General features: G+C 34.2%; 1 protein-coding gene across 1 annotated transcript; it reads left to right on the top strand.

Annotated features, from left to right (window-relative positions):
• The first annotated feature begins 30,664 nt into the window (after positions 1-30,664).
• On the top strand, positions 30,665-59,510 carry LOC123956088 (3-oxoacyl-[acyl-carrier-protein] synthase, mitochondrial-like). Its single transcript, XM_046028328.1, has 2 exons — positions 30,665-30,848; positions 59,001-59,510. The coding sequence occupies exons 1-2, from the start codon at positions 30,665-30,667 to the stop codon at positions 59,477-59,479; spliced, it is 663 nt and encodes a 220-aa protein (XP_045884284.1). The 3' UTR covers positions 59,480-59,510.
• The last annotated feature ends 12,579 nt before the right edge of the window (positions 59,511-72,089 follow it).

The raw sequence follows: 72,089 nt of genomic DNA, 5'->3' as shown, positions 1-72,089 counted from the left end.
AAATACAGACTCTGTTCTCCTAATGCAGGTTACTAATGTACCAAAAAGTCTGTACATAATAAGGACACTACATTGTGAAACCTTAAGTGCTATGAAGAATTTAACTACCAGTATTTTGGCTTGATCTTTCATTTTCTAGAATCAGAGGATCTTATAAATGTTTGCCTTTTACTTTTGACATTTCTCATGAGCAAAAGAAAACTATAGGATGCAAGAACACATATTCTGGAGATAATTCTGACAGCTGCTGATACAAAAGTGAGAAAAGCCATTGGAGACCGTAGCCATGATAGAGATTGCGTGTATTTTACGATGTTGTTGGCAGAATGTGGGTGATCTAAGTTGGGAGTCTAAGACTCAGCAGCAAAGATTTTAAGCAGAAGTTCAAGTGCACAGAGGACATAGGAAACTAGCAGACACATGATTTTTAGGAAGAATGCTATAGGAAATGGTTACAGTTTTGTTACGAGAGCAGATGACTTCTAAAAATGTGGGAACTCGATAATAGATGATCCTTTGTTATCCCGAGTTTGTCTTCTATTTTCTGGAGAGTTTTAATGGTACTTGAATTATCAGGGGAGAAGCTGATATCTGGTTTGTTTTCTGATATTAACATTCTTTATCAGGTTCTCAGAGGATTTTGTCTTGTTCAGGTGACAGTTATAAGTCACATTGCTTACTAATTTAATTGCAATGATGCCATTTTCTAATATCAGTAATTAATACCAGTCTCTGCCATTACATTATATACAGCTACATTCTCAGAATGAATTTAGATAGATAGACAGACATATATTTTCAGAATGCATGTATATACACACAAACTTTTGGGAACTCCTTTCAAATCTTCTAAGTTGTCAAGGAAGAATTGAAAACATCACTCTAGAGACTATGGACTCTGAAAAACAACCTGAGGGTTTTGAAGGGTCAGGGGTGGGAGGTTGGGGGAACAGGTGGTGGGTAATGGGGAGGGCACATTTTGCATGGAGCACTGGGTGTTGTGCAAAAAGAATGAATACTGTTACGCTGAAAAAATAAATAAAATGAAAAAAAAAATAAAATAAAAACATCGCTCTAGCAGATTTGGATATAATGTGGGTAAAAGGATTACTAAACTACTCATTAAAGCCTTATGGATTCCACTGCATTAAGTTCCAAGTATCACTATTTAAGAAGTATACTATAAAACTAAAATATATTAAGTTAAGGTAAGCAGCGGTCTAGGACCTTGGCACTCCACGTGTGATTTGTGAACCAGAAGCATCAACATCACTGGTATTTACATATTCAAAATCTTGACTCCACCCAAAATCTATAGTGATTATCAGTATGATTCAGTCTGTAGTTTCCAAAGGATAAAACTCTAATCAATGGATATAAATTATGAAAGATACTGACCGTAAGATATGTAAAGCTTCTCAACATGTGAGAAACCCTCTTTGAAGCCAGATGCCATGTAAGAAACCCACCTATCTTGACACCTTCACGTTATGAGACAGTCTAAACCAGAAAGAAAAGGAGGCCCTATGGAACCATTGTAGTACCAGGCTTTTCAGTAAAGACGGGATTTTCTAACAGCACAGCCGCATAAATGACTTCCAGTCCTGAGTCACCGGGCTGAATCCTGCCTATATTTCTGCCCCAGATAATCATGAGCAAATAAAAATGATTTTTGTTTTAAGCCACTATGTTTGGAGTCATTTTATGCAGCATTAGGTAATAAAACACATTTCCCTAAAAAAATTGATAAAGAGGGGAATGACTACCTCCCAAGGATGTGTAAGCGAATCAATTTGTTTTCTTCAAATCACATTTCTTTGATAAAATCAGTATCTGTTAGTGAATGCCTACTATCTGATCTTACACGATGCAGTCACCCTTCTCAACACAGAAACCATTTTTGAGCAACAGTCAAACTTTTGCAACTCAAAGAGTATGTGTATTTCTTTCCCTCCTCCTGGTTCCTACACATCCCTGATAGATATCTGTAGTCTAACAAGTTCATTCCCATCCTTTAAGAATCCTTGACTATGTATCCACTACAGAGACTTCTTTGATACCCATCCAACTGATCTTGGTCAAAGGGAGGTGACTCTTCCCCTAAGCTTTTACATACCACATACCCATTTCTCCCACAGCATGTTTTAAATAATTGTGCATCTAATTACCTCCCTTGTTATACTATGAATTTTTTGAGAGTAGGTTGTTTTATCATGTATAGCCTTATGTAGAACATTTTTTAAAACCCCAAGTTGAATTGGTGCTCAAAGAAGACTGATAGAGACAGACCAACAAATAAACAATGGCCTGTGAATGAAATAAATGAATCCTTTCCAAACCATGCAGTTTATAATAAAATTGCTTCTTGCTCTGGTTCCTAAACAGAATATTTTGAATCAAAAAAGAAACATTTTGGTTTGCTTGAAAAAATTTTTAATATTTGACCACTGACTAGCAAATGTGGAATTTAAATAATTAGAAGCTTGGATATTTAGATACCTGCAATTTTTATCAGTACATTTCTGATTCATAGTTTCAACTGGGTAAAGATCACAACATGTATTTAAAGTAACTATTGTAATATGGTGCTACCTTATCCCATATATTATCCAAAGGACTGAGAAATTAAGCTTTTTCTAGTTTTTAATGTGCATTGTCATTATAAATTATAATATTTTAAGAATAAAATTATACAAATGATTGAAATTTAATAAAAATCTAATTGTTCAAAATCCATAGTCTCTTATGGTTCGCCTCCCCTCCCCAATGTCCATAGCCCGCTCCCCCTCTCCCAATCCCACCTCCCCCCAGCAACCCCCAGTTTGTTTTGTGAGATTAAGAGTCATTTATGGTTTGTCTCCCTCCCAATCCCATCTTGTTTCATTTATTCTTCTCCTATCCCCCTACCCCCCCATGTTGCTTCTCCATGTCCTCATATCAGGGAGATCATATGATAGTTGTCTTTCTCCGATTGACTTATTTGAAGGGTCAGGGGTGGGAGGTTGGGGCAACCTGAGGGTTTTGAAGGGTCAGGGGTGGGAGGTTGGGGGAACAGGTGGTGGGTAATGGGGAGGGCACGTTTTGCATGGAGCACTGGGTGTTGTGCAAAAAGAATGAATACTGTTACGCTGAAAAAATAAATAAAATGAGAAAAAATAAAAAAAACACTGAAAAAAAAATCTAATTGTTTATAGTTTTCATGTTTAATCTTTAAGGTGAGTAAATATTGCATACATTTATATTTACTTTATATAAATCCAATATCAGACATGCTGAGGATTTATTGTTTATTAAAATCAGTTTGGGGATGCCTGGGTGGCTCAGTGGGTTAAGCCTCTGCCTTCGGCTCAGGTCATGATCCCTGGGTCCTGGGATTGAGCCCTACATTGGGCTCTCTGCTCAGTGAGGAGCCTGCATCTTCCTTTCCCTCTCTCTCTGCCTGCCTCTCCCCCTACTTGAGATCTCTATCAAATAAATAAATAAAATCTTTAAAAAAATCAGTTTGTAATTTGATTATGGTGTTTCTCTGATATTCAGAGACGCTTTCTCATCATGTACATTTGTTTAAATATTAGATAGAAAATTCAGGCATCAATTTCAATTTGACCACTTTAAAACAAAGATAAATCTTTAATATAATCCACATGTATAAAGGAAAAACAAAATTCTACATAAAAAAAACCAGAAAAGCTACTTCTCTGTCTTTAATATACTTTTATAGCAGAAGAGCTCACCTCAAGTTGACTTTGTCCTGGCAGAATTCATAAGTCCCAGCATATGTGTGCGTGTGTATATAATTTATATGTATTAATATTTACATATGTTAATATAATAGCCTTTCATGATCTCAGCACAGTAACAGGTTCCATTCCCAGCAGGTCTAATAAATTTATGACAACGATTGAAGTATTGAAAATAGTATGTAGGTTTTTGGTTTTGCTTTTGTTTCTTTGATTTTGTTAGTTTTTATAATTTAACTTTCTTATTACTTGTTTATGTTTTATTTGTTTATATATTTGAGGGAGAGAGAGAGAGAGGACAGGGGCAGAGGGAGAAGGATGATCCCAAGCAGACTCCCCAATGAGCACAGAGATCGAAGTGGGATTTGATCTCCCAACCTGAGCTGAAATCAAGTCAGATGCCCAACCAACTGAGCCACCCAGAGGCCCAAATAATTTGTAGTTTTAAAATCATAATCATAATATTATAATGATTGAGCAGTGCCCTAAAAAGTGTAGTACTGTAAAACATCTAAGCATAAAAATATTGACTAGATGGGGAGCCTGGGTGGCTCAGTGGGTTAAACCCTCTGCCTTCGGCTCAGGTCATGATCCCAGGGTCCCGGGATCGAGCCCCGCATCAGGCTCTCTCCTCAGTGGGAAGCCTGCTTCCTCCTCTATCTCTGCCTGCCTCTCTGCCTACTTGTGATCTCTGTCTGTCAAATAAATAAATAAAATCTTAAAAAAAATATTGACTAGAAAATTGCAAGTAACCTCAATATTTCCAATTTTTTTTCAAAATTAATTCAAATGATTAAGTTTTATAATGAATATAATTAAAATCCTTGTAAATTTTAAGTCCAAAATGCCAAAAATTGGCTACCTTATTTAAATTTAGAACAAGATGATTGCCTTTTATTCAAATTGTTTGGTTAGATGTAAAATTTGTTCTTCTAAAACAAGAATAAAAACAATTAGCATTTAATGAAGTATGTTTTGCACACTTAAGATGTACTTATGAATGCATTAACACAATTTGTAGCAATCCAAACTGACAATTTATATTTAGAGTGATTTGATACTGACATAATTGTGCTGTCTTTAAGTGTATGAAAAATAATTGAATTAGGTTACAACCAAAATCTGTTAATTAGTTCCTATTCTTTGAAAAACCAGAAGAAAGCTCCATGAGGAGTCTGCTTCTCCCTCTGACCTTCTCCCCTCTCATGTTGTCTCACACACTCTCTCTCAAATAAATAAATAAAATCTGAAACACTAGAAAATAAGCTTCTAAAATTTTATAAAAATCATAACTGCATCATAATTTAATACTCCAATTAAGCTGAGAAACTTCTATATGTACACTATGATAAAGTTTAGCTTTACTTAAATATTTATGCCATTGAACTCAAAAAAATTCACAAGGGAATATAAAAATCCCTAGCTATGTATTTGCTCCAAAGCAAACATTAAAAATAGGATTAGGTATGTCTTATGTAATTCGAACCAGGAGATATAGGTAGAACATAATTTTATACATGGGTTACTGGCTCCATATTCTGTTCTCTTTTGTTATTTTCATACTCCAAAACTGACCAAATCTAATTGGCTTTAACCACCACCTCTAAGATAATCTAGAATCTTTCTTCAGAAAGTTGTACATTCCTTCCCTCTTCCCTCTTGGATATACAGTATATCGACATTGAAACATTTTTCAGAAGAGATTGTCTTACTCTAAATTTTATTTTTTATTTTTTTAATTTTATTAATTCTTTCAGGAGACAGAGAGAGAGAGATTGAACATTAATGGGGGGGAGAGGCAGAGGAAGAGGGAGACAGAAAAGCTTAAGCAGGCTCCAGGATCAGGTTGGAGCCCCAAGTGGGGCTCCATCTCACCACCCTGAGATCATGACCTGAGCTGAAATCAGGAGTCAGACACTTAACTGACTGAGCAAGTCAGGTGTCCTTAAATTTTATTTTTAATTCAAATTATTTTATGAAAATTTTACATGAGGAAGTTATTTTCAGTGTTTTAACTTAATTTTATTACCCTACATGTTCCCACAGATGTAAATGAGCCATTTGACAGAATTTAGATATTAAATGACAAATTGAAAAAAAAATACCCCTTTTCTAAAATCCTCCCAGTTACTGAACTTCCAAACCTAAAGTTATATGGACATTTTAATAGGGTGTGCAACATGATAATTTCATACACGTGATGAAATCAAAGTTAACACATCCATCGCCTTATAGTTACCTTTTTGTTGTTGTTCCTGTGGTATGTATCACAAATACCCTAAAAACCAAAGCAATCTTGAGAAAGAAGAACAAAACTGGAGGCTTCACACTTTCTTTTTGTGAAGCTATAGTGATCAAAACAGAATAGTACTGGCATAATAACTGATACATAGACCAACGGAACAGAATAGAGAGTTTAGAAATAAACTCACACATACACAGTTGACTAACCTTTGAAAAAGGAATCAGAATGTACAATGAAGAAGGGACAGTATCTTCAATAAATGGTGCTGAGAAAACTGTGTATCTATAAGCAAGTGACCCTTACACCATATACAAAAATTAACAGAAATGGATTTAAAAATTTAAAAACTGAAACCATATTATAACTCCACCTAATCTTAAGCAGTTTTGATGCCCAGATGAATGTCCTTATATGATTATAACTTACGTCATTCTTCATCTTCATGTTCCTTATTTTATTCATATTTCAGAATCTAGATCGTACTCAGTACACTTTATTGAATGTGTAGATGAGTTAATAAGCTTCACATGTAGCTAGTTAAAATCTTTTCCTATCTTGTGTCACTTTCTAAATGTATTCATAGTACTTTTACCATCATCAAAATTGCAAATTAGGCATATATTAATGAGTTGGAGTAAACTCACAAGATACACTTTTAATACTAAAAAGGAATTGGTCTTGATTTAGTCTACTAGTGACCAGTTAGATATATATTATGTATGCTGTGTTCATTTCAATACCTCCTAGAAATAGAGTATGGGATCTGAACATAAAATATTTCTGTTTAATTTGAGGTTTATGAGTTATGCAAATTTATTGAAAAATGGATAATTGACATAATTAGGGATACTGCATGTAAAATAATTGATTCTTTTTTTAAAAAAGAATATATGGGGAATCTCTGTACCTTTGCAATTTTGCTGCTACCTAAACCAGCTCTAAAAATTAAAGTCTTAAAAATTATATTTAAATGGTAGTTTAAACAAATGTTTAACGTTGTGTTCTATATATTAATTGTGATTGGTACTATAGAGTAAAATATTAATGCAGACTAACTTCTCTAACAAATAATATAATTATGTAGAATATCTCAAAGTTTAATTCTTGTTCACATTAAAGCATTTGGTAGGTGAACATAGTGGGGTTTTGTCTTACATACAGCCATTTAGAGATCTAGTTTGATGACTCTGACATTTTAATGAGAACCATCCAAGATTCCATGGAGCTGTGGTTTCTTTGGATTGAGGGATACTTAGCAAATCAGGAGGACATGGTTTATCCTATGAATCTAGCAAAATTGGCCAAAGTCTGTTCTTTGGGCCAGCAGCTATCTATGTGTATGCTCTTCACTCTCTGTAATCATATTCCAGAGCCCAATGCCCATACTCAGATACTGAGCATCAACCTTTTTTCTTCCTGACTGAAACTGAACCATGGTATCGTAGAAAATTAACTACATTTCTAATTATTTCCTTCAGCATTGTGCCTTCTGATACACACACACACACACACACACACACAATATGTATATGTTTACTCAGACGCACATTACTTTTATAGAAATTTAAAACAAGGTAAAATGTACTTTTTATGGTATCTGAAAGTAAAAAGTATTACACAACATTTTACCAGTTATTTTCTTTATGATTCTATGAAGCAAACTAAATGAAGATTGGAAATTAAATATTTCAATTAATAATTCTATAATCTATATGACTCAAATTTCAATCCCCACTGATAACAATTTGTAACCTTTAAGCATCCCTTTTCTAATTCTAAATTATAGAAGTTGCAGGTAAAGAGAAAATAAAAACGCAAAACTCCTGTCTCCCAAATGAGATCTCTCAGTATCAAAACCAAAACTAAAATAGACAGCAGAGCTAAGAGCAGGGCTGAAACCACAGCCGATTGTTCTCTTGATCTGGAAGCAGGTGGGAGTTGCCAGAAGTTCTGTTCTTGCAAGACAACCATGGGGGGAAAAAAAGACCTCCATTGAAAACTTGAAAATGACTAGAGTCAGGCTCATAGATGGAAACTAGAGGTCAAGTGTGTAGGTCATTTCTCTCCCCTGCTTCAAAAAGAGGGCTTCATAAAACTGATGCTGACCTTTGTCCAGAACTAAAGCTTTTATGAAACTATAGTCCAGGCAGATGGGAAGAGAAATTCACAAACCCTTGACCAGAGAGTGAGCCAGGCCACCTGCTGTTCTGAAGAATAGATTCTCTACATCCCCAAAATAAGCACATAACATCAGCCCATAACAAGATTAAAGACCTATTTTTTTTGGACAGGAGGCCACAAAGGAAGAACTAACTGGAAAAAAAAAAATGCTGGATGGGATAAACGTTTATAGAGAGACAGAGAGAGTAAAGAAAAAATGATCAAAAGAAAATTTCACATAAAGAAATGCAACAGTGGTTAGTATATAAAGATAACTAATTTTAAGTAAGATGTACAAAAACCAGAATATATGTGCTTCCATGTAAATTTCAAATATTAGTCTGAAATAAACCTAATAGTATTTTTGGTTTCTTCAAAAAGAGGGATAACGGAATAGAAGATAATTTCTGCAGAAAAGGAAGAAATACATGCAAAAATACCAGTTGACTATCAGCAAGTACAATTAAGATGTTCCAATGAGAATGACATGATGTTGAAAAATTAAGATGTAGGAGAGAAGAAGATATTGTTAAACAAGTAAAAGTCAAATTAAAACCTGTGAATGCAGATGAAGCAGTATCTTTAAATGTTTAATAGAAATTAAAAAAAAAAAAAAAAGACCACAGAAACTTGGTACCTTAGTTCCTCCAACTAAGATACATTTCAAGTGCTAAACAAGAAAAAGAACTGATCTGGATACATGTGAGTGAAAAGTAACTGTTGAAAGATCAAAAGGAATGTTAAAAATAGTGCAGGCAAAACACAGGATATATGCAGAGGATGATGTCCTGAAAGTGTTCTTTAATCAAAACTAAATGGCAAAATACAATAAAAATAAACATAAAAGTAAGGAAGGAAAAATAATTGTCAGTCTAGAATTCTAAATTGAGGTAAGTCATTCATTATTAAAAGAAATAAAGAATCTTTGTGCTGACACAGATATTTACTGAAAGAAAACTAAATGACATAATTTCACAAGAAAAAATGCATACAAAAGAAGGACTGAGATACAAAAAAATGCTAAACTCAGATATTGACAGAAAATATTGATGAATTTAACCAGTGAATGTAAAAGAAAAAAAATGAAATGTGGCTAAATGTTGTACCTAGAAAAGGTGAAACTAATGTTCAGAAAATGCTAACAAAGAACATGGGAGGAAAGATGTTGAGTAAATAAAGGTGCTAAGGATTTTCTTATTCCAAGAGACAAATCAATATGCTCAAGAAAGACCTTGTTAGAAATAGTTATAATTCAGTACTAATGTTAAATATTTATGGACATCCAAAAAAAATTAAAAATACATGTGGCTTCTAAATGCACAGAAAAAAGTAGGATGGCATATAGAAAACTTCAAAATACAATAAAAGTTTTCAAAAAAACAGAAAATTAGATTAAAGGATGTTAAAAAGTCATATGTTCAGAACAGTTAAAAATTATTAAGAAAAATTATAAATAAACTATAATATATAAATTGTATAGAAATTATATTTAAACTATGAACTATTAATTATAAACTGTTATACCCTATATATATCTTTTAAGATAGTTAAATATTGAAAAAGCATATATATAAAATGGCAACCAAAAAAGGTAGAATTTTCCAAATGAAAATTATAAAAAGTAATTTAAGTAAAATATTAAAAGATTAAAAAATGGCTAATATGATAAAAGAAGCATTCCACAAGAAGATTTAAAAAATCATGAGGTTTTATATACACAAAGCAAAGACGAAAAATATGCAACAAAAACTCAAGTATGAAGTTATAATCATAGTAGATATCTCAGTATGCTTCCATAGATATGTAAACTGTTAAAGCAGTATAAGAAATTTGTAATCAATCAAATAGACAATACAGAAAAGCTATTCAATATATCTTTTTTTTTTAATTTTTTTTTTATTTGTTTATTTACAGCCTAACAGTGTTCATTGTTTTGGCATCACACCCAGTGCTCCATGCAGTACGTGCCCTCCCTATTACCCACCACCTGGTTCCTCAACCTCCCACCCCCCACCCCTTCAAAACCCTCTGGTTGTTTTTCAGAGTCTATAGTCTCTCATGGTTCATCTCCCCTTCCAGTTTCCCTCAACTCCCTCTCCTCTCCATCTCCCCATGTCCTCCATGTTATTTGTTATGCTCCACAAATAAGTGAGACCATATGATACTTGACTCTCTCTGCTTGACTTATTTCGCTCAGCATAATTTCTTCCAGTCCCGTCCATGTTGCTACAAAAGTTGGGTATTCATCCTTTCTGATGGAGGCATAATACTCCATTGTGTATATGGACCACATATTCCTTATCCATTCATCCGTTGAAGAGCATCTTGGTTCTTTCCACAGTTTGGCGACCGTAGCCATTGCTGCAATAAACATTGGGGTACAGATGGCCCTTCTTTTCACTACATCTGTATCTTTGGGGTAAATACCCAGCAGGGCAATTGAAGGGTCATAGGGAAGCTCTATTCTTAATTTCTTCAGGAATCTCCACACTGTTCTCCAAAGTGGCTGCACTAATTTGCATTCCCACCAACAGTGTACGAGGGTTCCCCTTTCTCCACATCCTCTCCAACACACGTTGTTTCCTGTCTTGCTAATTTTGGCCATTCTAACTAGTGTCAGGTGGTATCTCAATGTGCTTTTAATTTGAATCTCCCTGATGGCTAGTGATGATGAGCATTTTTTCATGTGTCTGATAGCCATTTGTATGTCTTCGTTGGAGAAGTGTCTGTTCATATCTTCTGCCCATTTTTTGATATGATTATCTGTTTTGCGTGTGTTGAATTTGAGAAGTTCTTTATAGATCCTGGATATCAATCTTTGTCTGTACTGTCATTTGCAAATATCTTCTCCCATTCCGTGGGTTGCCTTTTTGTTTTGTTGACTGTTTCCTTTGCTGTGCAGAAGCTTTTGATCTTGATGAAGTCCCAAAAGTTCATTTTCGCTTTTGTTTCCTTGGCCTTTAGAGACATATCTTGAAAGAAGTTGCTGTGGCTGATACCGAAGAGGTTACTGCCTATGTTCTCCTCTAGGATTCCGATAGATTCCTGTCTCACGTTGAGGTCTTTTATCCATTTCGAGTTTATCTTTGTGTACGGTGTAAGAGAATGGTCGAGTTTCATTCTTCTACATATCGCTGTCCAGGTTTCCCAGCACCATTTATTGAAGAGGCTGTCTTTTTTCCACTGAATATTTTTTCCTGTTTTGTCGAAGATTATTTCACCATAGAGTTGAGGGTCCATATCTGGGCTCTCCACTCTGTTCCAATGGTCTATGTGTCTGTTTTTATGCCAGTACCACACTGTCTTTAAGATGATGATGGAGGAGAAACCAACTTCACTGGTTAAAATATGTACAAAAAATGCACGAAAATATAGGCCATCTGTCTTCAACCCTAGAGGATAAAATATGGCTATAAATTAATTGAAGTTTTTCATACTCAAAGTGGAATCTCATTACTCTCTCTTGAAAATGGCTTGGTTTTAATGATTTGGTTGACCAATAGAGTATCACCAAGTGATGATAGATAGTTACTAGCCTAGTCTCTGAAAACACTAACAGTTTCTACTCTACTCTTTTGGGGCCTTGAACTGCCATATAAGAAGTCCAACTACTCTGAAGTTACCATGCTCTGACAAAGCCCAAGACACAGAGGACTAAGTATAGGTTCCTCAACGGATCTCCAACTTTGTAGTTATTTCTAAGGCTAGAATGTCAATGTGCTAAACCAACTTAGACTTCCAGTTTAAACCATGCACCAAATGAGTATCACCAAGGTGTTTATTGACACGTCTTGGAGTAGAAGAATTAGTAAGTAGGATATTCCCCAAATTCTTAATCTATAAAATTTTAAAATACAGAAAAATATTTTTTGTTTAATCTTGTGGGCTATTTTGTTATGGAGCAATAGATACTGAGAACAAGCAATGTTTTAAAAAGCATATATCAGGGGTGCCTGGCTGGCACAGCCAGTAAGATTCCAACTCTTTGTTTTAGTTCAGGTCATGATTGCAGGGTCATGAGATGGAGCCTCGTGTAGGACTCCACCCAGAGTGGGATCTGCTTGAGATTCCCCTCCATCGTCCTCTGCCCCTCCCACTCAATAAATCTTTAAAAGTAAATAAAAAATAAGGAGCATACCTCAAACTATAGATATATACATATTTTACAAATTCAAGAATCAGTATTGAAAAACTGACTTATGGAGCCCACCACATTAAGAGATTGAAACAAAACAAGTTTTTGCCTCAGCAGATGAAAAAAAAAAAAAATCAGTAAAATGCACCATTAATGTATGATAACATTGAATAAATTGATCTGTTCAATTTACAAGTAGAAAAAATCCATATTTAATTTAAAATGTTAGCAAAATGCATTTAATGCAGCCTTTTTTAGGAAAAAATTGACTATTAATGTCAGTATTCTGCATAGTTCAAGGTTCTTCACAGTTTAGTTGTCTAGCGATGACTCTTAAATCTCATGAAATGGATAGATAGGTAGGTAGATAGGTAGATAGATGCACTTCAGATTTTTGCCTCTAAAGAGACTAAGTCTGTTAAAAGTTCTAATCATCTGAAGATAAACAGATGGTTTCTGTTCAAGCAAAGCAAAATAGTAATTATACACATCTGTACAATACCAATAAAAACTAATATATCCAGAAGCTATTGGCTGCCATTTCATGACAGCAGTCTCTGAGAATAACATTTGTATACTCATTTAGTCATTTTTCCTAAAAGCCATAATGACACCCAAATGATTTTTATCATGCAAAACATAAGAGATGTGCCTTTGATTCATTCCTTGTGCTTAAAAAAAAAAAAAAGCTATTGACTGTCAATAGAATATCAAGCTTGTTAATGCTGGTATTTCTTTGCCATTTTTCTTCCTTTGCTTGACACTGATATTTGCTTCTGTTTGTAAAGAAAGCTGTTTACACAGTTATTTGAAGAAACTTGTATATTCCTATCATCAGGGGTATGATAAATATTACACCTCCAAAAATCATGCTAAAAATATTGATTACCAGCAAAGCTGAATACAGTTCTTTGAATTCTAAACGTTTCTTCAGAATTTTCATACACAGGCAAAAATGCCATCACCTAAACTAGGGTGTTGAAGTTCTACGTGAAGGAACAGCAGCTTAGCCATCTGGAGAGATACTTTAAAGGTTTTTATTGTCCAATTGGTTTCTCTAGTTCTGTATGGCAGCCTGTAGACACCCACATTTTCTGTCTAGAAGTGCAAATGAATGCTTTTATTTCTGGCAGCACATGTAAGATGCTGCACTCCAGATAGCCAGACTGAAATGCTTCTGGCAACCAAAATAATTTCATTAGCCCAGTTAGAATGACATGCATAAAATTCAAATTATGCCCTGTAAAATCAATTCTCATTACTAATCTTAATAGGCCCAATATGTTTTTGTATATAAAATGGTAAAGAGTTTAGCTTAATTTCAGGATCAAATGAAAATACACATTTCTGAATGTTTGTGGAAATTGTGCAGTTTATTGTAATAAAAATTATAACAGTAATTTTAACGGAAATTATGAGGAACAACTGTTAGAAGTATTGCCAAAAATTTTACATTCAATTTAGTTATTTCTATCTTTCAAATTTCCTTTCTCACTTCAATTAAATCTGTATTGATTACTGTGAGTTAAATAACATTTACTTAAGTAAATTTTCACTGTCTAAATAGGAAAGCTAAAGCTTTACCTAAGTCAGCAAAGTTAAGTGAAGTTGGTGAAAATGGCTTTATTATTGAGAAAGGTATTAACCACTTAGGGCAATGTAATTCAGTAAGTGTTTATTATTACCTATCTTACAGAGCACTTTTAAAGTCACTTGTAGGAATATTGGTAGGAAGTATAGGTAAGAAAACAGATACTCCATTTCTTTCTTTTTTTAAGATTTTATTTATTTGACAGAGAGAGCACAAGCAAGGAGAGCAGCAGGCAGAGAAAGAGGAAAAAGCAGGCTCCCCACTTAGCAGGAGCTCAATGTGAGCTCAATCCCAGGACCCTGGGATCATGACCTGAGCTGAAGGCAGACGCCTAACCTATGGAACCACAAAGGCGCCCAATAATCCATTTCTTAACCAACTCACAGGTCCTTTAAAATTTTTAGATATAAACAGATATCAACTAAAAAATAATACTAAAAAACCTCAAAAAGTGGATCATAAAGTAGGGATAATAAGAATTCAAAAAATAGGAATTTGTAATGGTTGAATGGATAGACATCAATTTCTTGGAGAAAAGGGGACCTTACCCCGATACTGAAAGATGGTTAAAATCTGAATGAGATTTGGGGTTAAAAGTTACATGAGTCAGTGATATAGCTGTGAATATGGCTAGGACATATAGCATATAGTGATAAATTTGATGTTTTATGAGTGGTAAATCATTAAAATGCTCAAAATGAGGAATGATTGTGAAATGGCAGGCATTGAGACTGTCTTGGTGCTTAAGGAAAGGGAAATTTGGATGAAACAAAATTGCTAAAGTGTGTAAGTAGAAAATACGACATCTGAAGGATGAAACCAATTAGTGTTTTATAAAGGATGCAACTATATCTTTATATGTTTATGTAGGTATAAATTTATAATGATAAAGCTGGATTGCTGGGCTAGTGATTAAAATGTTAAACTTATGAAGATCATGTGAATTATGTGGCATAGCAACATAATAATTATATCTCACTTGTTCCTCATTGAACACATTCCTTTAAAGACAGTGAATAATCACAAAAAAATGAACTAATCTGTTTTGATGTTATACATTACATTAAAACTTGTATGGTAATTGAAAGCACTGATTGAGACAAATTTGCTCAAGATGATAAAAGTTTTCATGCAAACTACACATGACAAATATTAGTAAATCAGATACACATGGGCATAGGACTAATTTCTTAGAATTAGAATATATTTATTGTAGAATATAAGAACATCTTTATAGGTTATTTTTCAAATCCAAAATCCCAACCATGACCATTTAATTCCTACATGAAATAACTAAAAGTCAAAATTAGAAAGGATTATAATTGGTACAAAAGACATCTAGTTTGAAATCTTTAGGAATATTCTTCACATGCAGAATATATAATCTCACCTTTACCATCAACTTGGCTTAGTAGGTTAACCTCTGATGATGGGAGAGTATCAAGTAAAGAATACTAGGCATAGAATTAATCCCTACCCATGTAATGCTGACAGGTGGGAATGCAATAATAAAAAAACCTACGAACTTACAGTGTAGCACATTTAATTCTGGAAAAGTTCTAATTATGAGAAAATAATCCCTTTAGAGTGATGGCATTTCTGATTTTGTATTGTTATTGCTATTTGGTCCATGTTGCAGCATGCAAATAGATTGAACCTCTCTAGCACAAGTTTACAAAAAGAGTGCATAAAGATAATATGGGTATGTTTGGCTGTTTTTATTCATTTTTAGAGAGAGAATACTTCGTTCATAGAGATGCCTACTGAAACATATGTGGATTAAATATTTTGGCTTTCCTTCAAATACTTAAGCACAGGAGGACTAGGTGAGGGTAGAGAAAAACCAAATTAGCAATAAGATAATTGTTGCAGCTGAGTAATGGATACACAAACATTTGCTATACAATCTCTCTACTTTTATATATGTTTAAGTTTTTTTTTAATAGTAAAAAATAAAGGAGTGCCTGGGTGGCTCAGTTGGTTAAATGGTGGACTCTTGATTTTGGCTCAGTCATGATCCCAGGGTTATGGGATCAAGGCCTGGGTCATTAGATGGAGCCTTGCATTGGGCTCTGCATTCTGCAGAGTCTGTCCCTCTTCATCTGCTTCTCTCTCTCTCTCTCTCACTATATATACATTATATATATATAAAAATGTATATATAAAATAATAAATGTAAAAATATATATAAAATAAATATAACTATAATATACACATATAAAAATGTGTGTGTGTGTGTGTGTGTGTGTAAAATCTTTTTTAAAAAGTTAAATAAGGGGACACCTGGGTGGCTCAGTGGGTTAAAGCCTTTGCCTTTGGCTCAGGTCATGATCCCATGGTCCTGGGATCAAGCCCCGCATAGGGCTCTCTGCTTAGCAGGAAGCCTGCTTCCCTTCCTCTCTCTCTGCCTGCCTCTCTGCCTGCTTATGATCTCTGTCTGTCAAATAAATAAATAATATATTTTTAAAAAATTAAAAAAAATTAAATTAAACAAGGAGACAAAAAAGACACATCATCACTGCCACTCCAGCTCCATATTTTCCCTAAGCTAAAATACCAGAGGAAATGACAAATTTCCTACATATAAAATATCTTTGGGATATAGAAATATTATTGTAAGAATATTATGAGAAGTTTTCCTGCTTCATCAAACATAATCATTCACACTAGGGAAAAAAATCCTTTTAAATACTGGCTAAGCTTATAAAAGAAAGTAAAGCAAATGAAGGAAATATTCAGCAGACACAAATAAAATGGAAATCACTGTGATAAGTGTGAGCAAATCCTGAGTTGCCCTGAGGACATTCCCTGATTGTAAAACTGAAAGTCATGGATTTTTATGTCCTGTGGGGGATTTCAGAAAAGAAATTAAGCCTTGTCAAAGGGGAACCAGAAACCAAGAACCAAGATTTTCATATAAAGCCAGAGTCTTGTAGAGCTTCTATTACCTGTGAAACTAAAAGCTGTGGGAGAGAAAAAAATAAGCTCTGCACAAAGCCAATCTGTTAAATTATTGTTTTACATTCTAAGTAGGATAAAAGAATTCTACCCTGTAATTGGTAAATATAAGTAGGTTCTCAAACTACAAATATGCCCTACATGCTTTAAATATTAAAATTAAATATAAAAATAAAGTAAAATATTTTAATAATGAAACATAAATTTGAAGTAATTCCTGATTGGTAGAACCTAAGAGTGCTGTCTAAAGCAAATGCAAATGTGGCCTTGAATAATTTACCTTAAACCCAGCCCCTCAAAATTCCAAAAGACAAAATTAAATTCTAGTAGAAGGGCTGCAGAGAAGAAAATTACTGAAAACTTGATTTTAAAATACTCATATATAAAATGTAAAAACTAAATAAATAAAATAAAAAAGATCCAGAAAGAAAAGACTAGCAACAGGATCAACCAAGATTTATAGAACTACCAGTATTTCTTAAAATTGTTATCTATGAGAGAGAGAGAGAGAAAGTAAAGAGAGACTCAACAGATGGAGTTAATACAACCTAAACAGAGCTAAAGAGAAAATTAGTCCACAGAAAAGACTAATGTGAAAAATCTAACCAGGAATTCGATAAACAGAAAGAAGGAAAGTAATTAAGAAGAATAAAGAAGTATGGACAACAAATAAGAATATCTATCATGGGTCTAATTTGATTGCCAGAGGATAGATGAAAATGGAGAAGTCATAGTGTGAAAATGACTAAGAGTTTTCCACATCTGATAAGTCATTAATACTTAAATTCAGAAAGCACACAAAAACCTAAGAAGAATATAAAGAAATCTACAACAAAGCATATTTTAAAACTACCCAAAATATGTAAAACAAACATATCTTAAAAACAGGGAAGTCATTATATACAAGTGAACAATAATTACAATAACATGAGAATTTGCAACATCATAGAAAATTCTGAAGTAAAATCTTCTCTAAGTTTTTTTAAGAGAAAATAGCTGTAAGCTTTAAACTCTACTCCTCGGTTAAAAAAACCCCACAACATTCAGGTATGAGAGTGAGGCAGAGGACTTTTCAAAAATAATGAATTAACCATTCCATGTTGTTCCAAGTAACAGGATTTCCTTTCTCATAGCTGAACAATATTCCATTGTGTGTGTGTGTGTGTGCGTCTGTGCACATCTTTTCCCCATTGAGTATGATGTCAGCTCTGGGTTTATTATACGGTGCTTATTATGTTGAGGTATGTTCCCTCTGTACCCATTCATTGAGAGATTTTACCATCGCTGAATGTTGACATTTGTCAAATACTTTTTTTGCTATTGAGATGATCATATTATTTTTATATTTCACTTTTTTAATGTAGTGCATCACACTGATTGATTTGTGGATGTTGAACCATCTTTTGATCTCTGGAGTAAACCCTACTTGACTGTAGTATATGATCCTTTTTAGTGTGTTTTTGAATTCAGTTTACTAATATTTTGAGGATTTTTGCATCTATGTTCATTAGGGTTATTGGCCTGTAATTTTCTTTTTGTGTGGTGTTCTTGTCTGGTTTTGATGTCAGGATCAGGGTAATGATAGCCTCATAAAGTAAGTTTGGAAGTGTTTCCTCCTTTTCCACTTTTTGGAAGAGTTTGCAAAGGATCTGCATTAACTCTTCTTAAAAGTTTGGTAGAATTCACTAGTGAAGTCATGTGGTCCTGGAATTTTGTTTGTTGGGAGGTGGTTATTTCTGATTCACCGTGATTATTAATAATTTTTATAGATTTGCTATTTCTTCATGATTCAGTCTTGGTAGGTTGTACATTCCTAGAAATTTATCCCTTCTCGTTTGTCAAATTTTTAGGCATATAATAGTTTATAGTCATCTCTCATGATCCACTATGTTTCTATGGTACAATTTTAATTTGTCCTTTTCTTTCTGACTTTGAGTTTTCTTTTCTTTCTTTTTTTTTTTTTTTTGGTTTTCAAACAATGAGCACTTAATTTCATTGATCTTTTCCATTGTCTTTCTAGTATCTATTTCATTATTCCCATTCTCTTTGTCATTTCCTTCCTTTACTAACTTCTGGCTTTGTCACTCTTTTCTAGTTCTTTGAAGTGTAGACTGTTTATTTGAACTCTTGCTAGTTTCTTAATGTAGGTTTTTATCACTAAAAACTTGTCTATTGATACTGTTATGCTACATATTATAAATTCTGGTATGTTGTATTTCTATTTTTATTTGTCTCAAGTTATTTTTTGGTTTATTTTTTTATTTCTTCTTTGTCCCATTAGTTGTTCAGCAACATGTAGTTAATCTCCACATATGTGTGAAATTTCCAGTTTTCTTCTTGTAATTGATTTCTAGTTTCTTACCTTTGTGGCTCAAGAGAGGCTTGATATGATTTTCATCTTAAATTTTTTAAGACTTGGCTTAACCCGTGAACTATCCCAGAGAATGTTCCATGTGTACTTGAGAAAAAAATGTGTATTTTGCTTTTGTTGAATGAAATGTTCTATAAGTATCTTAAATCCATCTGGTCTAACAGGTAGATATAGTCCAATGTTTTCTTACACATTTCCATGTATGAATGATTTATTCATTACTAAAAGTTGCTTTATATATTTAGATATTCCTATGTTAGGTACATCAGAGTATTTGTTAGAAAGAAGAATATAGAAGTATTTTTTAAAGTGTTTTTTAACAAAGGTGGTTATACCTTCATGGCAAAATATTCATGGCAATGTAACGGGCACTGTGATATAACAATAGAAGTTAAGAAATAACAGAATTATTAACAGAACATGTCAGATTCTCATTATACTATCATTATTATAAAATGATAATTTCAAAAGTACCTATACCATCTAGCATAGTTTTATTTTTTATGTGCAGTTAACCACTGTATAGTACATCATTAGTTTTTGAAGTAGTGTTCAGTGATTCATTAGTTACATATAACAGCCAGTGCACATTGTAACATGTGCCCTCCTTAAAACTTATAACCCTGTTACCCCCTCCCACCACACCCCTCCATCCTGAGAACCTCAGTTCATTTCCCTGGGTCCATAGTCTCTCATGGTTCATCTCCCTCTCTGATTTCTCCCCCTTCAGATCTCCCTTCCTTCCCTTATAGTCCTCCATACTATTGCTTATGTTTTACATGTGAATGAAACCATCTAGCATAGTTTTAAATAATGCATACAGATTAGTTTCCAGAAACAAAAGCACAAACATAAGGATACTTGATTTTTAATATATGGGACACTGGAGAAAAATATTATTTGAAATATTAATTCATCAAAGATATCACCAAAATCATCATAAAATGGCATGAAATGGTCCATAGAAGTAATATGTTATTTGTAGCACGTTTACTCAATAAAAATTCATAATAAGAATATATCAAGGGCTCCTTTAAATCAGTAAAAAAATGAAAAATTTGAAACACAAATGAAAAATTTAAATGTAATATCTAAGAAGTTAATATATATTTGAAAAATGTTCAATGTCATTAATCTCCAAAGAAATAAAGAAGAAAAACTAAAGGAAATCAAAAATCACCAAGCAGGAGGCTTGAAATTAAAAGATTGATGGTGCCAAATATCAATGAAGGTGGAGAATAATGAGGATCCCCATGTATTACTAATAGAAATATAATTTAGTAAAATCACTTTCAGAAGCTGATTGACATTATTTATTAAACTTTAACATTTTCATAACCAATGGCCCAATAACCACCTAAAGAGAAACCCAGCAGAAATGTATTAATATGTGCACAAAAGGACATTTAAAGGAATGTTTATACCAGCATTATACATACAAGCCAAAAGCTGTTATCCTCAAAAAGAACAGATAAATACCCTGTGATAACATCAGTCTGTTGTACTGTTGAAATAATATACAGAATTAAAAATGAATAGATTATTGGTATACCACAAGTGGATGAGTCACACAAACATAATGTTATATTGAGACAAGACATCATATAATCTATGCTTTTCATTAAACAAGTAAAAATAGTCTCTGATAATGGAAATCAGGATAGTGATTATTTTCTAAAATGATTGAATAGGTTTCTGTGTTAGTGGTATATTCTGTTCCTTTCTATGTTTATGGTTAAAAACATTTTTATATTTATCTTAGTATGTTCATATGAAATGTATACTTTGTTTTCCTTTAATAAAAATTATACTTAAAATATATACAAAGCAGTGGCACCTGCGTAGTGGCACCTCAGTAGGTTAGGTGTCTGCCTTCAGCTCAGGTCATGATCCCAGGGTCATGGGATCCAGCCCCTTTGTTGGGCTCCCTGCTCAGTGGAGAGCCTGTTTCTCCTTTAGTACTTCCATTTCAATGATAGAAATTGAAATTAAAAGAACTGACTACTTACGAGGCACATCTGAATAAATTTTAAAGAATCAGACTATATTTTCTCATGGTACAAATAAATAATAATGGTAATAACAACAAAAATAAAATACATTTGGAAATATAAAAACTTAATTTTAAATGACTTGAGAGTGAAAGAAGAAATGATTAATTATTTCTTAAATATTTAGGAAAGATTATAATGCAATATATGCAGTAGTTTAAAAGTTATTCATCAAAATCACTAGGCAAAAGAGGTTTTATAGTATTACCAAGCATAAGAGATATGGACAACATTGAATGTAGGAAAGAGATTAAAATCATTAAGATATCTTTACTTACAATTAAGAAAGGATAAACTTAATTGGCTAAGTATCAAAATTGAGTAGGTTTTAGTGTTGTTGATTTTGCATAACAAATGCAAAACGGGGAAGAAGCGGAATTTTAAAATTACTAAATTGTTAAAATTATACTACAATTAGTACCATAACACAAAGAAAATAGAAAGTTAAAACATAATAAAAAGTTGGTTCTTTGGTGGGAAAGAAAACTAATTGAATAGAAAAACCAGCAATTCAGATCAAGAAGTATTGAGACAAATTAATATTAGTAACTAATGCCTAAGTATTACAAAATACAAATATTAAAATATAATCAATGAAATAATACATTTGAAAATTAAGAAAAATCAAACATCTTTTAGAAAAATATTAGTTACTAGTAATATAAAAATAGAAACCCTGAATTTTCTCATGACTCTTACAGAAAAAAAATTTTTTAAAGATTTTATTTATGTATTTGACAGACAGAGATCACAAGTAGGCAGAGAGAGAGGAGGAAGTAGGCTTCCTGCTGAACAGAGAGCCTGATGTGGGGCTGGATCCCAGGACCCTGAGTTTAACCCACTGATCCACCCAGGTGCCCCCAGAAATTTAATCATTAGTTTAAAATCCATCCAAAAATTCACTGAGTATGGATGTTTTTAAAATAAGAGTGTAGCAGATATTCAAAAAACTGGTAACACTGATTATTTTAAAATTATTCTGGAAAACAGGACAAAAAGAAAAGCTTACAATGTGTTTTTGTAACTAGAATTTATTTTATTACTTAAATCAGGAAATGAATGTAAGAAAGGTAAATTTTACCATAAAACATAAATTGTATGCTTAGATAAGAAATCCTAAACATAAGCAAACAGAATATACAATTATATAAAATAATTATGCTTTATGAACATATTGTGAGTATTCCAGTAATGGAAGAAAATCAATTAATGTAATAATAAAATTTGCACATGTGATTTTTCAAAATAATAGAATAAAAGAGAAAATCTATATGATCATGTCAGTATAATATTTCTATATAAATCAATCCCATTATTTTGAAAAAGCCTTATTAGCAAACCAACAATAGGTAACGTATTTACCTGATGAAGAATATGTGTAGCCTTTGTGGGTTTTTATGCTATGCATGAATTCAAAATGCATGCACACACTTAATTTAATATTTAATGATGACATTTGAGTATACCTTAGAAAACCAGAAATGAAGCCTAACATTCTATATTATTTTCTATTCAACATTCTATTAAAAGTTGTAGCCATTGTAATCCAAACTAAAGACAGTCACTATTTTCCAATTTTAGTATATGTGCTGCCGAAGCGAGCACGACAGTCACTATTTGAATAATATAAAATGATCTGTGTAGAAAAAATAAATAAGTTTAGCAAGGTTTCTATAAGCATGATTAATAAAAAACAATCTTTGTTAAAAGTCAGAAAAAGTTAGAAAATATGTAAGTAGTTATTTATCACACAAAATAAGGTATTTAACAATAAATATGACAAAAGATAAGCATACAATTTATGAAAAATATAATAATATTAAATGACATTAGAGAATGCTCAAATAAATGGAAAGATACATTCATGAATAGAAAACTCAATATATTAAGGATCTCAATTATATTCAAGCATACGAATTGTGATGTTTTTTTTCAGAGAACTAGATGAATATAAAATTCATACAGAAGTTCCAATGATCAAGATGAGACAAGATATTTATAGAACAGCATAACAAGGCCTAAACTTTGCAGTGGAAGACATCACAAATTAAAGTTATAGTAAGCAGAACAGTGTGGTATTGGCAAAGGGTTAAACAAATAAACCAAAGGAATAAAATAGGGATCCCAGGAGCAGACTTCAACATATATTGAAACTTGGCATATAATACAGTTGACAATCATTTTTTTTTATATTTTATTTACTTATTTGAAATAGAGACAGAGAGAGAGAGAGAGAGAGAGAGAGAGAGAGAGAACAAACAGGGGGAGGAGCAGAGGGACAACCAGAACTCTGCTGAGCAGGGAGCCTGATGAGTGACTCGATCCCAGGACCTTGAGATCATGACTTGAGCCAAAGACAGACGCCTAACTAACTAAGCCACCCAGGTGCCCCAACAATCATTTTAGAAAGAAGTAGAATTTAATCTCTGGAATCATATTTCTCACTATTGGGGAAAGAATTTAGATAAACAAGAGAGATATTCTAGAATGATCCCTGTGGTACTGTGTTGGAGAAGCAAATCTGAACTCATGTTGAACTAAATGGATTTAGAGTCAGATAGATACAGAAATGAACATTCAAATGCATATTTATGGGATTGTATATATACATATAATACTAATTCTGCTGAGTGGACCTGGAAGCAATGCAATGGAAATGAGCACAGTCGTTACTAAGCTTTTTATTTCTAAATACTATGTTCAGTCAAAAAACCAGAACACCTTGAGAAAATGGCTGAATCTAATAACGGATTAAGAAGAGTAAATGAAACAAGATGGGATTGGGAGGGAGGCAAACCATAAATGACTCTTAATCTCACAAAACAAACTGGGGGTTGCTGGGGGGAGGTGGGATTGGGAGAGGGGGAGTAGGCTATGGACATTGGGGAGGGGAGGCGAACCATAAGAGACTATGGACTCTGAAAAACAACCTGAGGGTTTTGAAGGGTCAGGGGTGGGAGGTTGGGGCAACCTGAGGGTTTTGAAGGGTCAGGGGTGGGAGGTTGGGGGAACAGGTGGTGGGTAATGGGGAGGGCACGTTTTGCATGGAGCACTGGGTGTTGTGCAAAAAGAATGAATACTGTTACACTGAAAAAATAAATAAAATGAAAAAAAAAAAAAAAAGAAAAGTACATGATGGCCCCTTGGAGTGTCTTGTTGTACCAAACATTAGAGAAGTGTTCATAAGACATAAGGATGAGATATGCTGTAGAGACACAGGAACCAACTAGAAAAAGCTATCAGTGGCCAAAGCTGGAAAAACTTGCACAAAAAAATATAACATAGTATTGGATCATAACCAAAGTAGAAAATAAATATTCATGTCTATAATGATAAATAAATGAATCAATAAATGGAGGAGAAAGATAAATCTGTCTTACATAGTATTTCCAAATACTATGTATATTTACATATATGTATATGTATGTATATATGTGTGTGTGTGTATGTATGTATGTATATGAGGTGAAGTTTTAATTCTCGTTCACTCATCCTCTTTGAGGATAGGCTAGATTAATTACTTCCAAATAAAAGAATAGGGAAAGGAAAAGAAATATTATTGACTTTACAATGGAGGAATTCAGCAAATGCCATTAAATTTAGTAACTACAGTTAACACCTAAATCATGTGATATCATATATACCTGATATCTTATGATGAGAAGGGTACTTCATTTCTTTGTAAAAGTCCAGTCTAATCATGAGAAAAATAGACCAACCAGTATTGGGAACATTCTACAGATACCTAATCAGTTTTCCTCATGACTGTTAAAGTCAAAAATTATAAAGAAAGACAGAGAAAGTTTCACAGGCCAGAGGAGACTGGGGAGATACGATGAAATGCAAAGATGGTATTCTGGATTGGATCTTGATGCAGAGAAAAGACATTGATGGAAAAACTGGAAAATCCTAATGATAGAAAAACTAGTGAAATCTAAATAATCTGTGGTATAATGGGTACATCAATACCAGTTTTCTAGTTTGATAAATACACCATAGTAATGTAAAATGTTAAAAATGGATTTGATTGGATGAGAGTTATATAGGAACACTCTGTATTTCTCTTTAAATCTGTTTATTGAAATGTAAAAAGTTTATTTTTAAAAAATTGAAACCTGAAAAATAATAAAAAATAAAAACTTAAAACCTGAGAACATGTTAAAAAAATGGCAAAAGTGTAATGAGTACAGGATGTTGTATGGAGGTGTTGAATCACTGTATTGCACACCTGAAACTAATATTACACTGTATGTTAACTGGAATTTAAATAAAAACTTAGAAAAATAACATTTAATTCAAGTATAGTTAACTCACAGTGTTATATTAGTTTCAGATGTGCATTACACTAGTTCAGTAATTCCATACATTACTCGGTGCTTATCAGGGAAAGTGTACTCTTATCTCCTTCAGCTGTTCCACTCAATACTCCCTGCCTACCTCCCCTCTGGTAACCATCTTTTTGTTCTCTATAGTTAAGAGTCTGATTTTTTATTTGTCCCCTTTTTCTTTGTTCATTTGTTTTGTTTTTTAAATTCCTCATGAAGAGTGAAATCCTATGGTGTTTATCTTTCTCTGACTGACTTATTTGACTTAGCATTATACTCTCTAGATCCGTCCACACTGTTACAATGGTAAGCTTTCATTCTCTTTTACAGTTCAGTAATATTCTGTTTGCGTGTGTTTATATACCACCTTTTCCCATTCATCTGTTGATGGACACTTGGGCTGTTCCCATAATTTGGCTAATTTAAATCATGCTGTAATAAACATAAGAGTTTATTATATAAGGGTGTGTATATCCTTTCAAATTAGTGTTTTTTTTCATTCTTTGGGTAAATATCCAGTATCCAGTTACTAGATCATATGGTGTGATTCTATTTTTAGGTTTTTGAGGAATCTCCATACTATTTTCCATAGTGGCTGCATCAGTTTGCATTCCTAACAACAGTACACCAGGCTTCCTTTTTCTCCACATCCTCACCAATACTTTTTGTGTTTTTATTTTAGCCATCCATATATATATATATACACACACACATATATATGTATATATACATATATATATATATATATATATATATATATATACTTATTTTAGAGAGAGAGAGTGAGAAAGCATGGGTGTGTGGTGGGAGGGACAGAGGGAGAGGGAGGGAGAAACTTAAACAGACTTTGCATGGAGTATGGAGCTGATGCAGGGCTTGATTTCACAACCCTGGCATTATGACCTGAGCCAAAACCCAGGAGTCAGATGCTTAACCAATTGCACCAACTAAGTGGTGCCCCTGATTTTAGCCATTGTTAAAAGTATGAGGTTATAACTCAGTATAGTTTTGATTTGCGTTTCCCTGATGATAACTAATGTTGAGCATCTTTTTTTAAAAAAGGCTTTATTTATTTGACAGAGAGAGAGAGAGAGATCACAAGTAGACAGAGAGGCAGGCAGAGAGAGAGGGGGAAGCAGGATCACTGCTGAGTGGAGAGCCTGATGTGGGGCCCGATCCTGGAACCCTGAGATCATGACCTGAGCCAAAGGCAGTGGCTTAACCCACTGAGCCACCCAGGTGCCCCTGTTGGGCATCTTTCCATAGATCTGCTGGCCATCTGTACATCTGCTTTAGAGAAATGTCATTTAATGTCTTCCACCCAACTTTAATTGGATTATTTGTGGAGTTTTTGGTGTTGAGATGTGTGAGATGCCATCAGTTCTTTATATGTTTGGGTCATTAATCCTTTACTGGATCTGTCATTTGCAAATATTTTCTCTCATTCAGTTGGTTGTCTTTCAGTTTTGATGATTGTTTCCTTTGCTGTGCAGTTGTTTGTTTTTGTTTTTGTTTCTGTTTTTTTCATGTAGTCCCAATAGTTTATTTATGTTTTGTTTCCCTTGCCTCCAGAGACCTACCTAGGGAAATGTTGCTATGGTCAGTGTCAGAAAAATTACTGTCTGTGCTGTCCTTCAGAATTTTTATGTTTTCAGGTCTCACATTTAGGTCTTTAATCCATTTGAGTTTATTTTTGTGTATGGTGTAAGAAAGTGGTCCATTTTCATTATTGCATGTATCTGTCCAGTTTTCCTAAAACCATTTGCCTGTCTTTGCCATTGCATATTCATACCATTTCATATTCATGCCTCCTTTGTTGAGTATTAATTGACCATATAATTGTGGGTTTATTTCTGGATCCTCTATTTGTTCTATTGATCTAGGTGTCTTATTTTTGTGCCCAGTACCATACTGTTTTGATTACTACAGCTTTGTATTATATCTTGCAGTGTCAGATTGTGACACCTCCTGTTTTATAATTTTTCAAAATTTCTTTGGTTATTCAGGGTCTTTTGTGATTCCATGGAAATTTTAGGATTATCTGTTATACTGTGAAAATGCTGTTGGTATTTTGATAGGGACTGCATTAAATCTGTAGATTACTTTGTGTACTATGGATATTATGATAATATTTGTTCTCCCAGTCCATGAACATGGAATAGCTTTCCATTTGTTTCTGTCATCTTCAGTCTTTCATCAGTGTTTTATAGTTCTCAGAGTACACGTCTTTCACCTCCTTGGTAAAATTTATTCCTGGTTATTTTATTATGTTTGGTGCAATTGTTAATGGGATTGTTTCCTTAAATTTTCTTTCTGCTACTTCATATTAGGATATAGAAATATAACTGGTTATTGTGTGTTGATTTTCTTTCCTGCAACCTTACTGAATTCACTTATCCATTCTTGTAATTTTTGGTAGAGATGTATGATTTTCTGTACATAGGATAATGTCATCTGCAAATAGTAAAAGTTTTACTTCTTTACCAATTTGGATGCCTTTTATTCTTTTTCTTGTCTGATTGCTATGGCTGGGACTTCTAGTACCATGTTGAATAAAAGTGGTGAGAGTATATACATCCTTGTCTTTTTCCTTATTGTAGGGGGAAAGTTCTCAGTTTTTTACTCATGGCCTTAATTATGTTGAGTTATGTTTCCTGTAAAACTACTTTGTTGAGGATTTTTATCTCAAATGGATATCATACTTTTTTGAATGCTTTCTCTGCATCTAGGGAAATAATCATATGGCTTTATGTTTTCTCTTATTTATGTGATATATCACATTGATTGATTTGAAAATATTGAACCACCCTTGTATCCCAGGAATAAATCACATTTGAATGATGTGAATGATATTTTAAAGTATTGTTGGATTTGGTTAATATTTCATTGAGGATTTTTGCATCTACATTCATCAGAGATATTGGCATATAGTTTATATTTTTTGTAATGTCTCTTCTGGTTGGATGGTTCTCTTTATGATTATATAGTTTCCTTCCCGGTTTTTTGTTACAGTCTTTGTTTTAAAGTGTTTTTGTTTTTGTTTTTGTTTTTTCTGACACAAGGTTTGCTACCCCAGCTTTGTTTTCACTTCCGTGTGAAAGTGAAAATGGATCATTTTTCCATCCCTTCACTTTCAAGGTGCATGTGGCTTTAGATCTGAAGTGAGTCCCCTGTAGGTAGCATTTAGATGGGTCTTCCTTTTTTATCCATTCCATCACCTCGTGTCTTTTGATCAGAGTGTTTAGTCCATTTATATTCAAAGCAATTATTGATAGATATGTACTTCTTTTCATATTCTTACTTGTTTTATGGTTACTTTTGTAGGTCTTCTCTGTTTCTTCTTCCTCGTGCTTTCTTCTCTTATTATCCTGGCTTCTTTAGTGATATACTTGAACTCCTTGTCTTAATTTTTGCATATCTATTCCAGTTTTTTTATTTCTTACCATTAGGTTTATATGTAACTTTCATGCATATAGAATATGTCTATATTAAGTTGATGGTTGCCTAAGTTTGAACCTATTCTTTACTCCTCTCCCCACTACCCAGAGTTTTAATTAAAGTTATCATACTATACATCCTTTTTACTTTGTGAACCCCTTGACTGATTTTTATAGATATATTTAATTTTGCTTCTTCTTACTCCTACTTAGGATCTTTCCTTTCCACTTAATGAATCTCCTTTGACATTTCTTGTAGGGGTGGTTTAGTGGTCCTGAATTCCTTAAATTTTTTTTGTTATTGTTGGGAAACTTTTTATCTCTCCTTCTATTCTGAGTGATATCCTTGCTGTATATAGTATTCTTGGTTGCAGGTTTGTTTTTTTTTTGTTTTGTTTTGTTTTGTTTTGTTTTCTTTCAGTGTTACGAATATATCATGCCACACTTTTCTGGCCTGTAAAATTTCTGTTGAAAAATCCACTGATAGCCTTATGGGGTTTCCTTTGTATGTAGTTGCTTTCTTTTCTCTTACTGCTTTTAAAAGTATCTTTTTATCATTACTACTTGCCATTTTAATTACTTTATGTTTTGGTGTGGGCCTTCTGGGGTGGATTTTGTTGAGGGCTCTGTGCCTCCTGGATCTGGATTTCAGTTTCCTTCCCCATATTTGAAAAGTTTTCACCTTTTATTTCTTCAAGTAAATTTCAGCCCTCTTGTCTCCCTCATTTCCTTCTGGTATCCCTGTCGTGCAAATGTTACACATTTGATGGTTTTGTTAAGTTGCTTTAGTCTGTCTGTCCATCTGTCTATCATCTACCTATCTAACATCTATTTATTTTTCTTCTCTCTAGGTCAGCCTGATTGCTTACCAGTACTCTTTCTTCCAGGTTGCTGATCTGTTCTTCTGCTTCCTCTAGTCTACTATTTATTCATTCTTTTGTATTTCAATTATTGAGTTCTTCATCTGTGCTTGATTCTTTTCTGTATCATCTGTCTCCATTGAAAGTCTCACTGGAACTCTGCAGTCTTTTCTTAAGTCTGATGAGTGTCTTTATGATGATTACTTTAAAGTCTTGATCAGGCATAGTACTTACCTCGATGTCATTTAGCTCTCTTGCTATGACTTTTTCCTGTTCTTTTATGTGACACTTACTCTTCTGTTTCCTCATTCAGTCTTTTTATATCTTTTTCTATGTGTTAGGAAAGCCAACTATGTCTCCTCCTCTTGAAAGTAGTAGTCTTAAAGAAGAGGTGCTTTAGACCCCTGCAGTGTAATGTTCTTTGTTCACCAGAACCTGACACTTTAGGAGTGTTTCCTATATGTGTTGCATGTGTGTTACTGTTGCAGCTGAGCTACATTTGCCTTCAGTCCAGTCCTTTTCAAATGGTTGTCTTTGGCTCTTGTAGGTAGGGTTTGATTCCTGTGTGTTAGTTGGCCAGTTTGAGACTTCTTGTGTTTGAGTTCAGTCACACCAAGCATTTGCTGGAGATGCAGTAACACTGAACTCCATGGTGCTTTTCCTATGTTGTCTCCTGAAAGCTTTCACTGATAGGCAGGGCCTTCAGTCAGACCCAATATCTATTCCAAGCCCACTGCTGGGGCCACAGTTGGACTGCGGTATGTGTAGTTTTCTTCTCCTCTTTCTGGAGCATGAGTCACTTTGGACTGCTGCTGGACACTGTCAGAAGTGATGGTACACTGTCAGTCTTGTGGGACCACCCTGGATTGACTCCAGCCAATGGCATATTGGAGGGGGTAGTTCTACAGAAGAATATGGGGCCAAGTGAGTGGTGCCAGCAAGGTCTACTCATTCACTGCATGAGGGAACCTGGAGGTGCGTGGAAAAGCTCCTATTGAGGCCTGCTATGTTGGAGGTAGGGGATCCTGAGAAAACTTCAATAGTGGGACACACTATTAGAAAGTGAGATGAAGGGCACCTGGGTGGCTCAGTGGGTTAAAGCCTCTGCCTTCGACTCGGGTCATTATCCAGGGTACTGGGATTGAGGCCTGCATCGGGCTCTCTGCTCAGTGGGGAGGCTGCTTCCCCCTTTCTCTGACTGCCTCTCTGCCTACTTGTGATCTCTATCTCTCTGTCAAATAAATAAAATCTTTTAAAAAGAAAGAAAGAAAGTGAGGTGAAAAGTATTTGTGGTGTTCTGGTTCCTGCAGGTGTCTGTGTATCTCTGCTGGGGATTGGGGGAGGGAAATGGTGCCTCCAGCATTTTTCTTCTTAGAGAAGTCCCCAAAAGTCTCTGCCTCTCCAACACAATCTCTATTAATAAATAAATATGCTTTGAGTTGACTAATCTCTATTAGTAAATAAATATGCTTTGAGTTGACTCCAGGCATTTTGACACTGCTGCTTCTGTGTGGTATCTCAGCTGAGCTGTTGTGGTGCTGTCTCTTTAAGGTGGGGGACTCTGTCCTTCGGCTCTCCCAAAATGAGCTTGCTGATTTTTAAAGTTCCAGGTGTTAAGCCCCACTGATTATTAGGCCCTTCTTGTTTTAAACCCAAATGTTACGGGGATTTGTCTTCTCTGGATGTGTCTCTTGGGGTAAGCCTGGGGTACTTAACATAGGAGTCTGCCCTTCTCTCAATTAGCGCCTCCATATCTCTCCCTCCTGTGGACAATTCCAAAGGTCCATGTGGTTCCGGACCACAAGAGCATCCTTCCTACCCTTTCTGATGTGGCCTTTTTTCTACATTTATCTGTGGAGAGTCTGATGTGCCAGTCTCCAACTCATTTTTACACTAATGTAGTTGTTATCTAGTTGTAGCTGTGGTGAGATTAAAATCCTCCTACTCTGTCTACCTCCCCAAAAGTTATGAAAGACATTTTTAAGATGTTCATCCCATTAGTAGTCATATAATTTCAAATTCAAACCACTGCTTACAATGACAGAGAATACAATACCAATGTTGGTGAGAATGTCAAACAGTAACCATATTTATTTGTGGTTAAAGTACCTACTATAAATACACATTAGAAGATGCTTAGCAAAATATAGTAAAGTCAGAGATGTGTATAATCTGTAACCCAGCCATTCTGTTCTTGTATATACACTAGAGAAACTTAAATCCACAGAATACACATAGACAAGTGTTTGTAGCATTGTTTGTAATAAGAAAAAAGTATGTGGGGGAACCTACATATATATCTATTGGCAGAGAATTATAATAGAATATATTCATATATTCATTATATGTTCATACAATGAGATACTGCCCAGAAGTAAATATGAATAAAATAACAGCACATATTAACACTTATGAATTTTACAAATCTGATTTTTCTTGGAATAATATAAGTTGCTGAGGATATACATCATCGACTCAACTTCTTTAAAGTTTAGAAACACACAAAGTAACATCATTGTATCTTTATAAATGCATATGTATAGAACAATGTTATGGAAGTTGGATCAGAATCATAAACATAAAATTTGGATAGAAAAAATTTCTATGATGGAACTAAAGGAAATAGATCAGGGAAGGAACTTCAGCAGTATTAGCAATGTAAATTAAGCAAAGTGATGGGTATACACATGCATATTGTTTTATTCCTTATGCATTTTGCATGTATTTAATCTTTTATAGCAATATATTTTAAATATGTATGTTAAATTTTTCTTACCATTCTAACTGCCCCATTCTTAACAGGATTTCATTTACTGTCTTTCTTAAAATATTTCACTAGAACTACATACTATGATAAAAGTATTAAAAACATAAAATCTATTGTATTCTTTTATCTGTATACATCAACTCTACTAATGTTCTTGAAAGTGAAATATTTATTCTCTTTTATGTTGTGTGTTGTTATTTATCTTGTCATTCAAAAAAATCTTTAAGCCCTTTCCATGTGTGTTGATGTGGATTACTGTCAGTGTTTTTTCTTTAGTTGATTCTGAATACATGGTGGAATTTAAAAATTAAAGCAAATGCTAATCTTGAATAAAATGTCAATGCTTTGCTGAATGGTGTGTGTCCGGGGAATGGCCAGAGGTTGTCTTTCAAGAGGCCTCTCATTATGTTGCTCATATATTCATGAATTTACTATGGAACAGGATCTGACCCTCCTATTGGCAGGGTCAGAAAACTGATTATATAATTAAACCATAATAGATCTCTCACTTGTGAAATACTTAATCGAGCTCTTAATATTAATCTATAAAATCAGAACAACAATTTAGTCAAAAAAGTATATAACTCTTAAAAAATGAATCTTTGATTTGGTATTAGTGGCTTATTCTTTCCCTGTAGGCAAAGCCATAATGGAAAACAGTACTAAACTATTTGAACAGAATGTTGTTTTGAGAACATTTTATAAGGGCAAATATAAATGAATGTCCTATTTGGTGGCATCAGGATAACATGTTTATTAACATATTACTAATAATCAATCTTAGTAATGGAATGTGAATATTTGAAACCTATTAACTAAGATTCTTTCTCTCCTGACCAGGGCTAGAATGGTTACAGTCAATGTTTGCCTCTGTGACTCTTCTTTTACTCATGATTGATACTTCATACTTGACATATTTTTTAATAAAGTATAATATATACTATTCTTAGGTATATAGCATATTAATTCAGTATTTGCATTCATTGAGAAATAATCAACATAATAAATTTAGTTACCACCTGTCACTATACAAAGTCACAATTTTTTATGTAATGGAATTCTTTTTAGCCATAAAAAAATGAAATCTTGCTCTTTGCAACCATGTGGCTGAACCTTCAAGGTCTTATGCTAAGTGAAATAAGTCAGACAAAGAAAGACAAATACCATGTAATTTTACTTATGTATGCAGTCTAAAAACGTAAGTGAACAAAACAAAACCAAAGTCAAACAAACTGAGAACAGGGTTGGGGAGCAGGGTTGGAGGTAGGCAAAATGGAGGAAGGAGGTCCAGAGGTACAAACTTCATAATGAAATAAGTAAGTCATGGGAATGTAATGGACAGCATGGTGATTTTTTTAAAAGATTTCATTTATTCATTTATTTGACAAAGAGAGAGCATGGGCAGGGAAGGAGCAGAGGGAGAGGGGCAAGCAGACCTCAAGCTGAGTACAGAGCCCTACAGAGAGCTCAGTCCCATGACCCTGAGATCATGACCTGAGCTGAAATCAAGAGTCAGATGCTTAACTGACTGAGCCACTCAAGTGTCCCAGCATGGTGATTATAGTGAATATTGCACTGCATATTTATGCATTGCATGTTTTGTCTTGGAAGTCTAGGACCTTGCCTGTCTTTCAGGTGACTTTGTATAAATCTGCTTTCATACATTATGTTGATTTTCAAATGGAACTTTCACAGGACATCTGATATCCTTTGTTTCTTATTTGCATCTGATGTCTGTCATCCAACATAATAGCTATTACTTCCAGTTTTGTGTTGGCTGCAATTTTAATCATCTAAGTCATTGATAAAAATGTAAAACAGAGCAGAAGCTAAAACCTCTTTTGCATGCTACTAGAATTTGTTTTCTCTCTTGACAGAATTATAGCTCTTTCTAAACATGATCAACAATTGACAACTCCACTCAAATTCCCTGCCTTCCAACAAAATGACTTTTTGTTCCTATGACCTTATGTTAGACCTTCTGAAATGCCTTTCTGAAATCCAGATGTATGGTACCCAAAAAGTTTCTCAAACTAATAGCTCAGTAAAGTTCCATAAAAGAAAATACAGTTGATCTGAAGTGATCTAGTCTTTGTGTCCACATATCCTTGGTTAATTCTTTCAATTTTAAGAATATAACATCTTTTTTTGAAACTTTATGGTATATCTTATTTCACAATTGGTGACATATTAAAATTCACAAATTTATAAATGGCCCTCATGCAAGAAGAAGCCTAAGAATTATTTGAGATTCTGCTGTCCCTTCTCTTTTCTGATTTTTCTGCCACCAAATCAGGGGTACATCAGTTCCATTCACTCTGCTGACTATATTCTTACATATCACCATCCACTGTTTTCAGAAAAATCTGTATGATGGATGTCATAGGACTGAATTGTGCCCCTTCTTTCAAAATCATAGGCTAAAGCCCTAGTCCCCAATATGACTGTATTTAGAGACAGAGCTTTTAAAGAGATAATTAAAGTTAAATAAGGTCACAAAAGTGGGGCCTGAATTTAATGGGATTGGTGTCAATATAAAAGATAATGAGACAGTGAGAGAGTATATATACACACCCACACACACACACACACACACACACACGCGGAGAGAGAGAGAAAGAGAGAAAACAAATCTGGATAAAACCTGAAAGCAGTCATTTACAAGCCAAAGAGAGAGATCTTCAAAGACACCTTGATATAGGACTTCCAGAGTCCAAATCTTTGAAAAAATAGATTTTGCTGTTTAAACCATTCACTCTGTGGTATTTTGTTTTGGAAGCTCTTGCTAATAAATGGTAATCTTATATTTAGACTACCTTGTATAAAGTCATCACCTGTAATAATTATATCTTCTTGATAAATTTCTAATCTCCCATTAATTTAGGTTTTTGGTTTCTATGTCAGAGGGATACTTTTATATTTATCCTAAGTAGTGTATCTTGCCTTCCATTTTTTATCAAGAACAATTAAGTGTGTTATCAGTGTGCCCTCTGAATGCACACTCACTTTTAAATAGATGTCTTGTTTCTTCTTTGTTAAAAAAATCTTTGAGCTAGTATATAAAAATCATTTTTTAATTCATAAACTACCTCAAATTATGACTTGTTTTATAATTATTCAAGCAGAAATAACTCCCTTCCTATTGAATAGTGATATTATTTTGTTCTTTTAATCATGGCACCCATAAATATAATTATTGTAATATATTTAAATGTTTCTTAGCTTTCTTACTAGAGTATATATTCCTTAAGCACAGAGATTTGGCTTTTCTCACTTATCTTTATTAACATCCTTAAGCACTTATCTTTTCTTTTCTGTGTTTATTAACATTTTCTTTCAGCTAATTGAATAATGAAATACTGTGCTAATTAGAATAATTTTTTTTATTTTATCAATCCATGGTACTATTTAATGTTTTCTAAGGATTTTTTTCTTAAAGATTTTATTTATTTATTTGACAGAGATCACAAGTAGGCAGAGAGGCAGACAGAGAGAGAGAGGAGGAAGCAGGCTCCTCGTTGAGCAGAGAGCCCGATGTGGGGTCCATCTCAGGACCCTGAGAACATGACCTGAGCAGAAGACAGAGGCTTTAACCCACTGAACCACCCAGGCGCCCCTGTTTTCTAAGGATTTTAAGCAAGCAGTGTTTTCTAAAACTTGTGCACATCTAAGAAAGCATAGAGGTAGTAGAGGTGGTAAGGATTTTCTATGGGAAGAATTTCTTTGGTGAACAAAGTGAGCATAGTGGATTCAAGTGAAAGCAGATTAGACCATCTTAAGTGGAATTGTCATATTAGTCAATGAAGAAAATAAATGGGATAGAAAAATATTTTGAAATGTTAATTACTGTTTTCTTCTGTAGTTTCTTAAATCTGCATCAATCCCACATTCTTTCCTATGTTTCTCTCTAATTTGTTATCTTTTCTTTACTGTTCTCTATAGTTGAATTCTCTTGGGGTTACTTTGTTGTTTGTCTGCTGTCTTGATTCATTCAGCTTTCATTCAGATTATATTTAAAACTTGTAAAAGTGTGAGCCAAAATGTGAGATGTCAGTATACTAGGTGGAGACACCTGAAGATGCAAGAACAACAAGGAAGCAGTAGACCAGAAGACATCAAATGAGAATTTGCCAGATTCATTTTCAATGCTGGTGTCATAGCAACATAAAGATCTGTCTGTCTGGCTTACAGAAACTTGGTTTACTCCTTTTGACAGAGTAAATCCAAGAATTATTGTGTAATAACTTATAGCAGCAATAGTGGATTTCCTGGTATTAAGAGTAGGCAGGTGATTAGCGGTTAATTGCAAAAGGAGAAAAAAAGAGGTGGCCACATTTATTTATATCAAAATCAGGTGAATTAGATCATAACAGTTAAAGTACTAACATAAATATTTCAGCTTTATTTTAGCCCAGTTGGAGGGATAGTCTGGTTAGAAAACTATGGAGGTAATAAGGAACTAGCAATGTCACTTATGAATCAAAACCATCTCTTTTCCTTTATACTATGGACATAAAAATAGGAATCACAGTGATAAAAGTAAGAACTTAAAATATTAAACCCAAAGAAAACACCAAGCAGATTTCCATCTTTCTAGAAAGCTATGTCTCCTAATTTTTATTTATTCCCTTCAGTGGTTATCTATACATACCTATAATTTTAGAAAATGATTACAGCACAGATAAAATTATGTATATTTTGCTTTAAGAAGGAAAATATTTCACATATTATAACATGATATTAGGGAGGTTTTTTGAAATTCTATAAAAGTGAGAAAAACATTATTTAAGAAATCAGATCTCTAGATACAGTGATAGAAGTAAAGGAATTTCCATTTATTATTAAACAGGTTAAAATGAAGTATTTCCAAGCAAATATTTAATATGTTACTGTTGAGGTGATACCAAGACCTCCAATAATCCAAGTTGGACATTTCCAGCTTAAAACTGGGGAATTATTCTAGGCAAATTTTAAAGTATAATTTTCCTCTTGTTATTCTGTAATATACAACCTGAGGGTTTTGAAGGGTCAGGGGTGGGAGGTTGGGGGAACAGGTGGTGGGTAATGGGGAGGGCACGTTTTGCATGGAGCACTGGGTGTTGTGCAAAAAGAATGAATACTGTTACGCTGAAAAAATAAATAAAATGGAAAAAAAAAAGTTAAAAAAAAAAAAGAAGCATTATAGTTACTTTCAGTGGCTTTGAAACTAACTCAGTGTGTGGTATATATGGTATATGTGATATATATGGTATATGTATGTAGTAGTTCTTAGCTTCATTTGAATACAGGTCAATGTTTCTATTTAATGGGCAAAATGTCACTGTCTGAGATAACACATAAAAATTGCAACCAAATAATTATAAACTCTTAACTAAAGTTGTATTTGATCCAGAATTCTCTTCCCTCTACTAAAGTGCAACTTTGGTTGCTACAGATACTTAATATCTGTAGTCAGATATTAACTATTTGATGTATGTTTTCGGGTTACAGGATGACCATGTACTATATAATTAGAAGAGAAAAAAGTTCAGTGGGGCACCTGGGTGTCTCAGTGGGTTAAAGCGTCTGCCTTCAGCTCAGGTCATGATCCCAGGGTCCTGGGATGGAGCCCCACATCAGACTCTCTGCTCAGCAGGAGCCTGCTTTCTCCTCTCTCTCTCTCTGCCTGCCTCTCTGCCTCCTTGTGGTCTCTGTCTGTCAAATAAAATCCTTAAAAACAAAAACAAAAACAGTTCATCAAGATGTTTGACATCACATAAACTAATTTTGAGAGTGGGGAATTCTAAACACTGACTCTAGAAGAGGTAAGGTCTAACGCACAAAGAATCTGTTCTGTTTTACTACTTCCAGTTTATAGAACACTGTATGGGAGTGAAAAAATACAAACAAGATCTTTGCCTCTGTCCTGATACAGTATTCAAAGTTTTTTTGTGGTGTTTTATTGTATTCTGAGTGATTTGGCTTGTATTGAAAAGCAGTTCAGAAACTCTCAGATGAGGGTAATGTCTGTTGAGGATAACTGATGCTGGCTTCCATGGAAATGCTAATTTGATAGCAGTCCCTGCCAATCAGTCGCCATGAGTTACTGTTCTAGCACTCCTAGACGCAGTATATAATGAAAAAATCCTTCCTACAGTAGTTAGACTGTTTTCAAAGAAGAAAGGGTTGTTGTATAGGCTCAGGTAAAGAGTTTCTGAGCAGGAAAAATAATCATAATGAGCCTAAAGTAATTCAAACAAAAAAGGGATTTAGAAAATCCTTCTGGGTCTCATTTTTATAAAAGATAGCATAGGTTGAACAAATTCAGTCTATTACACAGTTTAAAATAAATGGATTCTTCCTGGTTTGTCTATATATATACTATAGTTATAAAATTAAAGGCTAGTCATGTATCTATTAAAGCCATATGCATTCTTAATGTAATAGTAAGGTGTAAAAGTTTTAGTTCTCGGAGCACCTGGGTGGCTCAGTGGGTTAAAGTCTTTGCCTTCAGCTCAGGTCATGATCCCAGAGTCCTGGGATCAAGCCTGCATCTGGGCTCTCTGCTCAGCAGGGAGCTTGCTTCCCCCTCTCTCTGCCTGCCTCTCTGCCTACTTGTGATCTCTCTCTATCAAATAAATAAAATCTTTAAAAAAAAAAGTTTTAGTTCTCTGATGTTCTGCTTCATTTTGAGTATTTCCCACAGCTATATATTTGAGTTCAATTATCTTTTCATTTGTAAGATATCAGATCTTCTTTTAATCTTACTCAGTGTATTTTTTACCTCAGACCTTATAGCTTTCATCTGTAGAAGTTGTAGATCTGATTTTTTAATATTTTATTTATTTATTTGAGAGAGAGAAAGAAAGCCGGGGAGGGGCAGAGGGACAGGGAGAAGCAGCCTCCCTGTTGAGCAGAGAACCCGGTGCTAGGATCCTGGGCTCAGTCCCAAGATCCTAGGATCATGACTTGAGCCAAAGGCAGACCCTTAACTGACAGCCACCCAGTCATCCTGATTTTTTTTTATCTTTTTATTTTTTTAATCTTTTTTATTTTAAATATCTTTACAGATATTTTTTACATCTTTCTTGACTCTTACCTTTCTTGACTCTTAACTTTTTGAACCTAATGAATACTGTTAAAAAAACTATTTTATAATATTCTGTTTTCCTAATTCTAACATTTATATCAGCTTGGGTTAAGTTTCAGTTAATTAAATTCTGTTTGTCATTATTATGGGTCATAAGTTCCTTTTTTGCTCTTTGGATGCTTGGTAACTTCTTATTGGTGGTAAAAATCTTGTTTACCATTGGCAGCTTGATATTTTTGTATTCATAGAAATATTCCTGAATATTTCTGTGTGACACAGTTAAGTTACTTGGAAACAGCTTGATCCTCCCCAGTCTTGCTTTAAGTTTCTTTCGGCAGGACCAGAGCTTGGTCTTGCTGTAATATTCCCATCACTTCAGAAGACCGTTCTCTATATTCTCTACAGAATAGCATGAATCATGAGGTATTTAGTAGAATTGATAGGAACTGACACTTTCCTTGCACCATGTACTACTGTGGCTTCTAATTTGCAAGGGCAGTTCCCCTCCAGATGCAAGTAATTAACCACATACCTGCACTGATGAATGCTCAGGTGAATACTTAAGAGGTACCATCTGTGGGTCTGAGGCCTCTTACTATATGTATCTGTTACCTCCTTAATACTCTGCCCCGGGAGTCTTAGCTTTTTCTGTTTACTGAATAGAGTCCATGGGGCCCTGACTGAGGGAAACTCTCTAAAGAAAGAAAGTGGAAAGAAACACAGTGCTCATCTTTTTGTTTCCTGCTACTCAGTCATCATTTTGTTTGGAGTCTTGAAATTGGAGGCAAAACAGAACAAGTGTTGTAAGTTCCACTAACTGTCCAGTTGACATTTGGAGACAGATCCATAAACTAATATCAGGGCTTGAATTCTGAGTTATATGATTCAGGTCTTCTAGATACTGCGGTTCCCTGGTGAGAGCACAAACATAGTATAAATCTGTTATATAAGACCAAAAAAATTCTGTCCTAATTCTCATCCTGTAGGAAGTCTGAGTTTTAGGGAAATACTTCATAGTAATTCCCAGACTCCTTCACACTTAGCTACTAGCCTCTAAAAACCTGTGATTATAGGAACTGGAAAATAACTCCTCCCTGCCTATATTAACTAAGATTATTAGAAAAACAATCATTAGTATGATAACTGTTTATTCTAGATTGTATGCAATGACAGAATACAGTCAGTAGCAAGAACCTATACCTACTACTTTGCTTCCAAACTGGTTTCTAGAACGTGAAACAGTTTAGAACTAGGGAAAAGGAATATACAAATCATAAAACACTTGAGCACTCATCCTCTTATTCCAAAATGTGTATTTTTATTTAAAGCAATTATATATTTACCTTAACCATAATTGTCTCATAAATTATTAGGTATATATATGCTGCTATTTATAAATATATTAGGTATATATGCTGCTATTTTTATTTTGTAAGTACTTTTATATTTGCCTAAAGAGTCAAAAATGATCATGTTAGAAAGAATATGTAATATTATTAGTAGATACAACATATTTTATTATTGGAATTTTACTGTTCCCCGTATCTTGTGTATCTTTCATCTTCAAGCCATCCTAGAGTTTAGTAACACACACATACACATACACACACAAAAAACATTGCATTCTCAACTATTCTGTGGGTAAGGAATCATCACAGAGGAGATGGCTTTTCTCTCTCCTCACATTTTGGGAATTCAACTGCAAAGGCTGAAGTACCTCAGGTAACTGGATGGATAGAGCCCAGAATCATCTGGAGGTTTCTTCACTTGCATGAGTGCCAGCTGGTCTAGGATGATTGAAATACTGAGTTTAACTGGGACTGGCAACAGAATGCCTAAATGTGGCCTGGTTTCTTTATAGTCTTCATTATAGCCATTCTTATTCTTCTTGGTTCAAATCTCAAGCAAGAGTATTTCAATAGAGTAAGTCATCCCTTTTATGACCTATACTCTATTGGTCAAAACAGTCACAGGGTTGCCCAATTTAAGAAAAGGAGTCAGAGACCTTTGAAGTTGAAGGCAGTAGTATCAAAGAATTATGTAGCTATATATATGCATATATCACCACATTATGGTGATCCAAAAATAGCCATGGTACTTTAAATCTTATCACAGGACAGTTAGTCCAAATTTGACTTTCTTCCAACCATAACTTCTACACTGTTTTTAGTTTCTTATCTATTTTCTTTTTGCCTTCTACAGAGCTAAAACTTGAAAGTGGTAGAGTAGAAGTATTGCCCAGTGTGATCCTTATTAGAAAAACATGAGATTCTTTAATTCAGTTGGCCATCTAGAACTTAGAAACTTTTCAGTATTTGGGTGCACAAATCTCTTAATCTCTAGCTTCATAAATATTGCTATCAAGTTGTTTTAATTTGATATACCTTGAATGGCTCATCTACACTGGTCCATACAACCATTACCTGAAGGGATCGAAAAGAAATGGCATTTAGTAAAGTTGGGAAAAGAAAAAGCAGCTACAGTCCTCATACTCATTGCAGATATTTTTCTTTATTGGACCACTAAACTAAATTATTACAGGTAAAGCCCAGAATGTTTACAGCCATGAGTATGGTCTTATCTAACTTGTTGGTAACGATGTAATGCTTCTGGCTGACAGAGCTATGAACACATGTGAAGATGAAACAAAGGAATTGTTAAAAGAAAACAGCAACACAGAATTGATACTGACACATGTCACAGGTTCATGAGATTGTGTTTATGCATATTTATGTGAGCCAGAGAGTAATCCCAAATATGTTATCGTTTCATTTTTTATGAAAATATTTGTGGTACCTAGTTAAGTATGACTTTGGAAGCCAGCAGAATTGATAGCACAATTTATAATTTTACTATATACTTAAAATGTTTACATCCTGTACCATTTTTTTTTCCTCAAAGAGAAAAATGTTGACTATCCCTGGGGTTTACTATGGAAGTAGTCAATGAACAGAAAATTAAACAAATAAGCAATATGAATACAATTTATGTATACACATTGGAAAGACATGAATTGCTAATCAGCTCAAAGATTTCACTCAGAGAAACAGCTATGACAATATGCTCTTATAAGGGCATATTTGGTTTTCTAGGAAAAGAAAAACTTATATGACAGGTTAATTCAAATATTTAATCTGCAGTATTAATATTACTAGACTTTTAGAATTTTTAACCTGGAATATCCAGTATAATAATCTATTTATAAAATGATGGAAAAATTCAGAAAATTAAAATTAGTTACCTATAATCAAAAGCTACATATTTGTAGAGCTGGAGCTAGAGAAGAGGTGCTCAGTAGGGTAGGTTACCATAATTACATAAGGAAATGTTTAAAACTACAGATTCCCAGATCCACCTTCTACCAGTCTATTTCAGAAATTTCTCTTACCACTTTCCTAGCATTTAAAAGCAGTCCAGTGGTTTAGGAGGCATGCTGTGGAGTTGCTGTGATTCTAAAAGCATTTATTCAGCGGCTACCATGTGCTGAGGGTTGGGATTTGGAGTGAGTACAAATAATGAGTGTTTAGCTTCCTGTCCCTGAGGAACTCAGTCCACTGAACGAAACAGAGAAGTAGACAAATGTTTGCAATTTAATACAGTAAGCGCTATGACTGTGTACCCGGAGAGTACTTACACTAAATTGAGGAAGAGAAGGGCATTGCATGTTCTTGAAGGAGAGACACTGACCTGATTCGTGAAGGATGCTGGAAAGGGAAAGGTATTTAATAAAGCTGGAGGGGGAAATGACTCTAAGAAAATGAACAGACCTCACTAACCTAAAGACTTTTTGCAGCCTTCTATTGAAACTGGCCTTTATGAAAGAATAGGAGTATCAATTTAAGGTATCTATGCAGGACATAAGATCATTTTGCGATTTGTAAATGCTAATCTGAGTACATCATGAGAGTCCATTAGAAGGGTACAAGTAAGAGTTTAATTATAGGAAGCTTTTTTTTTTTAATAAGGTGAATTACATTGCAAATACTGTTTTTGTGCTCTCATTATTGTAGGTTGGTTATGGTGTTAATCACATATAATTTCTGGGTTCTGATGAATGAGAAGCAAATGCAAAGCTTTTGTTGACCATACTATATAACATTACTTTGCTTTTAATTGATAAATAAAAATTTTAAATCTTGGTAGAATTTCCTATCTTTTGTATCCCTAAGCCTGAGCTTTTGTACCCTTCTGGTCGTAACTTAACTATTTTCAATATCAGACTGAGAAATTGGAACCTGGGGAGCAGAGATATGGCTCCCCCTTTTCCTGAGGTGCTTATATGTAGATATATCATCTGTCTCAGCACAAGAATCCAAGAACCAAGGTTTGGCATCCTGTTTTTCAGGGCTGACATTTTTAATGCAGAGGTCCTGCCTCCTAATAAGCATATCCTCTGTAATTTAGGCATTTCCTCTCACTAGACAGATGAGGCATTCTTCTTCACAGAGGAAAACAGAAACTCAGATATTCCCTCAAATATTTCTTTTTTTTTTTCTTTATTTATTTATGTGACAGACAGAGAGCACAAGTAGGCAGAGAGGCAGGCAGAGAGAGGGGAGGAAGCAGACTCCCTGCTGAGCAGAGAGCCTGATGCCGGGGACCCCCGAGATCATGACCTGAGCCGAAGGCAGACGCTTTAACCCACTGAGCCACCCAGGCGCCCCCACCTCAAATATTTCTATCTTGAGAATTAGAACAGAACCTCTCAAGGCACCATAGAACCTTGAAAATCAAGCTTTTTCCCAGTATTTTTTCAGTTGTTTTCCCCCTAAGATTTTTGCCTTAAGAAGCATGTATTCAAGCAGTAGTGTGATGTTTACTTTGGAGTCAGGCAGCAATAGAATATGAGGCCAGTCTGGCTTCCTGAAGTTTTTCTTTTGAAACCAACTCAGGTATTCTCTCTTATAAAGAGTATAAAGATCCACCAGGTACATTGTGATGATCACATCAGCATCCTGAATTGGGAAGACTGAAAACACAAAGTACTCTTCCATCATTACAACAGTTATTCCCACAAAACTGTGGTTCTCAAATGCCATATCTAGTATACATCAAGACTGTTAAGGGTTTGAGTTTTGAACTTACTTGCAGATTAACATTCTACCCTGTAACTGTTTCATGGATTCAGGCAGAGGACACAAGACTCCTAGGTAAGAAAATTGTATTCCCAGCAATGGCAGTAGCCAGAGTAAGAATGTTTCTGCTTTAGTTTCACAAGCCCAATTCCCACAGGGTGATGTAAAGAAAGCTGATACCTGTGCATATAGTGGGCTGAGTTACAGAAAAAGAACCTTGCACTTAGAGAACCTGTAAATGTTTTAACGAACAGTAAACATGCCTGCCCATGCCCCTAAGGGAGACACTATCTTTCTCTTTCAAGGTTTTAAATGAACATTCCCCTTGCTTATTAGGAAGACTTCATTTTTAATGCCATTTGCTGTATAGACATCCTTGCAAAGTAAGTTTGGAACAAAGGACAGTCATATGTACAACATGGGCAGAAATGTGAAAGACCCTTGGGAAATTATCTCCCTAAATATGGATGGATGGATAGATACATACATAATATATAGATTGGTTTAAAATATTTTAGAGGCAGATTAGTGCATTCTGTCTCAAAGCATAATATTGACTTACTTTTGTTGTACATAAACTTGGAGTGTATACTCCCAATCTCCATTTTCACTGAGCTTTCCATCTTCTGTATTTGGCTAATGATATTTTAAGCCACTTAATTTTCATTTTTTCTTTGAATTTTTATGGTTATGGCTTTCTAATGATGAAGTACATGTGAAATTTTAACCAGATAACCCAGTTAAAATATTTTGCTTAGCTTTGGAAAAATTATGATCACTTGTCTACATATGTTTTATCATGAATTAAAACACCCAAAGCTATTTTGGCCACAAAATAAAGCAAAGCAGTGGCCACAGTTATTTCCTGATCTGGCATTCTGTATATTTATAGATCCTTGTCTTCTAGGGAAGTATCATGGTTGTTCATGCTTTTATTTTCTTGAAGAATCCATCAAAGCATATTCCAGAACAGAAGGCTGTTGTTAGTAATTTCAAAATCTTTGCCCTGGTATCCCTCCAAAGATGAATATGTATTCATGAATTAAGTTCCTCAACATCTTGCTTTTCCTTAGCTTTTGACAGGCTTTAAGAAGTGTATATCATTTCCATAAAAACATACTTGCCCATACAAGTAGAACAGATATCTATTACACAATGATCTTCAATGGGTCCCTTCTTCCAAACATATACCCTACTGAGATGTTAAAAATCTATAGTCTCATTTTTAATTTAACCTCTTCTATACCACCTATAGGAACAAAATTTGATTATTTCTTTACCTATGTTTTGACTCCCAGACATTTGTCTTCTGAACTTATTTTATAATCTGTTCTATTAAATTCTTTTCATTTAGTTGATTCTTTAAATTAAGCATAAACCTCTATGTTATTTTGACAACAAATGTAGAAACATGCAGTTGAAAAACATTGCAATATATCATGGATACTAATGTAATCATACTATATTAAGGCATAGAGACATGGGCCTATGAAATATAGTTATGAATATAAAAATATTTCTTGAAAAAAATCCTTGAATCTCTGTGCCAGTATTTATAGTACTTCCTAAAATTATGTTTATATGCTATAATATGATTTTTAGATTATATTTTATAAATAAAGCTTAGTATTTGCCAAACCTCCAATATTTCAAGGAACTTCAACAAAATAGATGATAAATTGATGACTTTTCAGATAAAACAACTAGCTGCTTCTATCCCAGGTATTAAACAACAGAGGAGGGAGTCTCTTGTTAAAAATAGTTGTAAGTGCTCTAAAGAAAAGGGTTATCAGGAAAAAATCGCCTATATGAGCTAAGAAACTGAAGGGGGAAAAATGGGAGGAGTGAGTGAACTGAGTAAAAATCAAGTACTCAGTTTTCAGTTTTCCATTTTGCCATTAAATTTAGAAGGAGAAAATTCCATATATACAAAAGATCAACTTTATAAAAAATTTAATTGATGAAGTACTACAATATTGACCTTAACTTTATAGTCATTATACAAACTCTTCCTGGAGTCAGTAATTATTCTGGTGGTAGTTATCTCCAGTAATTCTCAGACTTTCAGTATATCCTGGCCTATATCACTCATATTTATACATTAACCAGAGGATATTCTTTCCTCCTTGGTTATGGCACAACCCCTAGCATAATAAATATTACAGTATAAGTTGAATTGTCATATTAAACGCTATCCCTTTTAAAATACTTATTTAATTGAAAGAAGGAGTGAGAGGAACAGAAGGGAGAGACAAGTAGAGTCTGTGCTGAGCATGGAGCCCAACACAGGGCTCAATCTTACCACCTCAAGATCATGACCTGAGCTGAAGCCAGGAGTCAGACACTCAACCAACTGAGCCATTCAGGTGCTCCAATGCTATCCTTTTTCAAAAGATTATTTATTTATTTATTTGAGAGCAGGGAGATTGAACTTCAAGCAGACTCCACACAGAGTGCAGAGCCCAACATGGGGCTTGATCTCACAACCCCAGAGATTGTGTGACCTTAGCCAAAATCAAGAGTCAGATGCTTAACCAACTGAGCCACCCAGATGCCCTTAAATACTTTCCTCTTGATCTCGTCCTTGAAATCCCTGAGGACTCCTCTATTCATAATGTGGTTGTGTCTAAATTGGACCTTAATTTTTAGGTAGCATGTATCTAAAACCCAGATTAAATATCTCAAAAAGATATTAGATGACTTTATAGGGCAAAATGTTTCCTGTTTAGGTAGGATTATATTAATTGAACCCTTGAGAATTTAGATGGACCAAACAAAATCTCTGCTAAAACTTGCACACTATGCTTTGAAACCAGAAACTAAAAGACTATCCCCTTAAAGCCAGAATCTTACAAAAAGTAAAGGGGTTAGGGTAGTGGGTGCAGATTAAAATCAATACTTGAAGCCTTATAGAAGAGATACTTATTATATCTTTACCAGTACTGTTAGTACTAGCTTCTGGGTGGAGTGGGGAGGTGAGGAAAGAAACCCTTAGGCTTTTTGGAAACTCCTTTGGTAAAATTAGGGTGAAAATACTTTGTGGATGGGTTGTACCTTGAGAATGAAACTAAAGGATATAAAGTGGAATATGTTGTAACCCTTTATCATAGGAAAATCCTACCTAGATAGCAGAATGAAATCTAGCATACTCGAGTTTACTGATTAACTAGAGTTGAAAAGAATTTGTGCATTGATAGTTGATATTCTTTGGGGGTCATCTATGAATTCAGAAAGTTTTAGAAACAATAGCTTTCCCACTTCAGCAGAATCTCAACTAAGAATGATCAAGAGGGTAGAGAAACTTTGATTGCTTTAATACATTCTATGTAGTGGCTATTATAAATGTACAAATTCACACAAAAAAGGCTTAGAAACTAAGGAAAATTTCCTGGCTGATCATTTCCCCAGAGGTACTACTATAATAAGATCCTAGACCTTGTGATATACCATAAGGCAAAATCTTTGGAGAAGTTTAGAGAGACAATTTTAGAATGTCCATGATTGTTTCCTGATTAGAAAAATTATAGTGGGAAAATCTGATTACAAAGCATGAAAATAAGCTTTGTTATTCTGAGATTAGAGATTAAATGGCCCTGGAGGACCTTAATGAATACTTGCAAAAAATTTGCATGGAATTACCACCACAGCAAAAACAAATTGGCTACAGCACTTACTGAACATTGTTGAGGAAAGCTTATAGTAAAACTCCTAAATTTGTTTCTGGTATATCTGCCACCACCACAATCCTGGTAAACTGTGAAGTATGACATATAAAGACTCAAACCTCAGGACTCTTTTGAACATCTCCAAATGAATTTTCATGCCATTATTCCCCCATCTGGACTTTGTATACATGTTGGCCATTGTTTGCTTATTCTTGTATAGCCTTCCCTTGTCAAAGAGCTACATCTCAAATAGTAGCAAAAAATTATTTGATTTTGTACTCCAAGCTGTCTCTCTAGTGACAAGGGCATCTGTGTGATTTAGATTGTTTATTAAAGAGTGTTGCAAAGCCCTACAACTATTCAGAACTTCAGTTTATATAACCCCCATTCTATATGAGAGGTGTAAAGAATAAATAGAAATCTGGAAATAAAATTAGTCATTTTCTCAAAGATGCTCAAACTTCTAAGCTATTGTCATTGGTTTTAATAAAATAAAATAAAATTTAATAAAATTGGTTTTAATAAAACTCCTATTTGGATGTTTTAAATTTCTCATTATGAGCTAATAACCATATTCATATTCTACACTCCACATTCTTACAAGTAGTCATACCCAAATATTTTAGATTTATGCAAAGCACTCATTCTTATCAACAGATACAGTAAGCCTTTCCTCAACAATCTCCTAAACCATACTTGCTTGGCCCAACACCTGGAGAAATGATGGTATAGAAGATTTAGTAGAGAATGACAATCCTCAACCAGTGATGAAAAGAATCCTGTCAAAATACTGTAGCTATTTTAGTACTGAAACATCAAGGAGTTGACACTTGCATTTATGTATCTTAATTGAAGTGGACAAAACCATCCTCCAGTCACTGGAAGATAGTCCCTACTAAAAACCTTGATCTAAGAACCCATAAACTGTCTGAAAACAGTTTCTGCTTGGAGACTACTTCTACATAAGACTTTTGAATCAAGTAGTTGGCTATGAGAGATACAAAAAATTCTACCCAAGATACATAGGGCAAAAAACATCATCATTCTTTTAAATCTTTCTTAATACAGCTTTTGGAATCCTTAGTCACCCCTTGAAATTGGTCTAATACCTGGACACAATTTATGCATTAACTTGTTAAAGTATATAATAAAATGAATTGTTGGATTTGTGAACATTCTCCTTTGGGAGTCACTGGGCTTACTTTGGTACAATTTCCTTGTGATGAATTAGTTGGTTTCCTGGGTAACTGACTCAACCATTAAGTAACTTTTAAATGGCATACACTGTAACAGGCTAAATAACCAGAAATTTAAAATCCGTATAACTTTATTATTTAAAAAGGAGGTTCCTGTCTGCATCAAAACAATATTCTAGTATCTTGCATTAAATCTAGCTTTTTAAAAAAAGGTAGTTGGTAAATGCACTTTAATAGAAATAAACTTGAAAGATGATTAGAGAAGAGATGGTGTACATTTGGAGACTATCTCCCTTTTACTGATCTTATGAGCAAGAACTACTTTTGCTTTAAGTCTGTCTGTTTACCTTAATAGTAAAAATTCGATTTCCTGGGGACACGCCATTACTGATGAGCAGTGCCTTATTGTTAGCACTGGCCCTCATTTTCAGAACTGAAGTCCTAACCCCTCAAGGCAGTTCTAGACTATTTTCTTCTCTCCTGCAGCCTCTTTACTCTGTGCTTTACAGGATGTCCAGGATGTGGAGAAATACTATGTGTATAGGTATAGGTCACAGAAGGGAAGTAGTGCTAAATAATGCCTTCTTTGACCAAGAAACCCAAGAGGCAGTGTTTCAGAATAGAGCTTCTCAGATGACATCTAGAGGACTAACATGTACGGTTTTAGGAGAAGAGTGGTATGCTTATATCTATGTAGATCTCTCTAGGATCTTTAATATTAATACAGTGATCTGAAAAAATTTATTAGGTAATTTTTCTAATATCTGATTCTGAGGACACTTTGCATTGGAAATGGGATCTATTCTTTTGGTTTAATTTGGGCACTCTTGACTTCTGGTTTAGAAGCACACTATAAACTCTGATAATAATTCTTCTATTTTTTGTCTGTGTTATACTATTTACCTGTGTAGTGTCTATTGCCACAAATGTTGCTGTGTAGCTGCTATGTACTATCAAATGTTCTAACAAATGACCATCAAGCAACAAGATAGAAGAACATGACCTTTAGTGAAACAACCATCTCTCAGAACTTGATACACCATTAAGACACCTCAAATAGTGGTGAAGAGCAGGATTAATAACATCCCCAGATATTAATAGTCTACCTTTCAGGTCAAGATCTAGAATCACTACTAGGGATGAGATCACTACTGTAAACTGAAATCATCTCTAAACATTCAACTTCCTGCTTACTAAGGTGACTTTACTATTTGGTTGTCTTCAGGAACATGATTTTACCATCTACTCTGTTTTGTAATATAACATTATTAATCCCAGAAGATAAACAATACAAATAATTTTATTTAAAAAAAGAAAAAGAAAATAATTTTATTGTTAATTTCAGAAACTTTATGAAAACCTTATTAAAGAATATGACACTTTTCAGGGCACCTGGATCACTCAGGGAATGATCTTAGAGTCCTGGGATCGAGCCCCACATAGAGCTCCCTGCTCAGTGGAGAGTCTGCTTCTCTCTCTCCCTATCCTTCTGTGCGCTCTCTCTCTCTCTCTCAAATAAATAAATAAAATATTTTTACTTTTCATCTTTTCAGTATATCACATCAAATAACTCTTTTATCCGTAAGCTATTTCAAAACCCTCACTACAAAATCTTTGTTTTGCTGAGCCCATGAATTCTAGACTATTATATCATGATATATATTCCCTTTTATTTTTTTAAGACTTTATTTATTTATTTATTTGAGAGAAAGAGAGAATGCAAGTGGGGGGGGGGAGCAAATATGGGAGGGGGCAAAGAATTCCAAGCTCAGTGCAAAGTCTGATGCATGACCTGAGATCATGACCTGAACCCAAGCCAAGAGTCAGAACCACAGACTCCCCTTCCTTTTCATTTAAAATCCCTTCATCATCTCTTCTATACCAAATTTCATGGGATAACATTCAGAATCTCTTTTTTTTTTTTCCCCTTTTTATTTATTTATTTTTTTCAGCGTAACAGTATTCATTCTTTTTGCACAACACCCAGTGCTCCATGCAAAACGTGCCCTCCCCATCACCCACCACCTGTTCCCCCAACCTCCCACCCCTGACCCTTCAAAACCCTCAGGTTGTTTTTCAGAGTCCATAGTCTCTTATGGTTCGCCTCCCCTCCCCAATGTCCATAGCCCGCTCCCCCTCTCCCAATCCCACCTCCCCCCAGCAACCCCCAGTTTGTTTTGTGAGATTAAGAGTCATTTATGGTTTGTCTCCCTCCCAATCCCATCTTGTTTCATTTATTCTTCTCCTATCCCCCTACCCCCCCATGTTGCTTCTCCATGTCCTCATATCAGGGAGATCATATGATAGTTGTCTTTCTCCGATTGACTTATTTCACTAAGCATGATACGCTCTAGTTCCATCCACGTCGTCGCAAATGGCAAGATTTCATTTCTTTGAATCTCTTAATAGCTTCACCCCCACCTCCCTGGGCTCATATCTTGTAGCCCAAGCACTCGCATGTTTCAAATTACTTTCAGGTAGAACTAGTATTTATTGTCAATTTTATTTCCAACAGTTCACCACCTCTTTTGCAAGAAGCTTCTTTTTTGCTTTTTGTTATATTACTTCCTTGATGGCACTTTTCTCTGAAGCCTTAGGATTACTATCATATGCATACTTGAATATATTTATGAAATTGCATTGAAGTTGTGTTTATATGTCTGTGTTTCCTATTACTTTAGTATTTGTGGATTTACTTGTGAATACTAGAAATTTTGGCAGCTGCAGTTGGCAGAATTAAGACTAAAAAAAAAAATACTACCCACAAGTCAGGAATAATATAACAAAATCTCTGCAATAACAATGTCTCAGAGTGTCTATAAAGGAATCCACAGTTACTGCACTATTTAATGTTTGCCTTTCAAAACCATGTTGCTTTTAGAGAGAAATCTTTACTGCCCTGAATAAACTCTCTTATGTTCTCACGAAGCCAAGTTCTAGCATGTTCCAGAAAACACTTTTCATTGACATTAATTTAATTTTATGCCTTTTCTATTACCCCTGACACAAACAAGTTGTACCTTGCTCTGCAAACAGTATAGCTTTAGCCTGACAGATGTGGCTATAAAAATAGTTCTAGAGTTTACAATCAAAGTACATGTTATACATCCATCAAAATTTGGCACATATTTGGAAAAGGTTTATAAAACACCATTATGCTGTATCATGCTTTGTCATACTGGTTGAAAACACTGTTTAAGACAGAGCTTCTTGGGGCGCCTGGGTGGTTCAGCGGGTTAAAGCCTCTGCATTCGGCTCAGGTCATGATCCCAGGGTCCTGGGATCAAGCCCCGCATCAGGCTCTCTGCTTGGCTGGGAGCCTGCTTCCTCCTCTCTCTCTCTCTCTCTGCCTGCCTCTCTGCCTACTTGTAATCTCTATCTGTCAAAAAAATAAAAATCTTTAAAAAAAAAAAAAAAAAAAAAAAAAAAAAAAAAAAAAAAAAAAGACAGAGCTTCTTGCATACTAGTGTGACTTTTTATTTTTGTGTTCTCAGGGCTTAATACAGTATTTGGAATATCAGCAGCTTAAACTGAGTCAAGTTCAAAATGTTTCGCCTGTCTTCTTTTTTAGCTTCAACTGCAATAAATATATCAATAAAGTCACTAGTTTCTCCACAGCGATTTTTTTTTTAATAGAAAGCTTGTGAACATATGAGTGCAGTGGGTAACAGGGCTTCTGAAGTACTCCCTTGGACACCTTCAGATCTGTGCTCAGGAGTTTCGATTCACTGAGATTTAATTGGGGATGCAAAAGAGAGCCCAGGGAGATGCAGCTGATTTTTTCAGCAAATGACTAAAAACCACCTCGGTCTTGATATTATCTGAGCTTTGTCTTTGTTGTAAAGAAGTTGAAATTCTAAAGCTAAACTTTAAAGTTTAGGAAAATCTCATCTTTATAAAACCTGTAATATGCTAACCTCTTCATCATTCAACCTCACAACAAATATTTGCTGTCTACTATATATAAATCATTCCGTAAGAAATGTAGCTGGTGGGGCTAAGGAACTGAATTTAAATCTTATTTAAGTAACTTAAATTTAGGGGCACCTGGGTGGCTCAGTGGGTTAAGCCTCTGCCTTTGGCTCAGGTCATGATCTCAGGGTCCTGGGATCGAGCCCCGCATCGGGCTCTCTGCTTAGTGGGGAGCCTGCTTTCCCCTCTCTCTCTGCCTGCCTCTCTGCCTGCTTGTGATCTCTCTCTCTCTCTGTCAAATAAGTAAATAAATAAAATCTTTAAAAAAAATAAGTAACTTAAATTTACGTCCTCTCATGAGGCTTTGTGTGAGCATATTGAACAGTGCAGCTCTAGGTAATAAACACTCCTACTTTATAAAATTTACTTGTATTCCTTTTAATTTAGAACTGCTATGATTCACAGTTCATAATGATCTCTATTTTTAAACCATCCCACTAAAATATATACTCGTGATTTTTTGTATTTTAAAATAAGTTAAACGTGTACATAAATTTAAATTCTTAGATTAATTTAGGAATAAACAAAGTTAAAATAAGCTTATTAGTATGCTCTTAGCCAGTTTTATCTCTAGAGAAATCTTGTCCAATTACATTCACAATATTAGGCTTATATGATTTCCTTAAAGGGAAATTTTCCCGTGCAAGAAGTAGAAATAAACATTTTAATAGAGCTTGGTGCAAGCTTTATATTTACTAACAGTGTAATACGTTAAAAATATCAAGGGACAATCAATGATCAGCTATATTAAATTACACTTATAAGTACAAAATAACTACTATTACATTTTAGTCATGGAAATAATTTCATCAAGGAAACATACCAGTGATACTGTTTATTAGTTTTGATGTTCACCAGCTAAGGCAGTATTTTTCATGTTTCTGTACTATTATTTTATTATTTTTTGTGTTCTTTTTCCCTTTTCTCCTTTCATGATCTTCCTTCTCATTCCTGTTGTAGTAGTTCTTGCTTGTTGTTCTTGATTTTGTTTTTGTTCATGTATTTCTTCTTTGCTTGCCATTTTTCATGTTGTTCTTGTCATGCTCCTTGACATTTTTCTTCTTGTTACTCTATAAATTTATTCTTATTATTCCATTTTTGCCCATCGTTCTTGTTTTCTTAATCATTCTTTCCCTTCTTTTTCTGTATTTTTGGTTAAATGTTAATGTGATTTTGATTTTTCTCTGCTCTCTGTGAAGGCACTTTCCCTTTCTTTAAAACTTTTTCAGCATTTCAATCAGAAGGATCTTTCTAAAATTAAGTATTCCATATGTAAGTAAATTGAGAAATTAATTAATTTTATTAATCCTTTTTGTCTTTAGTATATTGAACAGATCCGTAGGCAACAAACAATATTGTTTGATTACTGAATGGTCTCTCTGTGATATACAAAGTTCTCTCATTCAAGATAGGCTTAATGATAGAATATAATGTGTATTAATTCCATTCCCTTAAACCTTCTAGGATTTTCCTGGAATTTGTATAAATTTATAGAAAAAGCAGAGACAGATCAGCATGCCACATAATCTCTAATTCCTTGGTCATACTAAAAGTGAAGGACAAAAAGTGGGTACAAAACAAAGTATATCCCTAAACCATTCTAATTATAACTTTTGGAAAAATTAAAATCAACCTCTAATATCAATTTAGGTTTGAAAATGCTTCTGAAAGCATCTATTAAACTAATTTAATTCTGAATATATCACAGTTTTTGCTTTAAAAGCAGGTAGACATAATTCATTTAAAGTAAGTTTCTATCATTTCAAAAATATGTATGGGACACCTAACAAATTTCATGCATTCACTAAAGACAGAAATCTACTCCAAAGTATATTTCTTAGGCAAGAAAATGGACTGCATAATATCATGTAGGTCTAAGTGTTTGGTTTTGTCTTTTTAAAAAAATAATTCTTGATTTAACCTACTCATTCTCGCTTCACCTCGATTTGACTCTCATTTTCCACTTTTAAAAAAAATTTTAACAGTATGGACTAGATATAGTTTAAATGGCTCAGCAAGAACTAAAGTACACCTATATAATTTAATCTGCTTCTAGTCGATCACTCTCAACCTCCCAGTCATCTGCAAAGACTGAACAGATTTCCTAAAAACTGCTGGATCTAATACTTTCATGCTGTAGATATCCATTTATTTATTTATTTGTTTATTTTTCATTCATTCATTCATTCATTCTTTTATCTATTTATCTGTGTATGTATGTATGTATGTATTTAGAAGACTGTTTAGAACAGTTTTCATCACCAGAAGCTCAGCTATCCCAGGTTAATTGGCAATCGTCCAGAATCTAGTTTTATATAAAGCATGGCTATCTGATCCAATTCATCTTTTCACATTTCCACAGTTCTCATTTGAACATATGCTTTGTCTTTACATTTTGTACATTCCTGACTTCTACTATGTGTTTCCCCATCACTTTCATGTTTTAAAATGACTTCATATCCTCCTGGGGATACTTTTTCCCCATATCCTGAGTCTACTGGAGATGTCTCACATCTTGCCTTTTGCTTTTTTTGTTTTTAATTAATTCCATATTCCACAAGAGGTATCTTCCTTGTTTTCCATTGTCCTTTCCAAGTCATTTCCCTTCTTGCTTCCTTCAAATACTACAGATCTATTGAGGCAAAAGCCATGAGATTTGCATACATAAATTCATGGTTGTAAATATTATAAAACTTCCATTAAGTTCTAATTCATCAAAATTCTATCAGCAGGTTGCAGTCTTAATCCTTTCAATATTTCAGTTCTTCCTCATTACATAGTATTTTCATTTGGCCCCTCAGCTACTTTGTCACTTTCCAAGATCTTAAATGTACCCAGCTTACCTAGCTAAAAACATTATCAGTAACTAAATCATCTCCAGAACCTTTATACTAATCATTACTAATATCTATCTGCTATCTTTCCAAGCTTCTTCTGTATCTATCACCACGTTTTTTAAAACTTTCTTCATCTCACAGAAACTGCCAAACTTTGACCACATCACCCATCTTTTTGGCGACCTATACTGTCAGCTCGTGTCCTCACTTACCTCATTTTCTCCTCTTTGCTTTTGCAAATTATATTCCTTATTGCTTTGTCAGTCAGGGTTCAACCAGATAAACAGAATCAGTAGGACATATGCACATGAATGTATTCATATATGTGGATGTCTGTTGTCTGTGTGTGTAAATACAAACACACAAATAATAAAAATAGTAAAGGAAAGTAAAACTGGATAAAAGCTTTCACACTTGTTAGAATTTTTAAAATCTTTAATATGTGCTCTTTCAAAATAAGAAAATATGAAATCCTTTAACAACCAAATTAATGACTTTTTAGGTTTCAACTGCCTAACATGACATATATACCCAATATGTGCCCAACATGCTAATCTGAGTTTCAGTTTAACTTTATATTTAAAACTATAACTGACAAAGCCTTATAAAAGCAACCCTTGAATCATTACAAATTATTCATTGTTTTCTACAATGGATAATTGATTCCATTTTTAGTATATTACCACTGATGGGGTAATTTTCCTATCAGATATCGGTGTAGGGTAACGAGTAGTTATATTTTAGTAAAATAAAAAACTATCTCAAATATCTAACTTCTCTCATGTCTAAAATCTCTAAGAAAATCACAATTTAGTGTTCAAAATGAAAAATGTGAATCTATCATAATATTTCACATAGTTTAACTGAAGTCTCATTTTTCTTACTAAGCTACCCCCTTCTGGTGGTAACACTGCATAAGAATTAGTTGTGATGAACACTGGGTGTTATGGAAGTGTTGGATCACTATATTGTACACCTGGAACTAATATTACATTTATGATAACTAACTGGAATTTAAATAAAAACCTAAAAATTTTTTAAATACCCCCCCCAAAAAATTAAGAAGGATGAAAACTCTGGTCTTCCTGAAATGAAGAAGGGCTTCCATTTCCATGTCAGCCAATTTTCTAATGGAGAACGAAAGACTCATAATTAAAATTTGTTTACCACAAAAAAATTTCTATATTTCAAGACTACTTCCCTCCAATATGCCAAACAACCTTGGTCGAGGATCTCACTTGTTTTCACAATTACATGTCTATCTAGGTGAAGTTTACTTAATAGAAATGAAATGATAATTTTATTTATGTTTTCAATATTATAAATAAAACAAACTAGCATTTTTGTTTTTTTTTAAAGATTTTATTTTTTTATTTGACAGGCAGAGATCACAAGTAGGCTGAGAGGCAGGCAAAGAGAGAGAGCACAGGTGAAGCAGGCTCCCTGCTAAGCAGGGAGCCTGATGTGGGACTCGATCCCAGGACCCTGGGATCACAACCTGAGCTGAAGGCAGAGGCTTTAACCCACTGAGCCACCTAGGTGCCCCACATTTCTATTTTTTTCAAAAAATGATTTTATTTATTTGTCAGAGAGAGAGAGGGAAAGAGCACAAGAGCAAGAGTGAGCACAATCAGGGGAGCGGCAGGCAGAGGGAGAAGCAGGCTCTCCACTGAGCAAGGAACCTGATGTGGGACTCTGTCCCAGAACCCTGGGATCATTTCCTGAACCAGAGGCAGAAGTTTAACTAAATGAGCTACCCAGGCATCCCAAAACCGGCATTTCTTGATAACTACTCACTCTGGTAAGGTTTTACATTTTTAATATTACTGAATCATCACTAATTTTTAATAGAACCATGCAAGGCAATTATTAATTGTGGGAAAAATAAATCAATCAACTTACCAAAGTTACCAAACTTATCAAAGGTTAAATCAAGGGCATCTGGATGGCACAGTCGGTTGAGCATCAAACTCTTGGTTTTGTCTCAGGTTATGATCTCAGGGCCATGGGATTGAGCCCTGACTTAGATTCCATGCTCAGCATGGAATGTGCTTGGGACTGTCTCTTCTACTCCCTCTGCTTCTCTGCCTACTGCCCCTGACCCCTGCTCTCTCTCTCTACCTCTCAAATAAATGAATCTTTTAAAAAAAGTGTTAAATTTGGGCGCCTGGGTGGCTTAGTGGATTAAACCTCTGCCTTCGGCTCAGGTCATGATCTCAGGGTCCTGGGATCGAGCCCCAAATCGGGCTCTCCGCTCGGCAGGGAGCCTGCTTCCCCCTCTCTCTGCCTGCCTCTCTGCCTACTTGTGATCTCTGTCAAATAAATAAATAAAATCTTTAAAAAAAAGTGTTAAATCATTCTAAGTCACAGAAGTGGTATTCAAAATAAGGATTTCCAGATAGGAATAGAAATTTATATTTATTATGTAAATATTTATATCCACAATATAGATTTTAGTAATTAAACATTTCAATGAGAGGGAAATGATTAATATTAGTTAAAATAATTAAACTTTGCACAAATTAAATATGTGTAACATATTTAAGAAGTTTTGGGCTATGGACTCTCGGGTGATGCTGGTCACATAACTGCGCCTGACCCTGAAGGAGAAGGTGCCTTAAGATGTATGGCTGCAGCTGTAAAAGATGCAGGTGTACAACCTGAAGAGATATCCTATGTCAACGCACATGCTACTTCCACCCCATTGGGAGATGCTGCTGAAAACAAAGCTATCAAACATCTTTTCAAAGACCATGCACCTGCCCTTGCAGTTTCTTCAACTAAGGGAGCCACGGGACATCTGTTGGGAGCTGCAGGGGCAGTTGAGGCAGCTTTTACTGCTCTGGCTTGTTATTATCAAAAACTACCACCTACTTTAAACCTGGATTGTACAGAACCAGAATTTGATCTCAATTATGTTCCGCTAAAGGCACAGGAATGGAAAACTGAGAAAAGATGTATTGGACTCACCAATTCCTTCGGTTTTGGTGGTACTAATGCAACGCTTTGTATTGCTGGCATGTAGGACAAATAATTTGTAATTAAATGTGATTTTTAAAAAAATATATGAACTATATTAAATGGAGAAATAAATGTTTACATAAATACAAAAAAATTCTATTGGATTTGGTCTTCTCAGAAAAGATCTAATAGGTGACACTCAAATGTCAGTTAAAATCTTTTTTTTTTAAGATTTTATTTATTTTATTTGACAGACAGAGATCACAAGTAGGAAGAGAGGCAGGCGGGGGGGGGGGGGGGAAGCAGGCTCCCTGTTGAGCAGAGAGCCTGATGTGGAGCTTGATCCCAGGACCCTGGGATCATGACCTGAGCTGAAGGCAGAGGCTTTAACCCACTGAGCCACCCAGGTGCCCCCATCAGTTAAAATCTTAAGATAGCATACTTGTATTTTCCTTTTATTGAAGATTAAGCCATATAGTTCACTAACATGTTAAAAAGGGAAAACAAATATTTAAACGTATAAATCTCCTAACATGTAAATTAGATGTCTATATGAATTCTTATGTTTTGACATTTCTTTAAAGATACTTTAGGAAAAACATGTATTTACTCTCTTAATTCGAGCCCATGTAAACAAGGAAATACTTATAACTAATTTGCAATATGAATGCGTCCCTGAGCACATTGGTGTGAGAAAATAAACAGGTGAGTCAGATGACTTGAATTAAACCTACTTAAATATTTTAATACATAAAGAATTAAATAGTCTTTCCCTAGTGCAAAATAACTCCCTGTTTGAAAATTATGAGTGCATGGAAGAGTATTTTTTTAAAGATTTTATTTATTTATTTCAAAGAGAGAGCACCCAAGTGAGAGGGCACAAGCAGGAGGAATAGCAAAGGGAGAGGGAGAAGCAGACTCCCCACTGAGCAGGGAGCCTGATATGAGGCTCCATCTTAGGAACCTGAGACCATGACCTGAGCTAAAGGCAGCCACTTAACCAACTGAGCCTTCCCAGGAACCCCAATGGATGCATATAAGTTTAAATGTATTGAGACTCCTGTGGAAAATAGTCTGGAAGTTTCCAAAAAGTTAAAAATAGAACTATTCTATAATCCAGCAATTACACTACTAGATATTTACTCAAAGAATTAAAAAAAAAAAAACCTAATTCAAAGGGATACATGCAGCCCAATGTTTATAGTAGCAGTATTATCAATAATAGTCAAATTATGGAAAGAGCCCAAGTGTCATGACCAAGTATCCATTGACTGATGAATGGATGAAGAAGTTTATATATATAAAATTTTTAAAAATATATATATAATATATATATAATTAAAATTAAGATGGTGGAATATTACTGATCCATAAAAAGGAACGAAATCTTGCCATTTGCAATGAAGTGACAAGGATGAGGCCAGAAAATATTACACTAAGTGAAATAAGTCAGACAGAGAAAGACAAATACCATGTGATTTCACTCATAAGTGGAATTTAAGAAAGAAAACATGAGCAAAAGGAAAAGAAAGAGACATAAACTAAGAAACAGACTCTTAACGATAGAGAAAAACCAGTGGATACCAGAGGGGAGCTGGGTGGGGTGATGAGTGAAATAGATGATGGAGATTAAGGAATGTATTTTTGTTGAGCACCTGGTATTGTATGGTGGTGTTGAATTACTATATTTTACATCTGAAACTAAAACTACACTGTATGTTAACTAGAATTTAAATAAAAACTTTTAAAAAAGCAAAATAAAAGTATTGTCACTGCTTCCAAAAACATCCATGTAGAGCTTGTGTTGTCTAATAAACAATGTAGTAACATCAGTGGCCTTATATCACAGTGCAAACTAAACCAGTTGTTATGTATTAAATACTACATTTCAATTGCAGTTACTAAATCTTCAATAAATTGTGATATTTGCATTATATTTTAGCATCCACAAATTTAAAGAAGAAAGCATTGTTGTATTATAGGAATGAAGTGATGTTGCTTGTTCAATACAATGTTGGTCATGTAGAATCTTTGTAGTATCCTTCACATTAGCATGTGTGTGTGCATAACATTGTATGGATAGCAGCTTCACCCCATACTCTGGAATTCAAGCCTGCCTTTCCTAATCATCTGCCCTATTGATTTTGAATTTTCCTAACCAAGCCAACATATACAATTGCATAATCCAAATTCCTTGCAATCAAGTGAGCAATTTCTCTCCCCCTGCTCTTTCACACTCTCTCCCTATATAGATAGATAAAGACATGTGTGTGTATATGTCTCTATATATGTCTTTATATATAATGAATATTTATAAATGTTACAATCCATGAAGTCAACAAATAGATTATTACCAGAATCCTAGAATACTCTTATGTGCTTTAGCACTTTCTTTCTTTCTTTCCTCAAAGTGGTAATCTCTCTACATATCCTGGCCTTTTTGATAATGAAAATGTGTATTACCTTACGGATTTTACCCCCTAGATATCCATCTCTAAAATTTACATTTGAGTTCTGCTAATTTTAAACAAATAGAAATGGAAGTATACTGGATGTATTTTTTTATGTTTCTTGCTTGTTTCACTCAATAACCTATATGTATGATTCATCCATGATTGTCATGAAATCATACTTGTAGTATGGGCTAATTTATATGAACTTATCAAAATTTATGAATCTATTCATGCTTTTTTACATTGTATATCTATTGCAAACAAGTTTGTCAGAACTTTACATGAGCATATAGGGGAAGCATAAAATAATTTCTATTGGAAATATATATTTAACACATATATATGTGGGTGTATGTATGTATGCACATCTGTAAATATATGCATGTATATGAATATAATTTCAGGGTCTTAAGAAATGCTAAAATTCCTTTTTTTAATTGAAGTATAATTTATATACCATAAAATTCACAATTTGTAGCATAATGTTTATTGGTTTTAATGCAGTTAATAATTTTGTGCAACCATAATCAGTCAATTTTAGAATATATTCATCACCCAAAAGCAACCCCATAAGCTTTAGCTGTCTTACCAAGATCCTCTTATCCCAATCTTACTTATAGGTAACTTTTAATGTAGGTAACTTTTAATGTACTCTCTCTATAGATTTGCCTATTCTGGAAATTTCATATATATTGAATGATGGAGCGTATGGATTTGTGTCAGCTTCTTCCACTGAGCATACTGTTTTCAAGGTACATCCATGCATGTGTGAGTAATTCATTCTTTTTATGACCAAAGAATATTCATTTGTCTAGATATACCACATTTTGTTTATCCATTTATCAGTTGATGACCATTTGGATTGTTTTTGCTTTGTGACTGTTATAAATACTATTTCTCTGAGCAGTCTTATATAAATTGTTGTATGAACATTTGTTTTCAATTCTTTTGGGCTACAGTTCATTTTGATTGGATATTGATGAATACTTTTTAAGAGTAAGTATATCAATATCCACTTTCATCAACTAGATGAGACTTTCTATTACTACACATTCTCACCAAAACTTGGTATTGTGAGACTTACATTTCATCCAGTTTGTTGAATATGTTGAGGTTATCTCATGGATTTATTTTACAATTCAGTGATAACTGAAGTTGATCATGGTTTTGTGTGCATGTTGGCCATTCAGATTTCCTCTTTTGTGAAGTGCATAGTCAATTATTTTGCCAAACTTTTTCTACTGTGCAGTTGTTTTTGACTTAGGAAAAATTTTTACATGTTTGGAAACTAGTCCTTTGCTGGTATGTGTTAAAGTAATTTTTCCTACTGTCATTTGCCTTTTTGCCCTGTCTTTTGAGTATTAATGTCATTCATTTCAATTACTTTAACAAATTATTTTTATGGTTGTTTCCTATGCCTTATTAAATCAAGTATGCAAAATGATATTTTTCTATATTACCATTAAATATATTTTTTTCTTTTTTTATTTAGCTGTTTGATACATGAAACTTTTTTGAGTAGGATTAAAGTGGTAATCCAGTATTTTTCGACAGTATCTTTTAGTAATTTCAGCACAATTAACTGAAATGTTCATTCCCCATTGTGCTGCATTGCCACTTACATTATATATCTAGGGCCCATCTAAGCATGACTGTTTCAGTTTTTATTCTCATACACTAGTCTGTGTGTTTATACTTGCAGCAAGATCACACATTCATAATATATCTTGATACCTTATTCAGGCATACCTCAGAGATACTGGGGATTCAGTTCCAGACCACTGTGATGTCACAATAAAGAGTTTCCCAGTGCATATAAAAGTTATATTTATACTTTACTCTAGTCAATTGCATGTGCAATAATGTGTCTACATAAAAAATATATACCTTAATTTAAAAATATTGCTAAAAATACTACCCATCATCAGAGCTCTAAAGTCATAATCACTTGTCACTGATCACTGTAACAAATATAATAATAGTGAAAAAGTTTTTAAATATTGTGAGAATTATCAAAATGTGATACAAAGACTTGATGTGAGCGAATGCTTTTGGAAAAAATGGTGCCAACGGACTTAATGCAGGATTGCTGTAAACCTCCAATTTGTTTTTTTTTTTTTAAAGTAAAAAAACAACAAAAACAAAACATGGTATCTGTGAAGCAGAATAAAACAAAACACAATAAAACAAGGTTTGCCTGTACACCAAGTCCCTCATCTCACTTTTCTTTTTCAAGCGACTATTTTTTTGCCTTTCGTACTTCTGTAGTACACAATTCTACAGATTGTTTTATCAACTGGTCAAATTCTTAAATAATCCTTTTTGAATTTTTTTTTAAAGATTTTACTTATTTATTTGTCAGAGAGATAGAGAGAGTACAGGCAGGCAGAGTGGCAGGCAGAGGCAAAGGGAGAAGCAGGCTCCCTGCGGAGCAAGGAGCCGGATGACCTGAGCTGAAGGCAGCCGCTTAACCGACTGAGCCACCCAGGCGCCCCTGAATTTTGATTGGGTTTACATTGAATTTGGAGAGAATGTAAATTGTCAATATGGAGTTACCCAGTTTATGAACACCCCATAAGTTTCCATATTTTGATTCATCTTTAGTCCTAAAAAATGGTTTTGTATTTTTTATTGAGAGCTCTTAAAACTTTATGGGATAGACCTCAAATTTATCTCAATTTTTATGCTTCTTAAAATAATCTCTCTTCCAAATTTAATATTTTAACTATTAACATTGCTTCATTTAAAAATATTGCTGGGATATGTGGGTATAAGTTTGTGTGGTATTTTAGTACCCTGAAACCTTTTTAAATTCTTTTCTGAATCAGAAAGTAATTCTTTAGACTATTTAATATTCTATCAAATATGTTATCATTTGCAAGTAATTAAATTTTTGTTTTTATTTTTCTTAGTACTGTTATTTTATTATTCCTTGTCTTATGGAACTGACTAGATTCTTTATTGCAAAGATGATTTAAAGTGACAATGAACAATAATGTATACCTATAGGAATTTAAAGATATAGGCTTGAAACTGGTGTATCATTTAGGTGTTTTCCTGTTGGTTAGAACAAATCACCTGAGCACGTTTGAGATAAAGGTGTAGGGAAATAAATTTCATCCCTTTAGTGGGAAGGACTAGAATCCCAATGCAAATGGCTATGGATAAAATTAAAAAATGATGTTTTAAGGCCATTGATGGAATCTCCAACCCTGTATTTCTTTTTACAACTTTTTTGAAGATGAGTTTTTCCATGTTTCACCATGCAGCATATTTACTATAGGTTGTGGTTTTATTGGATGGACTGTTATCGTACCTTGGTTCCCTAGAAGCAATTCCTGAGAGGGTATGCATTCAGGATATTCTCAATTATCAATGCATATGAGGGGAGTTAGAGGAAATAAGATGGAGCAGAGGTAGGGGTCAAACTGCATGTATCTCCAATAAACTGTGGGTGACTCAGTGGGATTCTCTAGCAATACATATCCTATCAAAGTTGTCTCACATAAGGCTAAGTGTCCTATTTATTGTACACTTACTGTGATAAGTCATTGGATACAGATTGTCCCAGAAAGCTGTTACCTTGGGTGAGGCAGCTCTCTGAACTTTGCCAAACTCTGAAAAATCTGAAGTTGGAGACAGCTGAAAACACTCCTAGCTGCTGAAGCAGAATATGCTTTCTTGAAAGGGAATCTGAACAAACCATCTCCCACTCTGTCATACCTGTATTACCTTTAGAAATTTTTTTCCTTTTCCCAGCTGACTAAGAATGTTAAATATCATCAAGTTGTTCTTTAATACATAGTAAATTTTATAAATTTTTGTTAAATTATTGGAAGGTCATATTTTGTTCTTTAATCTGTTAATGAAGTGAATTGAATATTTTGTAAAATACATTGAACCTTGAATTCTTGGTATTAAATCATTTTTTTTTCCTTCCACCTATGTCTTTGAACAAATTCTGGAAAATTTCTTCCTACCTATTTTCCATTTAACCACTGGTCCTCAGCCATGAATTAGTTACAGGTCAGCCTATCAAATGAGATTCTAGCTTTCATTATTTTGTTTTTTTACATATAGAAGAATTTTTTTTCTCTGAAAGATTTTTTTTTATTGTTCTTTATCTTAATTATTTTTTCTGCTTGAACTGTTTAATGCTATGACTTCCTGCAGCCTTTGGAAGTAGGATGTGGATTTATTGTTGGTTCCCACTTATTCTGTGACTGTAGCCTTTTGTGTCCTAACTTTATGGGGCAGAAGGCACCTTATTAGAATTCTTGCTTGGGCAGATCTATACCTTGACTTCTGTCTCCTCACTTCTAGTCTCCTGCACACAGTTCTGTCAAATATAAAGTTGAGGGCATCAGTTGGACAAATGCTCTCAGAACAAATGCAGTCTCCCTTCAACCTTTGGAGATACTGTTTTTATTTGAATTTAGACTGCTGTTTATTATATTACTAGTTCTTTGAGGTTTCTTTTTTTTTAATTTAAGCATCTAATCTGCATTTCAGTTGTTTTTAAGGAAAGAAGTTTATTAAGATAGACCTTTCTAGCCATATTACTAGAAATAGAAGTCAGATAATTGTATGAAAATGATTACTTAAGGATTATACAACACAGTATATCCAAATAAACCTAATGGTACAAACAACAAATCCCTTTTTCAAACTCCCTAAAAGTGGGAAAACCAATGAATTGACATTGCATGTGAGCTGCTTACTATATTCAAATGCACGTAAATAAGGTACTTACTGGTGAAAATTGAAAATTTACTTTTTACTTACTTCAAATAGAGTATATATTACTTATTTTTCCACATAGTAGAAAAATACTGGAAATGATTATTCTATATATCTTATGGATCATTGCTTTTCAAAGGCAGAGTTTTAAGATTGTGAGATTAATTTAATATATCAGAAATTGTATTTTTAATGAGAACAGTAAATACATAATGAAATAAAATAGAAAATATAAGAATATATTAAACAAAGTACAAGAATTGTATATCATACGTTTGTTTCACCTAGATACAAATGTGTATACTGGGACTTGAGGTAAAAGTAGTTTCATACTCTGGGCAGAAAAGTTTGAAAGTCACTGCAATGCGGAAAAAGAATGAATAATAAAAAATCCATTCCACATAGCTTGAAAGAAGAAGACAGCTCAATCCCACTTGAAACTATGGAGAGTGGGGTGCCTGGGTGGTTCAGTTTGTTAAGTGGATAGCTCTTATTTTGGCTCAGGTCATGACTTCAGAGTTTTGGAATCAAGCTCCTCATTGGGCTCCATGCTCAACAGAGAATTGCTTGAGGATTCTCTGTCCCTCTCTGTCTGCCCTGATCCCCACTTGTGCATGCTTTCTCTCTCAATAATAAATAAATTTAAAAAAAAAAATCTATGGAGAACACTATAGTCTGCCTTTCTAATATAACAATTGTATGATAACTTTCTGTTATTTCGAAGAGTTAAAATAAAATGTAATATAACATGGAGATGTTAAGTAATCAAGTTGTCAGGATTTAAATTTTACGTGTCTTACCTTTGCTGTCTATTTTTATCTGATTTTCTACCACCATCACTAAATAACCAGTGTAAAGATTATGAAAAACTTAAACATCTAAATTTATTTTATAAAATAAAACTAAACTAAAAAAAGAAAAAGAATCATTTCCGCTTCTGGGAAAAATATAAGGCAGGTAGGTAGGCTCAACAGAATATTTTTTGCTCCCTGAGAATTTCATTTATACAACATCACTTCCTCTGTTCCTACAATTAGATTAAAACAATTATAATTGATAAGCTTATGTACTATATTTGGCACATTCTAGTCTGAAAATTATCTTAATTTTGATATAAATTAGTTTTAAGAGAGTCAGAAACAAAGATGATTGTATTTTCACAGTGATGTATATGAATACTATATGTATTACACATCAGTAGTCTAAAAAGTGCTAGGAACAGCAATTTTCCACTTACTCAATATAAGTAATGACTTTTACTGATTGTGCTGCATCCATCCAATGCACTGAACTACATTATATTTGTATAGCATATATAAGTGCAGTTTATAATTTGTCAGCAGAAACTCATCTTGCAATTAGTTTGCTATACAGAGCTGACCTCATCAGTATTACCTGGAGAATGCCATCTAACACTGACAGCATTCTCTTAGTTAAAGATACGAAGCTGTCAGGGTTTCCATTAAATTTATACTCCCAGAGGTTAGTAACTCTGCTTCTAAAAATGCCACTGGCATTAACTTAGCATGCAAGGTGTTAGCAAGGTAGTTTATTTTAAAAGGGAGGCTGTTTGTAAACTGTGAAAATGTCCTTCAGGTTTGAACAGGCAGCCAGATAGTCTGAATGTCTGCATAAGAAAGCATCTATATTAATGCCATCTCTGTGTTCCTAGCAATCCTGCTGAAGTTAAAACCAGAGAAGGAGAATACTATAGCTACAGTTGACTCGAAATGTCAGTGTTTAGTCAGTTATTGTGTCCTCAGCTCTCCATGTATGGGTTCGGTAAGGTATTTTTTTTTTTAAATGTAAGGATATCCCCAAGTGAGGCTATCAGAGTGATACTGCAAAGTATGAGATGAAGTTTACCCTTTAAGAAAGAATGGCATGGCTTCACAGAAGTGGAGAGCAGAATGACAATTGTTAGGATCTGGGGTGGGGCCTAGGGAGATAATGGTCAAAAGGTACAGACTTTCAGTTAGGCATAAGGTAAATAAGTTCTGAAAATCTAATGTTCAGCAAATTGATTATAGTTAATAATACTGTATTGTATATTTGAAATTGCTAGGTGAGTAGATCATAAATGTTCTCATGTAAAAAGGTAACCATGGGGGCGCCTGGGTGGCTCAGCGGGTTAAAGCCTCTGCCTTCAGCTCCGGTCATGATCCCAGGGTCCTGGGATGGAGCCCCGCATTGGGCTCTCTGCTTAGCTGGGAGCCTGCTTCCTTCTCTCTCTCTCTCTGCCTGCCTCTCTGCCTACTTGTAATCTCTATCTGTCAAAGAAATAAATCTTTAAAAAAAAAAAAAAAGGTAACCATGAAAAAAAGATTGATATGGATTTCAATCTTTCAGTTATAGGTCTAACATTTACTGTTAGATAGTGAAAATTAAATTAATATAAATCTTAATTACTCAAATCATAAAGGAGGAATAATAATACTGTCTTACCAAAAATATGTATACTAGGTTCTGAAAAATAAGGCATGTAAAATTTACAAACCAGAAAGTATAGTGTTAACATTATGACCCAGGATCCTTCAAGTAAGGTGCCAGTGCAGATTTCTATTGCCTAAGTCGGAGGCAGACTCAGGCACTGATATAGTTGTAATTCAGTGGTATGTATCCCTTGTGAGGAGTCTTAAGGCATTCCTTTATTTTGGTTTTGATAATTTCAAGAAAGAAAGATTTTGTCTATTGGTGAATGTTTCTATCAGTACCCCTAATGTCTACACTTTTTAACTTTCCAGTGATAGAAGTCACGTGGGGGTAATCTGGCCAAAGCAGGGCTAACAGTCATAAGATTCACTGTCCTAACTGAAAAAATAAAAAAACAAAATGCACAGGATGATAGTTTTCAGGATAATGGATATCAATCACTAAAGAAGAATAGAAATAAAGAGAGTTGTACCAATGTCCCAGTTTACCAATGACAAAGTTTCCAAGCTGCAATACAGAAAAAGGGGAACAAAAGTAGAGCCCAGTAATCTCCCTGAGTGGAGGATATGAAACTAAGAATCTGCAGAAAACAAGGCCCTTTCAGTCCACAAAGCAGATTGTGGGAAATAAGAGAGCAACATAAAGAACCACAGAAATCTGAGATGATCCTTGCTAGTATTGAGAAGAATATTGGCCCAAACATTTGTGTAAGACAATTACATTGGAGAATCACCCAATAGATTATTAGGAACAATACTGAGAGCTCACATGAGACCAAGAAAAGTATCGATCTTCGATAGCCAGGCTAGACTATTTTAAATTCTCATAGCATTGTGGGGAATACTAAGTTCTTGCCTCTATAGCGAGGACTAAATTAACTCTAGAATAAGAACTTCTCTTATATATCTAACAAATTTTTAAAAGCAAAACTTTAAAAAAATTTTAAAAGCAAAAAAATTTCAAGTTAACTGTGTTACACAATAGTGCTCAAGAATCTTCATAGGGGAACAAATAAATATAGCCCTCAGCCAAAATTACCAAACATAGAGAGGGAAGAAAATATTATCTGTAATTTAGAAAAAAAAAAAAAAGAAAAAGAATCAAGACTGACTCAGAACTTTTACAGATGTTAGAATTAGGTGAAGACAATAAAAGTTATTAAAAATTAACCATATTTCACATATGCAAAAACTTAAGTAGATGTATTGAGGGTATGAAAAACTTTACTCTAAAGATGCAGATGCCAACATCTGAGAAACAATTGCTATGGATAGAATAAATGGCCGATGAATTATTGCAGAAGAAAATGTTAACTGAAAATTAACATTGCTTGAATACATAACAAGGAAGACTTTCTAATAGTTTTTTTTACAGAATGTAAAAATCAATAAAATAGAAAAGAGCATAAGTGCAATAAAATCCTTGAAGGAGAGAGGAAAAAAATAGCAAGATAAATGGTAATGATGTGTAGTTGATAGATTATTGTTTAAGCAAAAATTATAAGATACTCTGGAGTTGATATAGATATGTACATAAAATGTAGGTGAGCAGTAGCATAAACATGGAAAAAGGGAAATGGCATATTTTTGAAATATTCTTATGCTATACATCTGATAGCACATTTGCATGTAGGATGTGATAACTTAAAGCTATATACTATAAAGTATAAAGTACCGTTGAAATAAAAAATAACTGTAGCTAACAAACCAACAATAGAAGATGATCATAAAAATACTCAATCCAAAATACAGCAAGAAAAAAAAAGAACAAGAAAGAAGAGGAGGAAAAAAGAGAAAAAAGGAAAGAAAGAAAAGGAACAAAGAATATTAAAAACAACTAGAAAAAAATGGCAAAATGATAGACATAAACCTAACCACACCAACAACAACGTCAGATGTCATTGGCCCAAAATCTCCAAGAACAGGAATAGGTTATCAGACTGAATGAAAAAGCAAGAAGAAACTCTGTTACAGAGTGGGGAGTCAAGATGGCAGAGAAGTAGCAAGCTGAGACTACATCAGATAGCAGGAGATCAGCTAGATAGCTTATCTAAACATTGCAAACACCTACAAATCCAGCGGGAGATCGAAGAGAAGAAGAACAGCAATTCTAGAAATAGAAAATCAACCACTTTCTGAAAGCACATTTTTCTGGGGTCTTTGCCACCCTTTTAGCATTTTACTTGCTCCTTCATATACTCTTATCTGGACAAAATGACAAGGCAGAAAAATTCACCACAAAAAAAAGAACAAGAGGCAGTACCGAAGGCTAGGAACCTAATCAATACAGACATTGGTAATATGTCAGATCTAGAGTTCAGAATGACGATTCTCAAGGTTCTAGCTGGGCTTGAAAAAGGCATGGAAGATATTAGAGAAACCATCTCTGGAGAGATAAAAGCCTTTTCTGGAGAAATAAAAGAGCTAAAATCTAACCAAGTTGAAATCAAAAAAGCTATTAATGAGGTACAATCAAAAATGGAGGCTCTCACTGCTAGGATAAATGAGGCAGAAGAAAGAATTAGTGATATAGAAGACCAAATGACAGAGAATAAAGAAGCTGAGCAAAAGAGGGACAAACAGCTACTGGACCACGAGGGGAGAATTCGAGAGATAAGTGACATCATAAGACGAAACAACATTAGAATAATTGGGATTCCGGAAGAAGAAGAAAGAGAGAGGGGAGCAGAAGGTATATTGGAGAGAATTCCCCTAATATGGCAAAGGGAACAAGCATCAAAATCCAGGAGATGCAGAGAACCCCCCTCAAAATCAACAAGAATAGGTACACACCCCATCACCTAATAGTAAAATTTACAAGTCTTAGTGATAAAGAGAAAATCCTGAAAGCAGCCCAGGAAAAGAAGTCTGTAACATACAATGGTAAAAATATTAGATTGGCAGCAGACTTATCCACAGAGACCTGGCAGACCAGAAAGAGTTGGCATGATATATTCAGAGCACTAAATGAGAAAAACATGCAGCCAAGAATACTCTGTCCAGCTAGGCTATCATTGAAAATGGAAGGAGAGATAAAAAGCTTTCAGGA

Source organism: Meles meles, chromosome 14 (genome assembly GCF_922984935.1).
Source record: "Meles meles chromosome 14, mMelMel3.1 paternal haplotype, whole genome shotgun sequence".
Lineage (NCBI taxonomy): Eukaryota > Metazoa > Chordata > Mammalia > Carnivora > Mustelidae > Meles > Meles meles.
This window is presented reverse-complemented; position numbering and strand designations above follow the sequence as displayed.

Coding starts and splice junctions, on each gene's coding strand:
- LOC123956088 (XM_046028328.1), top strand. CDS start 30,665: ATGAGTCACTTTGGACTGCTGCTGGACACTGTCAGAAGTGATGGTACA. Junction 30,849..59,000: donor CTGCATGAGGGAACCTGGAG/GTGCGTGGAAAA, acceptor AACATATTTAAG/AAGTTTTGGGCTATGGACTC.